Genomic DNA, 69,873 nt, shown 5'->3' with positions numbered 1-69,873 from the left:
ACACACGTATATTTGTACATGTTGACGCACATTCACTACAGAGAGAAAATATGACTACATTAACATATTTTGATTGATGGCTAAACATTACCCTTACAGTGCCTGAGGTTAAAATGCGGAATTAACATTAACATTAATCTAAAGCAGGAAGAAATTCTATTTTCATATCATTAATAAAAGATGACAACAATGCAAATACCATATGAGAATGATCTATGGCTTTACAAAGCATCATCACCTGATTCAGCAGATGTCCTTGGATTTGTGGAGCTTTACAGTAAATTTGAACTAACTGTTTGCCTATCTAACATATAAGTTTACTGTTTTGATTCACTCTAAAACCTCCCTTAACAACACCTGCTTATTGCAGTAGATTTTTGGGTTTTTTTTTTTTTTTTCTTCTTTAGTGAAAAAGCTCTTAAATATCAAAACAGCAGTCACAGCAGAAGGAAAGAGATCTTTTTATGTTTATAATGGAAACAAAACAACGAAAGCATTATTTAAACCATAATATTAAATTATAAGTTGCGATATTATTATTCACTATTAAGCATCATTATTTTTGATAACTCAAATGTTCATATTAAACCTGTGACTGGTTTTAGAGCTACAGTGTATTTAAATCAACAATATCACCAGACAAAAACATAAATATTGAACAGTACAGTCTATTTTATCCTTATTACCGTGCATATGTTAGTGAACCAGAATCATTCTAAACCAGCAGGCTTATATAATTTGCATAATAGCTATATACTGCCACACCCCCATTTCTCTATGTAGTGAAAAATGTTTTCTTCAAGCTGAAGTGGAGAAAGCGGTGATGTTCCCATAATAGAGAATCCTGCATTGGCTAAGACAAGAAAGCAGGAGAAGGTCTGACTGAAGAAACTGAAAGAGAGGGCACATTTTTCAAAAGTGTTTCCATAGTAGTGATGACTCTTCAAAATAAATAAATTAATAAAAATAAAATTTGAAAACAAAGCAAGGCTCAGGCTGAAATAATGAAGGTTCTGAATATTTTCCCCCCTAAGACATTCACTGTAAGTTTGGACATCAAAATTGAGATTAAAAAAACAAACAAACCACAAAATAACAAAAGACTATAAGAAAAAAGAAGAAAATAAGTAGAGGACAAGCAGCACCTTTATCTGTCAGCTCAAGATGAGAAATACTGCAATTAAAAAAAAAAATCATATTCTCCAGAATCTGTGTGCTAGTGCCAAGAAATTAGACTGTGATGACATCCAGAAATGTTTTTTTAATGAAAGATAAGATAGATGAGTAAGGAATGTTGGAATATTTTTAAATTAAAAGGTTAAATCCTGCACCTTTTAATTTAGTATTTTGTTTTCTTTACATGCAATTGGATTCTTTTGAACTGTAAATAATGACTGAAAAACTACTACTACTAAACGACTACTACTACTAAAATTTATTATTATTAATACTAATAACAATAAATATTAGTAGTGGTAGTCGTAGTAGCAGTTGCAGTGTTCAGTTTAAATGTGTTTACATTTTTTTGGTGGTTTACAACCACCCCTTCATCATTTGTTCATACGCACAAACTGAGGCACTTCTAAATTTGTTCTTAGATAACAAACAAATTTAGCTACAAAAATACTGATGAGCCACAGATTTGTGTGTGAAATATTCATACACAAGATTAACACACAGATTATGTGCACACGCTTTCTGTCTGTTTTCCTGTAGAAAATACTTTAGTGTTGTTTTGTAATATGAATACATAGTTGTTTCTATATCTTTAAAGATAAAGATACAGAAACAACGAAAACAGAACGACACAAAAATAATCAACACCTTGTTGGATTTAGAGTTGTATTAACACAGCTGAGCACCTAGGAAGAAAAAGAAAGAGCTGTGTGATCTCAACATACACACATACACACACCGCCACCACTGCTGCCTCTGTTTACACACCCCTAAGCAAACATCTGAAGAAACTATGAGCCTTAAAAAAAAATCAAATAAAACCCTTGTGTTGTGGTCAACATCTCACTCAACATCAAACCAACATCAATCCATGCCACACAGTTGACGTGACACACCATTAGCAAACGTGTGCGCACAAGGTGATTTTAGAAAAAGGCAACAGCTTTGGTTTTTATACATTAGATTTTGATTAAAAAAAACTGGTAGCAGCCAGTTTCTATTTCTTCTGTGTGTCTTCTTTCTTTTAAACATGGTAAGATTAAAATCCAGAAGTAATAAAGACAAACTGATCATAATGAGTTTCTCTATGCACTGCTGAAGAAGAAAAATAAAGAAGTAAATCATCAGCATGCATCTCATAGTATTTACCGACTGGCGTTTGACTTCCTACTGACCAAGACACTCTTTCCTCATGACCTGGCCTTTGACCTCTTCCCTCAGTATCACCTGCCATAAACGTCCAGCATTTGAACAAGGCATTCTTAGTCGTGTGAGGCAACAATCTGTATCAGGAGACACGGAGCGCTGGAGCCGACCCCCTCTCTGCTTTATGGCGTTCATTTAAGATGGCAGATTAATGGGTATGACTTTGTGTTTGTGTGTTTGAGTGTGATAATAGTGCCTTCGTGCATGTGTGTGTGTGTGTGTGTGAGAGCCGATTTAGGGCTGGTGGTAATGAGTGTGGTGGAATCCAGCTGGCTCCACATCTAGCTAACCATCAACTAATGAGTCTTTGAGGCAGACAGAAGGTCTGTAAATATGCTAGGTCTGAGAAATAAATATCACCACTGGAATAGTATATCGGGAAAAGCGAGTTTCTGTGGACAAATTTGTCTGTTTTTTTTTAAGATTAATCTCATCAATTGAAAGCAAATTCTGTTACTGAATGGCAGACTTTTTCCACTAAGATTTAAGGCAGCTTGAATCTTAACCAACATGCCCTTTAAACAAGGAGGAGGTGCCGCAAACATTCAAACTCAACACACTCCCTGATAGGAAGGAAGCTTAGTTGTAAATTTGTTACAAAACTCAACTGGGGAGAGGAAACCAGCTGGAGCTCAGAACAGGAAAGAGGAGGTCATGACTTTGGTGACAGTATGCACTGTGTATGTGAAAGTGAGAGACTAAATCACGCTGTCATCCTGTACGTAAGATGCCTCTATTCCTGAATATCAAAAATGGAAACAGCTAGTCTAGCTAGTATCCTTAATCAGTGTTACTATATTGTTCTTAATTCTGACTTTTTTCTCTTTTTCCTCACGCTTGAATTGAATTGAAACACAAACAAGCTGCACTGCATCGGTTAGTGTCCACAGTACCCAACACATGAATCACACAGACAAGTAGCAGAGGTACAGTAGCTTGAACAGGGATGTAGAGTACTCTTTCTCAAGAGTTGATATGCACTGATACTGAACATATGAAAAGATCCTGGTGTGCCAGCAGTGATTTCACCAGTATGTGGAGTTACATATTGGTACACAGGGATGTCCCTGGCACTTAATTTGCATTAAAATGAGAGAAATTTTTTGTGACTAGTTGATTAGTCTAAAAGACAGAAAATGTTTAAAACTGAACACACTAGGAGTGATACAAAACCAATCGAGTTAATCAAGTTCCTCGTCAATCAAATCATGTTGTGTCACTGAAATATGTGGCACTTTGTGCTGTGTAAAACATTGCAAACACACAACATCAGATTAGTTTGCAGACACTGGCTAACCTTACCAGTGCTAGCAGCAGCATCCTTGGTTCCCTGGTGCAGAACATGGTTACACATTGCTTTGGTTGCTTGGTGATATTCCTGCTCATTCTAACAATGCCAGCATTCATTCTTTACATCATGCATCAATGATGCCTAAAAATGAGGTCATTCAATTTACCTGAGTAAATTGAATGACCAGGTTTTTCCATAAGTGGATTTTTTTTCCTCTCTGATGGCACGGGCATATTCCAAGATGTCAATGCCAGGATTCATCAGGCTCAAACTGTGAAAGTGTGGTTCACGGAGCATGAGACATCATTTTCACACATGGATTAGCCACCATAGAGTCCAGACATTAGTCCAGACCTCAACCCCATTGAGAATCTTTGGCATTTGCTCCCGTCATCTCGTTGAAAAATTAATGCAGCTCTGGAGGGAAATATATGTTGTGACATTGCATAGGTTTATTGAAATGATGCCACAATGAACGCGACCTGTCATCAAAGCTGAAGGTAGTCAAGTCAAAAATTAAAGTGTTAAACTTAAAACATCAGATCTGAAAGGCATGAATGCCTATATGACCATATAGAAACACACATTTAAACGCCAATATCCAAATAGAGGAAAGAAAAAAGGCTTGGAAGCATTATTTTATTCCATGTGTGCCCTTTATTGACAGTAGAAAAGGATAGACTTCTGTTTTGCTGCTTACAGTACAATCAATGAAGGACTGCTGCTGCTTTTGTTGCTGTTGTGTTCTGACTGACACCGTTTTGTTCAGTGTGAGTCTGTGACATTCAAAATAGAGCAGCAGATTTTGAACTTGTGAGACTTCCAGCAATTATTTGGGATCACGGGGATTTAGACAGATATAATATTCACCGAATAAACAAAATCTGCAATAGCTTAGCATTAATGCTTAATGGAAATTAATAGCAGCTGTACTTATATTGGTATCACATGATACTTACATAGATTATTGAAAGGTATAAGAGCAGGCAGCAAAAAGAGCGAGAAAATATTATACTTTGCAGCATTATAACTTGCTGAATGAAAGCTCAGATTTGTTTTGTTAACCTTTGCCGGGTCGTCTTACCTTTAGGAGACACTGGATATGAATCAGGGTTTGGTTTACATTGAGGAGCAGATGGTATGCACAGAGTTTGGAAGAAGCCTTTAAACGTGTAACTCTAGACAGCAAAAATCACGTACACACATGGATAGTGTTTCAAAATACCTGCTAAACTTTGAAATTTCAGCACTCGTCCGTTTAAAATAGTCACGCATTATTGTCCAAGAACAGTGGATTTCACTTCAGCAGCACAACCCGATGCCTGCCAGGTGCTTTGGGTATGAAACATCTGACAGACTGTTCCAGATTAACAGCTGTGTGACGAAAACTGCGTATGCTCTCTGTACATAATATTATTATGTTGGGATGTTTACCTTAACAATGTACTGCTTTTGTAATTCTAAAAAAACCACTCACTTCTCAGACAAGCATGGTCCTCAGACTGGTTACTGTACAGCAAACTGTGTTTTTTCTGTCTTACGCAGCATTTCTGCAATAATTCCTTTTTTTAAAAATGCCTTCCTTCCCACAATGGATTTTCACTTGTTACTCAAAGGAAATGAGACCTTAAGCTTTGTGAATTCAGTGCTGTTATTTATCCAAATGATAGCTTTTAGATATCATTGCCTCTTTTGGGATTAGAGCAGTTAAAAGTTACAGTTTAAGATTTGGCCATTTCACATGACACTGCTGACAGCGCTCCTTGCTTTCCTTTTTTTTTTTCTGTCTCACAATCCACCCAACCCCCACTGACTTTTTTCCCTTTCTTGAAAATGTGTGTGTGTGTTCATAAAGTGTGTGTATTCTCCCTCCACAGCACAAAGCTGCGATTGGTTGGCAAGATTTGTTGGAGGGAAAAAATGGGTGAGTAGCAGGGAGAGCGAAGCAGCAAGATAGTGCTGACTCAGGCACTTGGCCCCATTGTTCTCCTCGTCTCGTAACCCTACACCTCCCTGCATCCAGCCAGACAGCTCATTGGCCAACCACAAGTGCTGGAGCCAAGGGGACTGCGGTGTTAAACAGTACCAAAAAAAAAAAATCTTATCTCTTCCTCCATTAGTCTCACAATGAGAGAATTCAGCAGCCAAAATCACAGTGGACACAGGGCCATTCAGGTTGCAATATCTCTGCTGCATCTCGCCGAGTTAGAGAGGTATTTTGGTGATAATCAGGGCATTTTAGGGAAGGGTTTCTACCTGTTTGTTGTGTGCTGCTTTGACAGAAAGTGAAGACTTTGTAACCAGGGCTTGAATAGGTTGGAAGTGCGAGTGTGTCGTTCTGGTTTGTTGTAAGAGCTCTGTGAGACCTTGACAATGACCTTTTTTTTTTGTTGTTGTGTGTGTGTGTGTGTGATTTAATGAGCGTTATGCAGATTGTGATTGAAAGATTGCATAACATTTTTAATATCTTACTACTCTTTTTTGCTATCTTACCAGTTGTAATCAAGTCTATCAAAAGAATATTTTTTTCACTTTTTCATTTTTCTTTTAAAAAAGAGAAAAAATAACAAGCACTTCAAACACTGGAAGGAAAATAAAACCCAGTATTGCAGAAGTGTTTTGCATTTGCTTCTTTCCTACCAAGTCAGTCATCTTTTTTTAATCACTTTTTTCTTTCTCTTTTGCAGAGCTTCTACACACAAGGTCAACTTGGTGCAGACCAAACTTCTGGGTCTCTTTAAGTGATTCCTTTATTTAGCCACAGAACAGTGGCAACATTTTAAACACTGTAAACACAACACACATTGTCGCAACTCCACAGGACATGTGATATGGGCAGAATGCTTGCCTTGGGGCTTACCGAGATTACTAGGTAACAAATCAGCATTCGACAGGGGAGGAAAGTGAGAGTTTGAGCAGTTTCAGTCACAGGATCCTCAGTTAACTAGGTCATTTCAGTCCTAAAGGTGATAAATAGGCTGTGCCAAGTTTAGGGGGCCAGAGGGGGCAGAGGGGCCAAGTTTAGTGAGCTGAAACCTACAAGGAAAAAGCAGAAAACTAGGTTATCACATGCTTGTTGATGTTGAACATCAGCACTGATGTGATTTCCACCCATTACAGTGAAAAAACAATCAGAATAGCAATACACAGAAAAGAATATATGGACATTGTTATATATGATATTATACGTGATGCTTATCTGTCTTTAAAGGTTTTAGTTCAGTGAAAATAGTTATGTTTTCTTCAGGCAAGGCATCTAAAGCATGAAGGTGTTGTTCCTCTTTCAACACTCTTCAGGAGGAAGTTGTATGCATAGTAACGGTTATATGTATGGCATGTATACTACAGTAAAAGTGTTGGTGTGTTAAACCTGACCAATAATTGTGCAGTCTGTTAAATACACAGAAACAAAGGGATTAAGAAAGTACAACATTTTGCTCTGAAAATAAGAGAAAAAAGTTACTAACCTTCAAAAAAGACTTTTTCTTATTTTATATTGTTTCATTTGAAGAGTAATTTCAGAAAATCACCACTGATTTCCATTCCCAAATAAAAAGAAAACTGCAGCATCACACAAAACAAATATGAAATGTCAGTTGTGCAAATCTGGCGCGAGGGACAAAAGTAACACAACTCTGCACAGAACAACATGAAATAAGGAAGATGAAGGAATTTGTGTCTTTGGACTAGAACAGAGACCTCCTTCTTAGAGAACAGTAAACCTCTTTTCGCTAACTCCTACTCTGTGATTTCAAGAGACAACGAAAATTTCAGCTTTGATATTACTTTTAATTAATGATTAAACTAATTAATTGCTATGATTTACATCCTCCAAATTTAATGACTGCTGTTTGTCTTAAGGCTCTAAATTGTTCCAGCAGTGCACCAGCAACATGAGACACCTACGATAAACCCTTTTATTTGTCAATACACTGGGAAAGTGCCAAATACACTTCAGCAGTGTTTTGGTTACTTTGTCTTGGTTACAATAAAAAAAAAAATCACAGAATTAAGGAATGGTTAAAAGATGAAATGTTATTTTTATTTGAATAATGAAAAGAAATCCCTCTTCTGCATGAGGACTTTGGATCATTATGTCACCTGATATCTTTCTTCAGTCCCTTCAAATTTACTAGAGCCACTGGTGTCTTTTCTTCTGCTGTTTTGCTGAAACAATTGGTGACGTCTTTCATTCCTACCAGTCACTGCTTAAAAACTGAAATGTATTTTAGGTTTATCATGGGTCCCTTACACCATCCGTGGGGTTTTTCATTTTGTCATTTTCAACGACATCCGAGAGATTCAGAAGAGCATCGTAAATGTGGCAGAGGGCAGCGTGAGAGTGGAAATATTTGAAGATGTAGAAATGTCCACCTTCAGCCACTTCTCAGTTGGGATGCATGTTCACATGATTATACCCAGTCTTGTCTGCGTTCTTCACGTTCTCAACAGTTTCCACGCTCTCATAGTTGAGGCATTGTTTCCCTATGATGCCAGACAATTAGCTGCTTTTCCCATGTGAGACAACTGATTCCCCTAAGCCTACGTTCATTAGATTCCACCCTGTTTGTATGAATATGGAGGAGGGCCGGCACTGGGGGCACAATGCCTTGCTCCTGTCCAGCGCTGCACATCAAGCACAGTCATGGATCGAAAATTCTGCCCACTGTCACTACGTGAGACAACAAGGCTCTTTCAGCTGGTGAGGCAGCCAGTACTTGGCTAGGCAGTGCAAGTTTGTGTATTTGTGTGTACAGAGCTGTAACGGGAAAATTATCCATCGCCAGAGTTGATGGGAAAGGAGAACCACACAAGAAGGATGAAATATCTAAAATGTCTGGGCTGAAAGTAGAAGTACATGCCGATATTGATAAATGATCAAATAATTAATTTGGTGGTGCCCTGCCAAAGGTTTAGAAGATAAATGTGGGATGTTATGAAATGATTATCTGGTGGTAAAAATTTAAACATAAATGTATCTGATGCCACTATTTTCAATAGGTTTTTGCTTATTGGAAAAGTTGTATGATTTACCTACCTTTGTCTCAAACAATTATTTAAGACTGTGTACTATGGTTAATCCAGTCATTTGTCTTCTCTACCCTCATTCTTAGCTTCCTCACCCCTCCTCTTCTTCCTCCCTTCTCCTGTTGGTTTGGGGTGTGCACTCAGACTGGCCCCCTTTTTCATCTCCGTGTTCCTTCAAAAGAGTCAAAGCAGGGCCTCTCTGAGGTATTAAATATCTTTATTAAACTGCCTCTTTAGCCCCCCCCCCCCCCAGTCCCCCTGCCTCCTCCCTTTCTCCTCTGTACACCCCAACTATCCCCACACACTTGGCCCCTATCGACTTCTCTTCAAAGGCTCCCGACATGCGGCTTCTGCCGGCTACCTGCTGCGTTGCAAGATTATGCACAATAGTCTCCGCTGGTCCCCGCTGCGTAAAACCAGGCGAGCTCCACCACACTCGGCTGGGCCACATCTGATGGGGGAGTTTGCCCAGACAGAGTCCGCAGGATCAGCAAGATGAGTGAAACAGAGGTGGGGGGGTGGGGGGTGGATAGTGAGGAGAAGGGGTAGATTTAGCAGGCCAGCTGTGTCATGGTTTAGTGACTGCTATCAAAAGCAGACTGCTCTGGTGTTACCAAGTTGTCCTCCACAGATGCACCGTTTCACTCTTGCACATAGCGTCACTGTGTCTTCACACTCTTCGGCAGATGGTTGGTACAAATTTGTACCCTTACAGGCCGGACAGCACTCTTCTGATAGCGACGGCAGTCAAGCTGTTTTCATAAGTGAAAATGCCGGGAGAATCAGGTCTGGACATTGTCCCAACTTTTCTTGTGTGCAGCAAACAGCAGGAGGTAATTTGCATCAGCCACGTTTGCACTGATGGTAATACTCGGTGTGGTTTTGGTAAGAAAACTGCCTGATGAATGCATGCACAAGGTGGACCACATGATAGTGTCTCCTTGTGAGATGGCAGGTTAAAGCCCATTTACTGTCTGTCTGAATGTAGTAGATGTGTGAAAACAGCTCAAGAAATATTCCTCACTTGCAAAATCTTCAAGCCATGATTTTACATATGCTGTCTAACATCCAGGTGGCATGACAGTAAATCAACTGGTTAGCTCCAATGAAATATTACAAATCTTAGTTGCAGTGGTATTGACTGTGGCTTTATTCATATAGCACCATTTAAAATGTTTACAAAAGTTACAAAATAAGAATAATCAAAACAATAAGTCAGATAGTGATGGTGAAGTCAGTATAAGAAGACTTGCACACAATAGCAATAAAAAAGAATCACAGAAAAAGATTCTGCGTAATTATATCAAAGATCAAAGTTCAAATTTGTTCAAGTTTTTTTCTCTTTTTTTGGTGAGTATTGAGGCGTATGCAGTACTCAGCTGATCCATTCTGAGTGAAAGAAGAGTCAAGTGATGCATCAGAGGCCACCTTTTACATGAGCATGCACAAAGCCTGGCTTAACAAAGAAAGTTAGCTACTGCCATGGAGATATCTGTTTTGTTAGGGGTTTTAGGTTTTGTTCAGCCAGGTAACGCAAAGGAAATATGTTGAACTTGCTCTGCAGTATACCCCTCAGGAGAATACAAGGGAGTAAAATGAATGATCAGACTAAGACAGGACAATGAGACACAATCAGGGGAACAAGCCACAGGTGAAAGTAACCAACAACAGGTGAAAACAATGAGATCACAGGAGGAACACAAAAGCAGCAAGTAAAAGCAAAGGAAACAAACCATAAAATGAAAACAGGAAGAAACCAAAAGATATTTGCTACTGAAACATGAAGGTGCTAGTACTTGGAACTTAATACGAAGGCATGGGGGGGGGAATAGGAACAGAAAGTAACAGAAAAAAAACAACAAAATCACAGGAACACGACAATGCATCCTTGAAGGCAAATGCACAATCACCTAAAGTCAAGCCTCAACTTTGGAAAAGCCAGAATCTGAACTGTTCTATGTAGCACTGGGAAAGACCTGCTTTAAAAATGATCAGTAAATAGCAGTTAAACCTTAAATATGTTTGCTAAGGTGGGACACACTGCAATAAGCATGTTGAGTGCATCACTTCAGCACCATCAGCATCATAACGTTACCAGTTAGAGACAATTTAAACTGCATATATATATATATATATATATATATATATATATATGTGCACCTATATATACTTATTTCTAAATCTATCTAGGTATAGAACTCTATGGAACTCCATAATGTGAATTTTTCTGTGTCTAATCATTGTAACATTTGCCAGTTTTTTTTTCCCTCCCTGTTGACCAGTTCTTCCAGTGTGAAGTGGCTGATGTAAAATTACACTTACAAAGTAGCTTCCCCCAACTCTGCCAGTTGCAGGGCACTCTTTGTCCACCACAATATGAGCCAGAGGAAACAAAGACGCCATTGCCAAACCTCAGGTTTTTGGAGCCGTCTGTCACTCAGACCCATTGTTGACATGTGCATGGCTCAGGGGACAATAGGACTTTGTGTGAAGAGAGAGGTGGGCCACACCCATCTCCTCCCATATCTCTTACCTCTCTATAGCTCTGTCATGTTCTTTAGATTTTTTTTTTTCCAATATGTTATTTTCTTCTTTTAAAAGATTGCTTTTATTTAGATTTTTTTTCTGACTCTCTGAATGTCTCTTTTCAGAATCATCACTGAGCAAGGTTAGATAAAACAAAGGTATAATACAAAAATATTTAAGTCAAGTACTGAAAGTTTACTGTTGTCATGGTATCATAAAATCTTAAAATAGATTAATAAAACAGGAAGATTATAACTTATTTTGGACTTTTTAAAAAAAAAACGTTAGCACTGTGAAGGTAACTTTCAGCTGGTCAGTGACATTTAATCTCACCAAGTTATATGTGGAGCGTAAAGTGTAGCACTGATTTACACTGGGATAATCAAATCTGAAGCAAAATTGTGTTTTGTTTTTAAACTCTGGTGAATGCACACAAAGATCTTTGTCTGTCTCTTGATTTGACTATGTGAATGTGACTGCTACATTCATTTGCATTTTTTCATTAGTCTTATTTTATGTATTTATTTGTCTATTTTTACTTCTTTGCCCGTCTTTGGCTCTTTAGTGATTACTGTCAAATGCACACAAACAGGAGGTGATATTTCTTTCAGCTGCTATTTGAAATGCACTTTTACCTGTTAATATAGAACACTCAAAAATGGATACACAAACCCAGATTTCCCTTGATTTCACCATTTGTGTTGATTTCATTGCAGTGCAAAGAAACGTGTATTTGTTGTTTAAAATTAGTTGAAAATTATTCATTCTGTGTTTCTGGCTTCAGCTTCTTTGTGTCTCTAGGATGCTGTAACTGTTCCAGTAGGTCAGTGCGAATAAAGCCGGGGCTTGTTTGAAGGCTGCTACACTGGCTGTGTAGGCAACACAGTCCTGCCCTTTGGCCCTGATGACATCATATGACTGGCTCTTGTGCGTCTTTCCTGAACCCAGGAGGTCAAGATTATTCAGTGGAGTTTTAAACAAGCAAAGAGTAAGTGTCGAGGAGCGAGAGGCTTTGACAATTATATGTTTGCTCTGAGAGGCGCCACTCTCTTGTGTGTATGTCAAAAGCACTGACTTTGTATGAGTCAGTGAGTGTCTCACTGACACAAGCATGCTACTAAAAGTATGGTGTTTGCATCTTTTTCATTTTTCAAAAACCTGCAAAAACAAAACCAAAGTCTTTTTTTTTGTGACAAAGAGGTCATTTACACAACATCACTGATAACCGTGCAGCTTCTTACAAGAATGTATGACTCAGTGGATGTGAAATTGCAAAATAAACTGACATGGTATTTCTTAACCATAAAATCATTTGATAAGCTTGTTTACACTATTAATGGCTGACTTTACTTCTTATCTTTTCTGCTCTCTTCCTCTTTTCTCCCTCCTTTCGATCATCTTTTTACCCTTTATTCTTTGTTTGTCCGTTTTTGCAGACACAGACTAACAAACTACAATGACAACATGTAATATGTAGAAATATGTAAAAAATATAAAATAAAATAAAACCTGATCTCCATTAAATTAGCAGCTTTCAAGCCTTAAAAGTGTGCTCGCCTGTTTAAGCTTTACATGGTTTTAATGTTGGTGAAGCAATCTGCTGCTGTTGTTGCTGAATATGAAACTATGCCTCCTCTTATCCTACCTCATATCTATAGTTCATGTGGTTATTTTCTCAGAAATGTCTTCACACCTGCCATTTATATTCAGCAACCAAGGAGGAAGAATCTTTGTATCATTGTATGTGTCAATGCAATGACTGATTATGCAATATGTCCCCGTCCTAGACCTAATGTTTCATTTAATGCCTTCAAAACAAATGAGATGTCTCTTCTGTCACTTTTGGAATGAAATTAAGGTAAAAGTTCTTTTTTCATGAAGCATTTGCACACACACATAGATACTTTCTGCAAGATCTTTTGCTGGCCAGAGGCACGCTCTCTGATATTTCTCCTGGCCTCTCGGGTCAACAGGAGCATGAGGTCAAAGGTCAGGACAGATAGAATGAAGCCCAAGAAGAGAAAAGAAGGTGGGAGGTTGCAGGAGGAGGAGTGTGATACACCGGTGGGGGGTGGAGGATGAACAAACAATGGGGGATATTTTGGCGGGAAAGCTGACACAGACCTGGAGAGTCACCTCTTTCAGACGGATGGTGAGTCATGGTCTGCTTCTGCCTCAGTCTCTTCCTGAATCACACTCACATGCTTAACTTGCATAAGCGGAATTAAGATGTGAAGGCATGCACTCACGTGAAAATAGACGCACACACACAGATGCACCCCCCCCCCAACCCCCACTCCAACACACATAAACGCACACCTTACAAACTCACACTGAACCACCAAACAATAGCTGCACCGCATTCTGAGATGATGTCATCTTTGTTTGTCTCAGCGTCATTGCTGCATGACTCATGAAGTTGAGTCATGAAGGCAAGGATCTCATTTTCAGTGTGATGTCACTTATCACAACCATTTCAATGAAATGGGACAGAGGACGAATGGAAATGAGGGGAAATATTATGTTTGGTGTGCGTGTGTGGGACCATAAATCTGTCTGAACCTAAATTATATTAAGGGTGAATATTGGTTTTGCAATAATGTTAATTTGTGGTTAGGTTAAAGTTAGTGTAAAGGTTGGAGTTGGGCAAGTAGCGCTTAGGGGTTTGTTGAGTCTCCATAAAATAATGTAAGTCATTTAATTACTTACACTTCTGCCCAGGTGTGTTTACGAGGACCAAAACACAACTTTTGTCCTCTGCCATTCACATATTTGCTACACATGCATATTACGTCAGTGCTTAAGTCTTTAATTACATGCACACCCAGCACTCACTGCGCTAACTTACAGAAAGCTGAAGTTTCTCACAAAAAGCACACAGAACTAATAACAACTTTCCCTCATTGGTCTTTAAAAGTGTGAAAATTCTTATAATCAAATGCATACTAGCTACATTGACAAATACATGTGCATTTAGAGTGTACACACTTCCTCAAAAGGAGCAGTGTATAAACACATCGCCATCACCTCCACTTCAGTGAAATGATTAGAGCCTGGGGCCAAATTAAACATCCCCTGGACTCCAGCCTGGGAAATGAACTCATAGTTAAACCCATGACATGGCCTAGTAGTCATGAAAGCCCTCATAGAGAGGGTCTTTCTACGAGAGGGGGCAAAAGCAGAGTGGCACCAGGCCCGTGTGGATGTGGTAGGAGGGTATGATGTCACCTGTGTCTGTGCAGGCCCTGCCAGGTAGTGCAGCAGCCATGGATTAGCCATTAGTGCAAGTCAATGCAGGCACACAAAAGCACATACAGAGGGGAGGCAGGAGACGTGGAAAGACAGGTTGCACATTTCACACTTGTGCATGGTTGTGAGCAATGTCTGTATTTAAGTATAAGGTGTTTTTTTTTTCATTCTTTATCAGCCTGATATAGAGCCAAAAGATCTGTGAATGTTTGCACAATCCTGTAGTGATTTCATAACAGGATCACCCCGATAACTTTTCTTTCTTGGCTTGGGGAATAGGGAATAGGGGAATAGGGCACCCTACCCTACTTGATCTCTTCAGGATAACCCACTGCTTCACCCAATCCTGATCAAAAAAAAAAAAAAAAAAAAAAAAAAATTGTTGGGATTAGATATCCTACTTGGCCTATAGCACTTCACAATTTCCCAGGAAGTGCTGGATGATAGGCGGGAAGGATGTCTGAGCTCCTTTAGTCTGCTATCATCTCAACCCAGATAAGGAAAATGGATGAGGTGTCATTGCTGCGGAGAGAACCACCCATCATGCTGACTCATTTCTTCAGCCCATACAGACTTCAGATAAATATTTATGATCAGTGAAAAACAATACATATATGGATAGTGGATATTTAAAATGTATTCACCCACAGCTGGTGAGCAACAAAAAAGTACAAATAGAATTAAATGTATTTTACAAAAGCAGACATCATTTAATGTAGCATGGCTATATGTAGTACATGTATGATTTCTGTAGTACATAAGGCCTAATTAAAGAGAATGACATTCTGAGTGGAATAGCCAGTTACTGCTGTAACAATGCAAAGACATCAGGTTTGCACTGTCCTTCAGATGCGGTGTGGTTTGTAAATCCAATAAATTATGATAATGAGAGACAGTGAGGCTGTCATCCATCCATCCATCCATCCATCCATCCATCCATCCATCCATCCAAGAGTGACAGCAACTTTGCTAAAAGGTTGTATCATCTCTTCAACTTTTCAACAAACTTTAACAAACTGCTTTGTGTTGTCAGGTTTGTGTTTATATGTAAACACTGAAAGAAAAGATTGTGTGTCTTCATTTGAACAGGGATTTGTGTTGGTGTGTGGAACTGTAGACTAAGGTTTGTACTGTTAACTGGTACTTATGAGACAATGTGTGAATGTGAAAGTAATGTAATGAGTAGTGTGAGGAATCACTTTCTCCTGCGAGTAGCATTCTGCATAATTTTTTTTTAAAAGTAACAAATCATTTGATATCACTTTTTTTTTTTTGAGTAACAACCTCCACACTGTGTGGGGTAATGTGTGTGACAACAAACAAACAAGCAAGCAAACAAACAAACAAAAACCCACTGCTCAGTTGCATGTCTGCGGACATCCCCAACAGAATGCTATTCCTCCTTTTTTCCAGCTGGTTTTTTTGGGGCTTTAAGATGAAATGTAACATCACCATCAATAGTTTTGTCAGAAAATCTTTCTTTCTATGTTCTGTTTGTGTTCACACATCTAAAACTCATCTGGGTCTACCAGCAGGTGTAATCTGTGACTTTCAGGTCAAAAAGGTGAGGTTGCATGAATGCCTGTGTGGGTTTTTTTTTTTTTTTTTTTGTGTGACTCACTTTTTAACTTGATCAAAATTTTTCTGCTAATGTGACATTTTTCCATTGCTTGTCCAAAGGTAAAATTGAGTCCAATCTTATCTTTATAGGCTATAATTATGGGCCTCGGGTCTTGTCACTCCCCGCCTGAACATGCCCCCTGGTTTTATGCATTCATCATTCTCTCAAGCAATGTCTGCCCTGGGGCCATTTTTACTCTCACCTTTGTTTTTGTTTAAAACTCGCTCATTCCTCTGTCACGTACACACACAGACCTGCACACAGGCACAGTGCACTAATGGGTTATGTGGGAGCATGCCACGAATGCAGCTGTGACAAAATATGAGGAAGCATTTGACCTTTACTGCATTGACGGGAAAGTGCACACATATAAGAAACTGCAGCCCCTTTGGGAATCTGCATCTGGTGGACACACGCAGGCACACACATAAAAATGTGCCATTAATTTTGGACATATCCATGGCAACACATGTTGGAGGCATTGGTCGATTGTTTGATTGTTTATTTTACTTTAGGAAGGGACAATAGGTGGAAGGGTAGAGGAATGAGCGGCCATTGCTGAACCAGCCTCAAGTTTGCCCAGCCTACCTGAAGTAAACTCCTCATGTCTATGTGTGTGTGTGTGTGTGTGTGTGTGTGTGTGTGTGTGTGTGTGTGTAAGAGAAAGGAAGGGAGAGATAAAGAGAAACAGAGAGAAAACCATTTAATATTTGGGGAATGCAACCTTGAAATGGATCTCTACTGCCCCCTTCTGGTATCTGAAATACTAAAGGTTGCCTGTTTCCCTAAAATAAGAATAAACTTTACATATGATGCAGCTTTTAACAACAAAAATTAATTTTATAAGAATGTAAATAATATTTACTGAGATAATTTAATTTGTTGATTCTGACTGCTGTATAGAGGGAAAGTGAGGTTCGAGGCGGTTGGCAGGCAGACTCTATTTAGTGGATCTTGTAGAATATGAGACATAGTGCTAGTGTCAGCGAGCAAAAGCTACCTGTGTTATTCCTCAACTTCCAAAGCATGATTCTGCAAACAAATGCCCTCAAACACACTTTTGTCTGTATTCTCAAGATTAAAACCAACTTTTTTCCTTCAAAAAGCATAAAAAGAAGAGTGTATGCACACACATACAAGCACACACTGAGCCTGGTCTCCTTGCTTACCTGTTAAGCAGCCAAACTCCTGTTTAAACTCTTAGGCCTATTATGGTAATAGTGCCGCTTGCTTCTCTCTGATAGTCCTTGGTGTGCTTATAATCCCACCTCACACCAACCTGAATCTGACCAACGCACACACAAATAAATGCTGCACACGTTCATACACACTTCAGGAAATGAAGCACATTACCTTCACATCAAGTATAAAAAGAGCTACCAAAACAACACGGTCACCACTTTACACAGAGTGGTCTTTCAGCGATACCTTCTACACTCCGTGTATGCGCCCACACACACACACACACACACACACACACACACACACACACACACACACACACACACACACACACACACACATACTGGTTTTGGTGTATTAGAAGGACAATTTTTTCAAACCAGTTTTTTGCAACACTAAACGGACACCCCTTTCCACTCATGCTAGAAAGATGTAGTAAATCTTAAAAAATTCTGTTTGAACTATACAACACAAATCTCACTTCAAAATTTAGATACACACATCAGAACTCAAAATATAAGAACCTGACACAATGCTGTATTAAGAGGACAAACAATAATGAGGTACTTAGCTCCGCCCATGACACAAACAGTAATTGCCAGGGCCAACTTTATTTGTCAGGACAATGGCCATACACATACACAAACATGTAATTTTCATGCATAAAAAGGCCAACATGGATAAATGAAAAATGACTAAACAGAAAGACATGGACTGCATTTTACAGCACCTTCACTAAGTAAGCGGCAGTAGCAGTAACTTTCACTAAGCAACAGAATCCTATTTGTGAACAGAAAGGAAAAATTATGAATGGCAAAATGAAATTATGCAAGTCTGTTAAATCATCAAACAGATTAAACAAAAATTGAGTGAACAAGATGAACTTACCCATCGTCTCACAGTAGAAATAAAACTGAAACGTACAGTAACCAATCCACACCAAACAATATATACTGTAAAATATCAGTATGTTTACATATTCTGTTCAACACCCAGTTTGCCAATATAACTGGAATACTGTCAGCCCTTCTCCTGCCTCCACAAGATGAAATATTTAAATTGTCCACCAGTGATATCATCAGGACACAGAGATTGCTTCTGGTCTTACCCTTAATATCCCATGTGTCCTGATGATATCACTAAAGGACAATTCATCACATTCCCATATTCTATCCAGGATTTTCTTTTCTTTTCATAGTTATGCCCCGATTCCTTACAAAATCTCTTATGTTTTGGATAGAGCGGGCAGCCAGAGCAGGATCTTCAGCCTTCTTGCATTGCTGGCATTCAATCATAGTGGCCAGTTTTCCTTTTTTGATGTGTTCGCCAAAATGTCTCATTTTTATTTTTTATTTTATTTATTTGGGACAATGCACATTAATAAAACAATCAATACTTAGTACAGATTGTAAATGAGCCAGATTATAGCATGTTTGCTAATTTGCATCTGTAGTCCCTAGGCAGAAGGACAAACAACAGAAAACGTCATGAATATACAATAGTAGTAAAAGACAACACATTGACAAACATTAAAACAATATGACTGCGACAACCTCCATGGGAGACCATGGATTCTTTTTTGCTCTTCTAGCACTTTCCAGAGATACTAGAAAAAAGACAAATAAATTATTAATGAAAACCAACTCCATTTTAAACAGTTTTTAAATAAGGAAATTTGTGTTTAGTATATTATTTGTTAAAACAATGGTTCTTGGCTATAAATTATGTACTGATGTAATGCCTATTTATTCCCCTTTTAAAATGTGAATTAATAAAGAACATACATTAGCGGGACAAGCTACAGAAATGAGCATGTGCGTTGCACAGATGAAAATAAATTTCTGCCAATGCTAAACAGCTTATTCTGCCATTGACACTTGCTTGGTAAGTGTGGTTGATTATATGATTGAATTCTGAAGAAAAGGCATTTTCGTAATTTCAAAATAGTATTTGTTTGACAAACAGGCCTCAGCAGCTTTCATAGAACCATCCAAAGCCAAAAGAGGCTTGCTGGTCCCTAGATCCCACTCAGCACCACATTTCTCTATAGGTGCTGTATCAGCAAAAGCCCAAAGTTGAGAACCCTGGTGTACTAAATCTAACTTAATAACCAAATTAGAAAATATATTCCCATTGCTTTGCTTATTACAGTTTTTTGGTGTTTTGCTGTTTTGAAAAAACATTACAGATTAAAATATGTATAAAGAAAGTACTATAAACATTAGTCCTATTACTGATCACTAAATTGCATCTATTTTCTAGCATCTGAATATTGACAGTTTGAAAATGTATCAATTTAATACAAGGTACAGTTTTATATGGTATGTGCATTTAGGCCAGATATATTAGCTAAAATATCAGCTCACAGTATCCTGCAGAAAGAGAATGGTCACCATATTGCCTTTGGGTGGTGTGGATAATTTCTTTTGACCATGCTTCAGTTGTGCTTTTGTGCTTAAGTAATTTGGTGTTTAGTGACTTGTGTATGTGTGGTAGCATTTACCAGAATGTTTATTTGTGTTCTTTTTTCTGCTGGGCTCTTTGTCCTTCTTTAGTTTTGTGTTGGGTTCTTTCTCCTTAGCATCTGTGTGTTTACTTTGTGCTGAAATGAAGAAAGAAAAGATTATAAAACAAAAAATAACAATGGTCTGGATGAGCATTTATTTGTTGTAGGTAGGTTTCTTAAATACTGTGAAGTCCAAGATTCTCCTTTATGGTGTTAAGCAACTAATGGATAAATAATGAATTTATTCTCTTAATGATGAAATCCAGATGTACGGTTTAGACTTGTAGTTCACAGCGACACATGGATGTGTGATATGCCCAGTGCTACTACAGCTTATAACAAAAGATATTGAGCTGACTTATGCACTAAAATAAGACTCAAGCAGTGACTGGAAAGTCAACCAGCTTTTGCAAAACAAGGATGCGATCACAGAGAGAGCTAAGCAAACCAGGCAACTAACAAGGAGACATTCCACCAAATACATACTTTAGTAGATCAGCCCCTTCTTTCAGGTCAGATGGTCACCACAGCAAGTCAACCTCTTCCACCTCCCCTTGTTCTCTACATTTTCTATCCTCACACCAACTATCTGTTAAGTTTCCTCATCCACATCCATCAATCTCTTTGGTCCCCCTCTCTGTCTCCTGCCTAGCAGCTCCATCTCTAACATTCTTTGATCAATATGTCCACTGTCCCTCCGCACATGCCCAAAACAATCTTAGTCTGGCCTCTCTAACTTTTTCTCCTAACTGTCCAACCTGCGTAGTCCCTCTGACATTTTCATTCCAAATCCTATCCATCCTCATTAGTCCCACAAAGAATCTTAACATCTAAGCCTCTGTCATATACAGCTCAGCCTTCTGCTCAGTGCCACTGTCTCTAAATCATACAATATAGCTGGACTCACTCTTCTCTTTTAAACCTTTCCTTTTACTATTGCTGCAACTCTTTGGTCACACACCACTCCTGAAAATTTTCTCCATTCATTCCATCCTGCCTGTACTCTCTTCCTCACCTCTTTTTCATGACTCTTCATTTCTCTGGATAGTTGATCTACTTAAATTCCTCCACTTTTGCAACCTCTGCTCCTTGTAACCGGACTGTTCTACCACCGTCCTCATTCACACTCGTATTCTGTCTCACAACTGACTTTCATTCCTCTTCTTTCCAGTGCAAGCTTTTATCTCTCGAAGTTCTCTTTTACCTGTTCCCTGCTCTCACTGCAAATCATGATACTGTATGCAAACATCATATTACATGGAGATTCCTGTCTGACCTCAACTGTTAGTCTGTCCATCAGCAGGACAAATAAGGGGCTGAGAGTTGATCCTTGATGCAGTCCCACCTTCAACTTGAAACTGTCAGATCTCAAAACTACATGCTTGTTGGGAGGTTGCATCGCTACTCCTTGTTAATGAGGGGATGCCTCACAGATAGAGCCTTCTGTCTGCTGTTGGGGCAGTTTTCTTCCTCGGTGGCCCCTCTGACCTGTGGGGTTCCCCCGGGGTCAGTTCTTGGTGCTCTACAGTTCTCCATTTACATGCTACCCTGGGGTCGACATTTAGGAAGTATAATATTCCTTTTCACTGCTTTGCTGACGATGTGCAGGTTTACATGCCATTAAAGGCACCTTCCAAGAAATCTATTTATGCTGTGTTTAATTGCATGAGGGATATTAAGACAAAGATGGACTTAAAGTTCTTAAGATTAAATTAAAACAAAACAGATTAACCTGTTTGGTCACCCTGACTTGGTCCAGGTTCTTACCATTTCTCTTGGCCTACTAGCACCTTATATACCATCACAGGTAAGGAATCTTGGTGTTATTGATGGGGTGTTCAAATTAGACAAGCAGATTAGCTCTGTGGTCAAGGCTAGCTTCTTTCAGCTTCGGCTTCTAGCCAGAGTCAAACCTTATCTTAGAAGGGGCAATTTAGAAAAAGTCATTCATGCCTTTATTACATTGTGCTTAGATTAATGTAACTCCCTGTACTTAAGCATTGGCCAGTCTGAACTCAACTGTCTGCAGTTGAAAGCTAAGAACATTATTTGCTTAAGTTGATTCATCATTGTGAATGGTATGATAGGAAGTGCTTTTATTTTTATATTAGGAAGTGCAAGCCTAGACGCTGTAGTTGCTGTTGTGCACACTGAAAAGCAGCAGCCATGCCTATATGTTAATTGTTGCACTGTAATGTATTCAATGAGTAAATTGTTAGATTGAAAAGACTGTCCTGGTCATCAGTTATAGCTACTACTTCTGTATTCTACATTCAGATCACTTGAAATTTAGCTTACATATCACCCATTTATTTGAACTGTTGCTGTGACAACAAAATTGAAATGAGTGAAGAAGGTCTGAATCCACTGTGCATTATTTCATAGCCTAAAAGCAATCAAAAATGGTGACATGTTAGTATACTGAGGATATGGGCTAACCTTGTGATAATGGTGATAATGGATAATGGAGGTTCCTCGACAGGTTGCCTAGCCATCAATGGTCCTGCAGAACCTGTAATAAAATATAATATATTTCATTGCATACATAGAAAGATGAGTAAAAGTATTACAGTGAAATTTTGGTTAACTTGCTATGTGGAAAGGTAATGTTTACTCTCATAATAATAATAATAATAATAATAATAATAATAATATCTTATGGTTATTTGCCTTTTCCCCTGAAATTTGAAGTCCTTGGGACTGAATTTCATTTGGCACATGAAGTCAAGTTTGGACAAAAGCACACTTTTACAGAATAAACCAGGAAATGTTCAAAAATCTAATTGACATACTACACCCTTTGCCATCTTTTTATGCGACTTCAGAGAGACCCATCTGTAGAACACAAACCAACTGTGGAAGTCTCTTTGCATGAGTGCTCAATTGCTATCTGGGACCTAAGTCATTCAGGCCCTTGCTGTTTTCTAGTATTTCAGATACAAATTAATGTCCCCTCAATATATGTCTGAAATACTAGAAAACAGCAAGAAATTTTAGTTATTGACTTGACAGTGAAATTAAAATTGGTTACGAATACAACATAGCATGTAGCTAAACTGTTAAAAGTCTAACCATCTGGTGACAATAAATACACGCTAGGTTCCTCAACAGATTCCTTATATATATATATATATATATATATATATATATATATATATATATATCACACAGTACTTACCGGTCTGTGGATGTGTGAGATTTGCTTCATCTACCTCACTCTCAGCATCGACCTCACTCTCAGCATCTGAATCGGTCAACTGTAGGTTGTCTAGTTAAAATAAATTATATTGCCTTAATGAACCATGAGGTTAAAGTGTTATAAGTTGCCTATGCACAATGTGTGTTCCATTTTGCTACCATATATTTGCTAGAAACATGTCTAATTTTTAATGTAAACAACTTTAAATGGCATTACCTTCGATTTCATTCTCGTCAAGTGTTTTGCCTTGAAGGCTTCTGAGAGATCCTTTCTCCATGGCAAGCAGCAGTTTGGATATCTTGGCCAGCTGGGTAGTAGCCTCAGGAAGTCTGTAATATTCACGATGAACGCGAATATCGTGGCCAAGGAAGTTAGCAACTTGGTCCAACTCGTGATTCTTGAGGTTCAAGATCTGAGACAAAGTTGCAACATGTTTGCGTAATTGCATTGACCTGAGGAGCTCAGGGTTTTCAGCCCCACATTCACTGGCATAAAACCTCAAACAGTCCTGTCCTCTGTAGGGAGTCAGACAATGAGGTCTGGCAAACAGGAACAGGTTTTCTGCCAGAACACCACAGTCTTTTCTTTTTTCTATTAGGCATGTTATGGCATTCACCATGTCTGGCGAGAGTAACACTGCAACCTTCCGGCCTCTTTTACCCCTTAATTCAACACGACTGAAGTGTTGACAAAGGCGAAGTTCAAATTCTGTCAGTCCAAATGCGACGTCCTTATGCAGGGGACTTGTGTCTCTTTCCAGAAAGCCATTCATTGTCATCTTTGAAATTTCTCCCCCTCTTCTTCTGTTAAAAAGTATTATATTTGCCATGGTGGCTTTACACAGTTCACTATATGATTTTGGTGAACTATTGTCTTCCAAGTCCTTCAATGCTTGTTCTGTAGTCTTCTCCAGATGTCTGTGAAGACGCTGAACATCTTCGGTGAAAGGAAGAGTGGAGGGCTTGTTAAACTGCTGCTCATTCAACGTAGTTAAAGCGGTGTGAGAGATGAGTTCAGACCACTTTGTAGCATAGAGAGTTTTGAAACTCTGGGTTGACTTTATCAGCGTACTGTCTTGTGCCATGAGTGCTCTGCAATGTAAAATATCACTGACTTTCTGTAGTGAGTGACCTAACTTTAGAGCAAGGCTTGGAGTACGGTAGCAGTGCTTTTCTTCATCATACCCGGATACTTTCTTGACCGCTTTGATAACCACATCAAAATTTTCAGGTCTCACAGCATCCTCAAGACTATGTATTGAGAATTCCTTGCGAAGCGTGAGCAGGAGTCTTCCAGATTCTCTGAGTCTCTGGCGAATGTAGTCATATTTGGTGGGATCCTGTCCATATTTGTTAAAGAATGATTGGGCCAGCTGAAGAATAGAGAAGTCACTTCGCACAGTAGAAGTTATTTCATCATCTTTCATAACAGCTAACACGCTCCAAACACCTGGTGATATCTGCTGACACAAAGCTGACTCATTCATAGAGGCCAAAGACAAAACTTTTTTTCTTCCAATCTCTGAAGTGGCTTCTACTGCTTTTGAAGAACATTTTCGAACATGTCGCCAAAGATCTCGTCGCAGATATAATGCCTGGCAGTACATGCAGTGAATGTAATCTTTTGCATTGTACTTTTTCTTTGATGTGCGTCTTAGTTTTAGTGATCCAACTCCACTCGCCAAGACCTCTGAGTTATGCTTGTGGTTTCCCTTGTTGCGAAGCTTTATAAGCATTTTCATACGTTGTTTGGACCTCTTGGGAAGACTTAAAACTTGAGCAACATCTGCATGTGTTTTCTCGTGAGTTTTTAAGTGACGTGTAAACTTTGTCTGTAGTTTCCCACAAATGTAGCAGTAAGTTTTATTTCTGAGCAAGGATGACGTGTTTGAGACTTTTTCAGCCATAGCATCAGCACCATCATCAACAAATATGTCTTCGGCATCAGCGTTTCCTATATTGCCAGTAACTCTTGATACTTCAAGCTGACTTGTGCTGATCATATCTTCAGTTGATGATTCTGCAGCTTCAGAAACGGGCTCTCTGTTTTCCTCTACAAAACTTTCTTGGTGGTGTCTTTTGTTTTTGGAAGAAGACTTGCTGGTGGAGACCTCACAATTCTGTACTTGTTTGTAACTGATTTTTAAAGGCTCTGATCTGTCATCGCACGAGCTGTTTGAATCATCTATGGAATCAGGAACATACTCCTCTTCTGATGATACCACCTCACTTGAACTTGGTTCTGTACAGACCTGATAATGATTAAAAACCATCGTATATACATATATTATATTTTGCATACTTGGAAAGCATTGCACCGAGAATAATTCTACTAAAAAGCTTACCACTTGCAGAAGTTCAGTGATGTCCACCTTGTGTTTAACATAACACTTTTTGTGCCAGGACTGGTTGCAAACTAGAAAGAGAAAATTAAGAATTAATAAAAGAAGGTAGCATGGAAAGTACTTAAAAAGTCAGTGCAGCAGCAAATGGCTCATTTTAAACATATAGCACAGCTACACATGGAACAGGTTTTTAAAAGTGTTCCTGTGGCATCACATTCAAAAGATACAGATGAAGCCCCCCTTCCATTTTCAAAAAATTACCTTTACATCTCACACCACTCCATTTCAGAGGTGCAAAAGGTCCTCCACATGAAACACATTTTTCTAAACTTGACATTTTGTCAGGGACAAGATCATGATCACAGTCCTGTTGACCAAAAAAAAGTGTAATCATAAGATAAGAATCTTAACGGACACTTGTGAAGTGTAGAATATCAAAACCAATGAATCGTTTGTACTCTGTTTCTATAAAAACATGAATTAAGGATGAAAGTGACATGATTTGTATGTGTTATCCCTGTTGTGAATGAAATTGTTTAGAAATTAGAAACTTCAAACCTTAAATCTACATTAATAACTTGTTGCCATGTAAAATTCAGAGGAAAAATTACACACCTGGAATAACAGAAAAAAGATCCCCTCTCAACCTAGCTTGTTCTTCAGCAGAACAAACCTAACTAATCAACTAAAATAGAACAAAAACATACATTCACTGTGGATTTACTCTACCAGTTAAAAGTTTGGAGCCAACTTCTCATTCTCATTAAAATGAGAAGGTGTGTCAAAACTTTTGACTGGTATTGTACATAAATATATTGTATAAAAGCATGCATGGAGCATGACCCTTAAGAATATGGTCATGCTCCATATTCTTGATGGTGAGCAGATATCTCACATGAAAAAAAACAAAAAAACAACCCCACCCCACCCCAAAAAATAATTTGAATATACATGCTTCAGAAGACTGAACTGGATTTATAATCTTCATAATGTATTAACTTGTGAAATTAAAGATTACAAAAACCAACTGAATCTATACACAACTGAATATAATTTATATGAGTGAAAATTTAAAAAAGTAAAAGTTAAGAAGTCGTTAGAGAGGAAAATTACCTCTGGTGAGTTGCCCGAAAATGATCTGCAGGCATCCACATCAGAAGCCTGACACAGCAACACTTTGGAGAGCTAAAATGAAGGGATGAACACTGAATGAGTCTAGGCTTCTAAATTAAAAAAAAAGAAATAATGTCCACCTAATGTATGAACCTATCAAGCTGAGTATTACACAGGACCTGTGTGTCTGCGCACTTCTAAATGTAACTTTCGTTCTTTTGTACTTGTATTTTCAAAAATCAGTCCTCCAAATTCCTGCATCTTACATTTTGAGGATTACATAGGACCTGTGTATCTGAATAGTACTGAATATCACTCTCATGAGTTTGTTTTATAAAGTAAATAACTCATTGAAGATGTAAATTACCTCTGGTGAGTTGTCTGGAAAAGATCTGCATGCGTCCACATCAGCAGCCTGACACGGCATCTCTTTGGAGACCTGAAATGTAAAGAACAATCACTGAATGTGAGTTTGTTCATAATGTTCAAAACCGAGTCCTCCTTATTCCTGCACCTGACATGTTGAGTATTACACAGGACCTGTGTATCTGCGTGCTTCTAAGTGTAACTTTCTTTTGTACTTTTATTTTCAAAACTCAGTCCTCCTTATTCCTGCACCTGACATGTTGAGTATTACACAGGACCTGTGTATCTGCGCGCTTCTAAATATAACCTTCATTCTTTTGTACTTGTATTTTCAAAAATCAGTCCTCCAAATTCCTGCATCTTACATGTTGAGCATTACATAGGACTCTGTATCTGAATAGTGCTAAATATCACTCTCATGAGTTTGTTTTATAAAGTAAATAGGTCATTGAAGATGAAAATTACCTCTGGTGAGTTGTCTGGAAAAGATCTGCATGCGTCCACATCAGCAGCCTGAAACGAAATCTCTTTGGAGACCTGAAATGTAAAGAACAATCACTGAATGTGAGTTTGTTCATAATGTTCAAAACCGAGTCCTCCTTATTCCTGCACCTGACATGTTGAGTATTACACAGGACCTGTGTATCTCCATGCTTCTAAGTGTAACTTTCATTCTTTTGTACTTGTATTTTCAAAACTCAGTCCTCCTTATTCCTGCACCTGACATGTTGAGTATTACACAGGACCTGTGTATCTGCGCGCTTCTAAATATAACCTTCATTCTTTTGTACTTGTATTTTCAAAAATCAGTCCTCCAAATTCCTGCATCTTACATGTTGAGCATTACATAGGACTCTGTATCTGAATAGTGCTGAATATCACTCTCATGAGTTTGTTTTATAAAGTAAATAGGTCATTGAAGATGAAAATTACCTCTGGTGAGTTGTCTGGAAAAGATCTGCATGCGTCCACATCAGCAGCCTGACACGGCATCTCTTTGGAGACCTGAAATGTAAAGAACAATCACTGAATGTGAGTTTGTTCATAATGTTCAAAACCGAGTCCTCCTTATTCCTGCACCTTACATGTTGAGTATTACACAGGACCTGTGTATCTCCGTGCTTCTAAGTGTAACTTTCATTCTTTTGTACTTGTATTTTCAAAACTCAGTCCTCCTTATTCCTGCACCTGACATGTTGAGTATTACACAGGACCTGTGTATCTGCGCGCTTCTAAATATAACCTTCATTCTTTTGTACTTGTATTTTCAAAAATCAGTCCTCCAAATTCCTGCATCTTACATGTTGAGCATTACATAGGACCTCTGTATCTGAATAGTGCTGAATATCACTCTCATGAGTTTGTTTTATAAAGTAAATAGGTCATTGAAGATGAAAATTACCTCTGGTGAGTTGTCTGGAAAAGATCTGCATGCGTCCACATCAGCAGCCTGAAACGAAATCTCTTTGGAGACCTGAAATGTAAAGAACAATCACTGAATGTGAGTTTGTTCATAATGTTCAAAACCGAGTCCTCCTTATTCCTGCACCTGACATGTTGAGTATTACACAGGACCTGTGTGTCCCTGTGCTTCTAAATGTAACTTTCATTCTTTTGTACTTGTATTTTCAAAACTCAGTCCTCCTTATTCCTGCACCTGACATGTTGAGTATTACACAGGACCTGTGTATCTGCGCGCTTCTAAATGTAACTTTCATTCTTTTGTACTTGTATTTTCAAAAATCAGTCCTCCAAATTCCTGCATCTTACATTTTGAGCATTACATAGGACCTGTGTATCTGTATAGTACTGAATATCACTCTCATGAGTTTGTTTTATAAAGTAAATAGGTCATTGAAGATGAAAATTACCTCTGGTGAGTTGTCTGGAAAAGATCTGCATGCGTCCACATCAGCAGCCTGAAACGAAATCTCTTTGGAGACCTGAAATGTAAAGAACAATCACTGAATGTGAGTTTGTTCATAATGTTCAAAACCGAGTCCTCCTTATTCCTGCACCTGACATGTTGAGTATTACACAGGACCTGTGTGTCCCTGTGCTTCTAAATGTAACTTTCATTCTTTTGTACTTGTATTTTCAAAACTCAGTCCTCCTTATTCCTGCACCTGACATGTTGAGTATTACACAGGACCTGTGTATCTGCGCGCTTCTAAATGTAACTTTCATTCTTTTGTACTTGTATTTTCAAAAATCAGTCCTCCAAATTCCTGCATCTTACATTTTGAGCATTACATAGGACCTGTGTATCTGTATAGTACTGAATATCACTCTCATGAGTTTGTTTTATAAAGTAAATAGGTCATTGAAGATGAAAATTACCTCTGGTGAGTTGTCTGGAAAAGATCTGCATGCGTCCACATCAGCAGCCTGAAACGAAATCTCTTTGGAGACCTGAAATGTAAAGAACAATCACTGAATGTGAGTTTGTTCATAATGTTCAAAACCGAGTCCTCCTTATTCCTGCACCTGACATGTTGAGTATTACACAGGACCTGTGTGTCCCTGTGCTTCTAAATGTAACTTTCATTCTTTTGTACTTGTATTTTCAAAACTCAGTCCTCCTTATTCCTGCACCTGACATGTTGAGTATTACACAGGACCTGTGTATCTGCGCGCTTCTAAATGTAACTTTCATTCTTTTGTACTTGTATTTTCAAAAATCAGTCCTCCAAATTCCTGCATCTTACATTTTGAGCATTACATAGGACCTGTGTATCTGTATAGTACTGAATATCACTCTCATGAGTTTGTTTTATAAAGTAAATAGGTCATTGAAGATGAAAATTACCTCTGGTGAGTTGTCTGGAAAAGATCTGCATGCGTCCACATCAGCAGCCTGAAACGAAATCTCTTTGGAGACCTGAAATGTAAAGAACAATCACTGAATGTGAGTTTGTTCATAATGTTCAAAACCGAGTCCTCCTTATTCCTGCACCTGACATGTTGAGTATTACACAGGACCTGTGTGTCCCTGTGCTTCTAAATGTAACTTTCATTCTTTTGTACTTGTATTTTCAAAACTCAGTCCTCCTTATTCCTGCAGCTGACATGTTGAGTATTACACAGGACCTGTGTATCTGCGCGCTTCTAAATGTAACTTTCATTCTTTTGTACTTGTATTTTCAAAAATCAGTCCTCCAAATTCCTGCATCTTACATTTTGAGCATTACATAGGACCTGTGTATCTGTATAGTACTGAATATCACTCTCATGAGTTTGTTTTATAAAGTAAATAGGTCATTGAAGATGAAAATTACCTCTGGTGAGTTGTCTGGAAAAGATCTGCATGCGTCCACATCAGCAGCCTGAAACGAAATCTCTTTGGAGACCTGAAATGTAAAGAACAATCACTGAATGTGAGTTTGTTCATAATGTTCAAAACCGAGTCCTCCTTATTCCTGCACCTGACATGTTGAGTATTACACAGGACCTGTGTGTCCCTGTGCTTCTAAATGTAACTTTCATTCTTTTGTACTTGTATTTTCAAAACTCAGTCCTCCTTATTCCTGCACCTGACATGTTGAGTATTACACAGGACCTGTGTATCTGCGCGCTTCTAAATGTAACTTTCATTCTTTTGTACTTGTATTTTCAAAAATCAGTCCTCCAAATTCCTGCATCTTACATTTTGAGCATTACATAGGACTTCAATATCTGTATAGTACTGAATATCACTCTCATGAGTTTGTTTTATAAAGTAAATAGGTCATTGAAGATGAAAATTACCTCTGGTGAGTTGTCTGGAAAAGATCTGCATGTGTCCACATCAGCAGCCTGAAACAAAATCTCTTTGGAGACCTGAAATATAAAGAACAATCACCGAACGTGAGTTTGTTCATAATGTTCAAAACCGAGTCCTCCTTATTCCTGCACCTGACATGTTGAGTATTACACAGGACCTGTGTGTCCCTGTGCTTCTAAATGTAACTTTCATTCTTTTGTACTTGTATTTTCAAAACTCAGTCCTCCTTATTCCTGCACCTGACATGTTGAGTATTACACAGGATCTATGTCTAGACACAGATACTATATCCCATCCTAGTTAATATATATATAAATATTAGGTCAGCATAATTTTTTTACATGTGACAGTCTATGACATTTTGAATAGTACCGAACAAGTTGGAATAGTGTAGTCTGATTAAGTCTTTCTGCAAGATCTGCTTTTTCAGGCTCTGTGCTCCTCACTTATGTTTTTGACTATATTGAAAGTGTGTGCTACAGCTTGATATATCCTTCAAAATTGTGTTCAAAGGTGGTAGAATGACTGGTGGTAGAGGTGGTAGAGTGACAGTATTGTTACACTTCTATATACCTTGCTTCTCCATGGCCAGTCAGAATCACCATAATTATAAGTGATTTCTTCCCCTGGACCAATATCTTTGAGCGCAAATAAACAGAGATGGGGTCTTCCAGCCACTCTTGTAACTTTCATTTTGCTGTTTGGGTTCACCTCCTCATCATTTACCAGTCTGCCTAATGATCCATCCTCTCTGGCAGCATCAACACTGAAATATCAAGTATGCAATAAGAATAATTACGTCATGTAAGAGAAAGGATTTTGCATATTCAGTGTTAGCATGTCTGAAGAATATTCTTCCACCATCTTAAAACCATCTGGCACTGTGTTTCATAACTGAAACTACTTTTACTGATGATAAGGCAGAAAATGTTTGCATCTCTGTGTTTAGATACAAATTTAGGGGGGGGGGGGCACCTTAAAACAATCACATACCATAACTGTTGTCCATTGAACTGGAAATCAAACATAAAAACCTTGAGTGCATCATGGTAAACTTTCAATCGGTTTTCTTGTTCCTTTCTGCTTATGACTTCCCCTCTATACTCAATAAGGAAATCTCCTTTTTGAAAGCACCGACAGCTGAACACACCCCGACCTGAAGATACACATAATAAACAAAGTAGAATAATACACTTTAAACAATGCAGAGCTGTCCAATAGTAGCAATTAAGACTAACTTTTGAGATTATTAACTTATTCAAAATCAGTTCATAAATAAAGTATCTCTCTAGGTGTATAGAATTATCTACCCAAGAAAAAAAAATTATCCAACATAATAGCTTCTATTTTGAACAGTTGTCTCCTTTGGAATAAGACAGATGTTCTGATCATGATAGTCATAGAACATGATCTATGCTCCTAAAGTGCAGTTTAAAAATTGTAAATTAAAAACAATCTTTGTTAACAAACCTTTGCACAATAAACTCAGAACTCACCTTTAAATGAATTAATATATTTTACATTAAATCCTTCCTTATCTTCACCTAAGGAGCAGTAATAACTGGCATCATGTTTGGGATTTCTTTTTGCTCTCTGTGGCCTTGTTGCTGCCATCTCCTGCAAAAATCACATGTTGATAACTTGAGCAACAACGTATTACTGTGTACAATATAATTTAATGGTATTGTATGTGAAAATGTCGTATGAATGAACAGTATCACATCTCCTACTTTCTATTGACAGGTTCTCAAAACTTTCAAATAGAAAAATTAATCTTAATCCTAAGAATTCCTATATAGTATAATTTGTGCCTGAGAAAGAATATCACACACTGATACACATCACAGACAATGACCAAATACAGACTTGACTTTTCCGGCAATTTCATGCCTCGGTTCTAATTCTGGAGTGAGCCACCATCCCTTTAAACTCTGGTACACTGACTAGCATGCTTGCTAATAACTAGCTAAACTGTTGCAAATCAGATGCTTTAAAGTATCCCAACATCAAGTAACCTACACATTCTGCATAATTGCATAAAAATATGTACCTAAATGTGTAAGGAGTTTTATATGGATCTTACCTCTTCCTCCAAAGAATCCCCTGCAAAGAATGACGCTTGTTCAATTAACACGTAAGGGCTTGCACCTGAACTGGACGGACTGTACCACATTGATAGAAGAGGAGGGGTATGACAAATAGAGAATTCTTTTTTTGTTTCTAAAGAGCACAAGGTTTGATTTATTCAGGAACAAGAAAACAAATTTGTTTAAATAATATTTTGTTACTTTGATTCAATATTTCAAAGTGTGTATTTTATCTTACATTTTGCTTTTATTAGGAGGCAGCAGTCACATGGTATCTCCCACCAGCAATGTTTAACCCTTTATCAGGCAAGTGACTTCTTTTGATCACTTCTGCTGACCTCCTAAATGATGTCACAGCAGCTATACTTTAAAACACATTTTTATTCAGAGACACTTTGGTATTTTTTGTATTCATTTTCACCCAAATAAGGTAGCTTAAACCTTTTATAAACTTTTCCTTTATCTGGAAACTGCTGTCTAATGGCAGACCCAGCAGAAAAACGTTTTCTGATGAACCTGCCTATAGACAATCTAGACTACCTAGACAATCCATGTGTATACAGAGTAGCATTATTACCTGGAGATAAGGACAAAATATCAATCTTTATAGTTTTATGCTAACAGTAACATAAGTAATCATGATATTTTTGCACGTTAAGTATTTTTTAAATTAATGCTTTTTATTTTTATATTTGTAATTCTGTATTACCCCATGGGTGGTTATCCATTCTTTCAAGCTTGGGTTCTCTACCACAGGCCTTGGAGCATGAGGGTTCTTGCACAATATCTTAGCAGTTCCCAGAGGTGTGCTCTTCTGTATCAAGAAGTCTGATGAATCTCCGGGTATCTGTTTGAGCCACTCTTCCAGTTTGGGGGTCATTGCCTCGAGTGCTCCAGTGACCACAGGCACTACTGTTGCCTTCACCTTCCAGGCTCTTTTTAATGCTTTTTTGAGTGCTTGGTATTTTTCTAGTTTTTTTTTGTGTTCCTTTATCCTAATGTTTCCATCATTTGGGATGGCTACATCACCACAAAAGCTTTCCTCTGCAGGTTAACCCCTTAACTGGCAAGGGCCCGGTGACGGGCCGTTTGTAGTCCCTTTTATATGGCAGGCTAGACCCTCCCATTTTTATTGACACGTCATTCGGCCAATCATGTAACTGGCTGCACCAAATCACCTGACAAAGCTACGTGACGCCCTCTGAGTATTATTGGCTCTGGGAAACCCATTTCTTAACATGATTGGCCGAATGAGGTGTCAGTCAAAATGGGCGGGTCTAGCCTGCCATATAAATGCACTTCATTCGGCCGGCGGACCAGACGCAGCCAGTTAATAGGCTATGAAATGGGTTGTTCAGAGCCAATAATAACCAGAGGGTGTTATGTAGTTTTTGTCAGGTGATTTTTTTGCTGCCAGTTAAGGGGTTAATGATCCCGATGTGCAGTTGGTTCGCCATTCCCATTTTGTTGTTCTGTAGCTGGAAGTCCCACAGGATCTTAGCTCATTTGTTTTCTACCACCTTGTGTGGCATCTCCCATTTTAACCTGGTTTTCTCCAGGTCATATTCTGCACAGATGTTTCTTTACACTATTCCGGCTACTTGGTTGTGGCGTTCCATGTATTCTTTTTCTGCTAGCATCTTACATCCTGGTGTTAGGTGCTGAATTGTCTCAGGGGACTCTTTGCACAGCCTACAACTGGGGTCTTGCCTGGTGTGATAGATCTGGGCTACTATTGCTATGGTGCTCAGGACCTGCTTCTGAGCCACCATGATTAGTGCTTCTGTGCTGTGTTTTGGTCGAGCCTTTCTGTTCATTGGTAGGATTTGTTCATATCAGCCACTTCAGCTATCTGTCCCTGGTACATGCCATGCAGTAATCTTTCTTCACATTCACTGAGCACTTCATCCTTTGGAGCTATCTTTCCAATGTATTCATATATTTTGTGTTTCATTTAAGACAGTGGCCCTGGCACTCACTATCCTCTGTCTATAGCTTCTGGATGCTGGATTTGGGATGGAGCCCTCCATGTATCGTCAGCAGCTTTTGCATTCTTAAATCAGTGGACTGAATTTCCTCCCTTTTCTATCTTATTATTCCAGCAGGGTATCTGATTACTGGTGTTGATTGGCTGGACCTTGTTACACCCATTGAGCTAACATTTCAGGCCTTACTATTTGCAGATATTTGGCTGTTGCTGCTTTCCCGATGTTGCCATTTGCTTGTGGTAAACCCAGGTACTTGTAGCTCTCCTTTATATCTGTTTTTCTGCCTTCTGACAGTGTCACACTCTGTGTGTATTACCTTCACTTCCTTTGTCAACATTGCGCCATATTTCTCCAGTCCAAATTACACTGATACATAGATATATACAAAGAGAATACAGCTTGATGTCATCCATGCAGAGGAGGTGGCTGATGGTGGCCCCATTTCTGAGTCGGTATACATAGCCAGTCTTGTTGATTATTTGGCTGAGAACATTCAGGCCCAAGCAGAACAGCAGTGGGAACAGAGCATCTCCGCATCTCCTTGGTAAATGCTATATTTGATGGAGACTTGTGCAATTGTGCAACTGGCTTGGAGTTGGCCTCAAAATTTGTTCTCCACAGCTTTGATGTAATGTCCTTAAAACAAGTCAAAATGAGGCTCAGTATTGTGTGTGGCCTCCACGTGCCTGTATGACCTCCCTACAATGCCTGGGCATGCTCCTGATATGGTGCCGGATGGTCTCCTGAGGGATCTCCTCCCAGACCTGGACTAAAGCATCCACCAACTCCTGGACAGTCTGTGGCGCAACGTGACGTTGGTAGATGGAGTGAGACATGATGTGCCAGATATGCTCAATCAGATTCAGGTCTGGGGAACGGGCGGGACAGTCCATAGCTTCAATGCCTTCATCTTGCAGGAACTGCTGACACACTCCAGCCACATAAGGTCTAGCATTGTCCTGCATTAGGAGAAACCCAGGGCCAACCGCACCAGCATATGGTCTCACAAGGGGTCTGAGGATCTCATCTTGGTACCTAATGGCAGTCATGCTGCCTCTGGCGAGCACATGGAGGGCTGTGCGGCCCTCCAAAGAAATGCCACCCCACATCTTTACTGACCCACTGCCAAACCGGTCATGCTGAAGGATATTGCAGGCAGCAGATCGCTCTCCACGGCGTCTCCAGACTCTGTCACGTCTGTCACATGTGCTCAGTGTGAACCTGCTTTCATCTGTGAAGAGCACAGGGCGCCAGTGGCGAATTTGCCAATCCTGGTGTTCTCTGGCAAATGCCAAGCGTCCTGCACGGTGTTGGGCTGTGAGCACGTGGACGTCGGGCCCTCATACCATCCTCTTGGAGTCGGTTTCTAACCATTTGTGCAGACACATGCACATTTGTGGCCTGCTGGAGGTAATTTTGCAGGGCTCTGGCAGTGCTCCTCCTGTTCCTCCTTGCACAAAGGCGGAGGTAGCAGTCCTGCTGCTGGGTTGTTTCCCTCCTGCGGCCTCCTCCACGTCTCCTGGTGTACTGGCCTGTCTCTTGGTAGCGCCTCCAGCCTCTGGACACTACGCTGACAGACACAGCAAACCTTCTTGCCACAGCTTGCATTGATGTGCCATCCTGGATGAGCTGCACTACCTGAGCCACTTGTGTGGGTTGTAGAGTCTGTCTCATGCTACCACGAGTGTGAAAGCACCACCAACATTCAAAAGTGACCAAAACATCAGCCAGAAAGCATAGGTACTGAGAAGTGGTCTGTGGTCCCCACATGCAGAACCACTCCTTTATTGAGTGTGTCTTGCTAATTGCCAATAATTTCCACCTGTTGTCTATTCCATTTGCACAACAGCATGTGAAACTGATTGTCAATCAGTGTTGCTTCCTAAGTGGACAGTTAGATTTCACAGAAGTTTAATTTACTTGGAGTTATATTGTGTTGTTTAAGTGTTCCCTTCATTTTTTTGAGCAGCGTATATACACACACACACAAAACTTAATGGAGAGGTGTACTGTACTGGCTGACTTACTGTGAAGTGGACTGGCTCCTTCACACTGCTGTTGACCTGCTGGATGAAACCCATTATTTGACCCCATTTGTCCACAAGCCCTGCACTCATGGTCAACATTGCAGATAAATATGTACTAATCTGCTCAAGTAGACCTCGACTGTTGTCTTTATGAGCATTTTTAATTTTTCAAGCTCCTCTATAACATTCAGATCATACAGTGGTGAAAACCCAAGAATCACGCTGAGGTTCAAATCCACAAAAGACATCCTCATCCAAGGAGTCAACAGAGTGAGCAAATAAAAACTCAGAGAAATTTGACAGCTATGCAAAAACATGCTTAGCTGGAAATAATGGAAGTGTTATGTTTTTTTACTTCATACTAAAATCCTGTTGGTTTTTAATCAGTCTTTCCATCATACTGTGATTGTCTCGATTGCCAAGAAGGTGATACATGTACAAATGATCTGCTCTATTGTGGCCATAAGAATGTAATTTATAATTTTTTTTTGTGACAGTTTATTAGTCCTTCATCAAAATATTCATCATGTACATGTAGAAATCCATGTTCAGCATTTATTACATTTTAATAAGATAGACTTGTCTTGCATACAGAACAAATAGATTAATGTATTAAGAATTTGAAAAAATCGTGACCTCTTCTATTCTATCTGGCCTTGAATACGCTTTTTTTCATTTTCTCAATGACATAATCAACAAAATGGCAGCAGTGGAGTGCAAAAATATTGTGGTGAAAAAAATGTCTCTTTTAAGTTTTAAATTTTTTGTCATCCATGCACTTATCACACACATTTATTATTCATAATGATTCAAAATTATAAGATTTGATCAAAAAGTATTTTCATTTGTGCATATTTTTAGGTGTCATAAACATTTCAAGGTTGGACAAAAGATTGGGTTTAGGCACCCAACTAAACTTTATAAAATCTTCAGTTTTATAGCATAGCGAGCAATCATATTGCCAACTCATCCCCAGTGTAACTAGCGAAACGTGAATTAGAAGGACAGTGTAATAATTAACAGGACCTTCCGGCAGACAACCAATCAGAATTAGACACTGTGTGAATATTCATGAGGTCCTGCTATTACACAACCTGCCATAGGGGGCACTGTGGCGATACACAGATTATACACAAAGTCAGGTTTATGTGTATTAAACGGACATCTTTTTTTTTTGCATTTTTCGGGTTAATGGACCAATAGAAACCATTCTACATTCTTAGAATTTCATCAAAATTAGCAGGACACGGCCCCTGTCCTGTTAATACAAAATGTCCTTCTAGTGTGGTGTGTATTCTGACGAATTGTCCTGCTAATACACATTTACCAACGCACACACACACACACACACACACACACACAAACAAAGAAGCAGCTCTCTCTAACCAGGGTGTGGCTGAGAGGAGACTGGTTGCCAGACAGAGGTAGCCTTGTGTATGCCCTGCACATACTCACTCAGGGTAGAGCAATATGACTGCACTTAAAAAAAATTATCACTAAAACAGGAACCTGCTTTAAATCCACCACAGAAGGTTTGTAAAACAGAAACAACAAAACTCATGCTCTGAGTGTGCCCACATTTTGGGGTTTAGTGTAGCCATTCGCTGCAGGTATGAACACTAAACTATCTGAGAATGTGTCTCTGCAGACAGATGGGTAAATGCTTATAAAATAACCTGCTAGAACGAGATGAAGGCAATAACTGTTAGTGTGGACAGACAACTGGGTTTGATTTCATCAGGGCCAACAGGAGACGGCACCGCCTCCTGCTGGTAAAAGTGATCAATGCATACCAAATTGCCATGGAAAAGTATGACAGCCACCTGGTTACCCAAAACAATGTTCAAGAAAATGTGCTGTTTCTTCATTACAGAGACTTAATTATAGAATTATCGGAGCTTTGTAGATGCAGGAGAGAGATGTGGTCGAAAACAGCAGCAAAGAATCAAAATTAAAACTGAATAAATTAAAATCAATATACAAACGTGCCTGCTTAGAGGAAAGCGTGTTCAGTTTTCTTACACCCTTAGATGCAAAAATTGATGTCACGTTGTTTTTGTTCCAATATAAAACAAAGAATAAACATTACCCTATTGATATGCCCCAATGAGGCATAACATTATGACCACTGACAGGTGAAGTGAAAACACTGATTATCTCTTCATCGTGGCACCTGTTGGTGGGTGGGATATATCAGTGGGGTGTTCCTGGTCTGCAGTGGTCAGAAAGGAACAGTGGTGAACCAGCGACAGGGTCATGAGCAGCCGAGGCTTGTTGATGCTTGTGGGGAGTGAAGGCTGGCCCGTGTGGTTCAGTCCATCAGACGAGCTACTGTAGCTCATATCGCCAAAAAGGTTAATGCTGGTTCTGATAGAAAGGTGTCAGAATACACAGTGTATGTGTATGGGGCTGCACAGCCACAAACTAGTCAGGGTCCCCATGCTGACCCCTGTTCACCGCTGAAAACGACAACAATGAGCGGATTGCGCTGGACCACAGAGCAATGGTCCCTGGAGGGTGGCCTGGTCTGATGAATCACATTTTCTTTTACATCACATCAACAATATTCCCTGATAGCTGTGGCCTCTGCAACAAAACAAAAATGGTTCAGCAATGGCTTGAGGAGCACAACGAGTCTGAGGTGTTGACTTGGTCTCCAGATTCCCCAGATCTCAATCCAATGGAGCATCTGTGAGATGTGGTCCGTGGAGGCCCCACCTCGCAACTTAGGGGTCTAGTGGAGTCCACGCCTCGATGGGTCAGGGCTGTTTTGGCAGCAAAAGGGGGACCAACACAATATTAGTCAGGTGGTCTTACTGTAGTGTTATGCTTGATCAGTGAATAAGTCAATGTATACATTAAATATAAATTAAAAAGTAATTCAGATAGAAACTAGATTACAAATTTAGATCATCAATTATGTTAATAATTGCAGTTAATCTGCACAAAATTGTGTTTAATCACAGCTTTTTTCTGAACAATTAAACCCTGCTACTGGGAAGATTTCATTCACTTACCAAACAAATCCAAGCACTGAAATTCAACTGCAAATATCCCCCCAAATCTATTATACGCTTTGCTGATTTCAGATATAAAACAGGACTGGCAGATACTTTTTAATCAAACACAGGAAGCACAGATAAGCTCGATCTCAAGATAGTGAGAGATTAAATACACCACTCACAACTCACTGATTTTATCTTGGCATAGCCAGAAGAAAAAACACACCCTCCTGCATCATATGCACACACACACACATCCACTTGCAGACTGCGGGACTTTCTCGCAGACCAGGAGGGCTGATAGATGAGGTCTGTATTTGATAGCAAACACAAAGTGACACTGAGATTAAGCAGCGGTCAGCGACTAAGAGTAGATGCCTGACATGCAGAAAGGTGAGGGATGCGGGAGACAAAGGTGGAAATTAAGATTTGCTTGTGTTTATTTTTGTATAAATTTTGTATAAATTTTTGTATAAAAGACAGCCATGCATAGATTGTATTATCATAAAATGTGGAAAAAAGAGGAATACCTTTAACGGGATTTTATGGAAAGACACTTAGAAGAAGAAGAAACAACAAAACCTCAGATCATCAGTCATTGGTGCAAATCTCCAGTTTAGCCAAACGTGGCAGGGAAAGTGAGGAAGAGGAAGTAAAACTGAAGGATGGATGGATAAAACTATCTAAAAAAAACAAAAAGCACCTGGGAACTGTGGTATTAGTGTACAGTGGGTGAGAAATGAGAGAAGGGAGATAAGGCCCCTAAAAGGAAGTGAACCACCTCTCTCTTTTATGCTGATTGTTTTGACTGCTGTTGTCCTGCAACCCTTGTTTGCAGATCTCAGTGTGCACTGTGAACCTTTATATAACAGAAAGCTTAATTAAAGTTTATTTTTCCCTCTATGAACTCACATTGTTAAGTTTGCTGATTTCCTAATTGGCATTAGGCTCACATATCTGTAATATGAATATTAAACCATACAGCCACTCAGCCATTGTTCTTTGGCGAGGCTGACCTCACAATAATAATAATAAATTGTACAATATGTTCCAGTGGCAGTGAGAAATAAATTGCAGCAATATGGTCAGTTCATCTTTGGAGTCCATTGACACAATACACTCATTAAAATCTACAATACAAACATCAGGACAGCTTTCCAAAGCCACTCAGTGCTCTGTCAGTCATCTGTCATCCATTGTTGTGCTCCTAATCCCACCATTGACAGTGCGGTTCATTTCCACCATTGGGGACCCAGAATTAATCAGTGGACTTAAATTAGCCCAGGGTAATTAAAACACCAAGCAAATGGTTAATTAATTGACCTTGGTTGTCATTAAACAATTCATGGAATCAATAAGGGATCAATTGTCACCAGCAATTTTTTATTTTTTTTTGCTCAGAGCAGATGGGCTGTGACCATTTAGATGAAACCGTAACTGGATGACAGCAGCGATGAAATGATCACGCTTTATTGCCCCGACAGATGGATATCTATAGCCTTCCCCACACCCACCCTGTCCATCCTCTGCATCCTCAATCCCCCCCCAGAGGAAAGGGTTTATTTTTTAACCCTGGGCACACAGTGAAGTTAAGCCCACTGCTTAATCTAAGATGGGTGTTAATGCATTGCAAGTGAAAATGTGTTGTCATGTCTTGGTTTTAGAAAAACAGCATATTGCTAGAGCCACGTTTCAGTTCAGATTGTCTTTTGAAACAGCAGTTTTGCCTAAGTTGAAATGTTTAAGAGTTGCTGTTTGTTTTTTGTTTTTCAGTTGTTTTTTTGTTTGTGTGTGTGTGTGTGTGTGTGTGTGTGTGTGTGTGTGTGTGTGTGTGTGTGTGTGTGTGTGTGTGTGTGTGTGTGTGTGTGCGTGTGCTCAGTATGACATCATTTTCTGTTTCTATCTTTACCCCCTCTTGAACTGAGGTTTGCTCCTGACCCCTGTATGGGCAGATTTTCTGAGGACAAAGGAACGTTCTAGTACATTCACCTCTCTCCTCCTCCTCCTTCTCCTCCCTACTCGACTTCTGTTCATTTAAACTCCCCAGGCTCCCCACCCCCAAGTCATAATCAACAACAAAACCTCCGCCATGGATTGAGATACACACCAGCCCAGTTATTTCTGTAAGCGAACAACCTGAGCCTGCACTTTTACGCTGTAGTATTACATTGTAGTCATTTTTGTGGTTCCTGGTTATAAAGTGCAAGTGCAATACTGGATGGGTTTCCAGTATTTTTGTGTTATTAAAACAAAACAAAACAAACCACACACATACACAAAATGCCAATCATTTATGATCACTACAATATTGTTTGAACCAAAATAGTCTATATGAAACGAAATTAGAGGCATTGACTACAGCATAGATAATGTACACAGACCACACCAGTTCACTTTACTTTTTTATCGCATGCAGTGTAAAGGACAGTGCACATGTTGAGCAGGTTTTCCTTAATTGTGTCATTTAAATGGTGAAGACCTCCTTGAAACAGCCTGTAAATCTGTTTTCAGTAGGATCAGTTCACTGATTTCCCCCCATGATCTTTCTGATAATAAAACAAGCAAACATGAGCAAAGCAGCTCATTTCTGAATGGATTTAAACGTATCACTTTGGTAGTGATGTCATCGCTGTTTGGACTACCCCCCCCCTGCTCCATGCAAATATACACACACTCACCCTCCTCTTTCTGGCAGCATCAGCCAGCTGTCTCTCCTGCTGCTTTCAGCTGATGAAGTATAGGGGAGCTGCGAGGATATGGAGAAGAGAGGGGAGGATGGGGGTGGGTGGCTGGGTAACAGCTGAGCAGATGAAGTAGCCCCTACTGGGGTTGCCGAGGAAGGGCTCTTTCCCAGCCACCCTGCAGCCGTGCAGCTGCCCAGGCACCAGCTGTCCTGATGATCGCACCAAACAGACCAGAGACTTCCTCACAGCCGAAGGAGTGGAAGTGTTGCAGTGTAGTCTCACTGTATGGACCAGCTGACACTGTCACCCCCCCCCACCCCCACCCCCACTAATGCAGACAAAACACACATGGAAATGCACAATATATCCCATTAGACTCACACAGCTATTCAGATAAAGATTAGAGTCATACAGAACTGTAAATCTGTACCTTTATGTTATGCTAATATGACAACATATATAATTATACTTAGATTAATTGCTAATTATTTCCACATGTAAAATAGAAGTCCTGCCCTCTTTTAAGGTAAAAAACAAAACATTTGTTTTCTCTGAACATGATAATATAATTTGATGTCCAATATAAACAAGTAGTGCTATTTGTTGTATTCACCTGTACAAATGTGTTTGTCTTGATGCTGATAGGTTGCAGGTTTTTCAAAAACACTTCATGTACCTTAAAAACTGCCCTAAACGAGCTCCCATTTCAGGCAGTTTATTTGGTCACAATATGCAAAAGAGAAGGCTGCCCTTCACAATACCTAATAGAATATGTTTGTTTTGTTTTTTTTATATTCAACTCAGTTTTTATTGCATGACCTCCATGAGGTTTAGAAGTGGATACTATGACAAGCCTCCTACATTTTGACCTACTTACCACAAAAATAAGCAAATCTGTTTCTTTGACACAAGCCACAATTGTACGTTCAGTGCAGAAAATAATTTTAGCCTTTAGATTTTAGCCCTGTGAGTTGTCATAAGGGGAAATTAAAGTGGTACGCAAACATTAACTGAGTATATGAATGTTTATATGTTGAAGGCCAGAAAGGCAGCTGTTACATGAGTGATGAACGATCCACAGTAAAAGAACATGTCTAAAACAACTGAGCCGTTAATAATTAGTAAACTATTCTTCCAGTACAGGCATTATGAACCTGACCCCCACTCGATCACTTTATTATGTTTCTGTACTTGGATCTCCTATTTTAGGTCATAATAAAACTGAACACTGGATAGAGTAAGTAGATTATGACTCTAAAAGGAGTTACAGTGTTCCTCAGCCTGGCCTCAACTATGGACATATCTACATGTGCTCCACATAATGAGTCCATTAGCACAGCTGGATAAACAGATCTAAAGGTTCAAGACTAATATATCAGTTTGTGGGCACGTAATACTTATCTCACTGACTGATTTAAGCCTTGCTTAATGTTTATAGCAATTTTTAGAACACGAACCCACTCATGTTACACGTTTATCTGGCAGCTGTTTGTTCAGGAAAGAAAATTCTTTGTATAACTGTTTTATTATTTTTATTATATTATTATATCTTAGTCACTGATAGCAGACTTCTTTAACTTGAAGAAACTCAGCTATTATTGATTGTATGTTTCACGGGGTTGGAAGGAGGCGTGCGCACGGTGGTGTGTGTGTGTGCGCGTGTGTGTGTGTGTGTGCGTGTGTGTGTGTGTGTGTGTGTGTGTGTGTGTGTGTGTGTGAAAAAGAGCGAAATGAAGGTCAGTGTGGGGGGCCCCAGATGGATGGTGGATGGGAAGAGTGTTTATGGGTAAGAGCACCACAACGTGCCACATGCAGGAGACTGTTGGATCAGTGACTTAAAGAAATTGAAAAATATGAAGTTGAAATCATTATATCAACTCATCATCACATGTAAAACACACACATCATTAGAACAGAACAATGAAATCATACACAATAAACAAACGCACTTATAACAGAATTTAACTAATCACATTTAAGGTGGTAGTTTGATGGGAATCTAAAACCTGAATTTTTGCTTATTTTCACAAACACTTTGGGATTCAGAAAAAAAAAAAAAAATCTTCCACTGAAAGAATTTAAAGTTTTCTGACTAAGTAGACACATAGACACACAAACTCATTCAGAGTTCAGAGGTAATAGCCATCTTGATTCCTAAAATGAATGGAAACAGGCTGAGGATGAACTAATTAATATATCACTGAAGGCTTACACTCACCAGACAGTTTATTAGGGACACCTGATAAATGGCTTCTTAACACATATATGTCTAATCAGCGTTGACATTATGGGGTTAAGAACCTGGCAGCAACTCAGTGTATTTAGGCATGTGGACGCGGTCAATAGGAACCTGCTGCAGTTCAAACCGAGCATCAGAATGAAGCAGAAAGGTGATGTAAGTGACTTTGACGTGACATGGCTGTTGGCGTCAGATGGGCTGGTCTGAGTATTTTAGAAACAGCAGATCTGCTGGGATTTTTCCGTACAGCCAAATCCAGGGTTTATACAGAATGATCCCAAAAAACAAAATATCCTGTGAGGAGCAGTTTTCTGCGTAAAAATGCCAGAGAATGACAAGACTGCTTTAAACTGATAGGATGGCAACATTAATGCAAATAACCACTTATTACAACCAAGGCATGGATCTCTGAACGTACAACACATCAAACCTTGAAGCAGTTGGGCCGCAGCAGCAGAAGACCACACCGGGTGCTGCACCTGTCGACTAAGAACAGGAAACCAAGGCTCCAGTTCACACAGGCACACACAATAGAAAATTGGAAAACTGCTACCTGGTCTGATGAGTCTTGATTTCTACTGTGACATTTGAATTGTAGGGACAGAATTTGGCATAAACAACATGAAAGCATGGATCCATCCTGCCTTGTATCAATGTTCAGGCTGCTGCTGTTGGTAGTGAAGTCGTGTGGGGAGTTTTTGCTTGGCGCACTTTAGATCAATTTGTACTGACTAAACATTGTTTAAATGGGACACATGGAGAATTGGAGGATTGTTGCTGACCATGTCCATCGCTGTATGACCTCAGTGTACCCATCTTCTGATGACTGCTTCCAGCACTAAAGCACTATTCCACAAATCTCAGATCATCTCAAATTTGTCTCTTGAACATGAGTTCATTGCACTCAAATGGCTTTCACAATTGCCAGCACTCAGTCCAACAGAGCACCTTTTGGATGTGGTGGAACAGAACATTCACATCATGGATGTAAAACTGACAAACCTGCAGCAACTGTCACAACTATCACATCAATATGGCCCAAAATCTCTGAGGAATGTTTCCAGCACCTTGTTGGAGCTAAGCCATGAAGAATTAAAGCGGTTCAGAAGGTAAAAAAGGGTTCCAACCCAGTACCTAATAAAGTGGCAGGTCGGTGTATGTCATTATAAATAACAAAAAAACAGAAAATGCTGGGTTAATGCTGAACGAGGAAGCCTCTTTTACTGCAGTGGTGGTAAACACACATGCTGAAATCATATCTCTAATAAAAAAACTACAAACTATCCGGCAAACTGATACATTCCTGCTTTTCGGTGAGTGAGTACAATAAAAGGAGAGCTCAGAAAAAGATGGGAGTCCTCAGGGTCAGGTCGACATTGGATCAGTTTCCTCCAACCAGCACCATCTCAGCTGCAGCCATCCATCACAGAAGGCCCAAGCACCGGACTGGGAGCCCCTAAACCAACAGTGACTGGCCACAGAGAAGGGTGAGCTGCTGTCCCAGCCCCTCAATCCCTCACCTGTCACCTGTTATTGTTGTCACAAATCAGCAGCCCTCTGACTCCTAGTAGAAAACAGGGCGGCAGCTGGCCTAATGAAGCAGACCGTGTGATGGGTCGCCTCTGGGAGTGTGTTAAAGGTTTGTTTCTAATTCCTCTTGCTGTAGCTCAAGGATTGTTCTCCTGAAGGAAACCCAAAGAAAACCTCCTTATCCAAGGAGGAATATCTAAGGTTTGCAAGCCAAAAAAAAAAAAAAAGCTGTCATTTAGTAGGAAGGGGAAGCCAACGATCAAAATCTTTTCATGCTTTGAAATGATCTTAGCTTGTGTAACAGTTTTAGAAAGAGTGAGTCATTTCTTCTTTGATTTCCTTTTATTGCTCTGAAATATTTCCAGCAGTGAGCTGACCTCTTCAGTTACTCACTGATCAAAACGCAAAACAGAGAGGAACTGAACCAGCAGAGGCAAATTTATACTTACATTATAGCTAAAGCACTGATCACACTCCAAATGCACATTTCCCCATGTGTGACTACATTATGTCTTTCCTGAGAGTCTCCCTGCTTACTTAATGTCCACTTGATTCAGCGCAAAAAACTATCATCTCAAAATGCCATACTATTTCTTTTGTTTTAGACACTGCCTTTCATTAGTTAGGCCTCAAAGTAAAATGAAGTCTGGATATCGCGCTTGTCAGTTGTAGTTCAGAGATTACTTGAGATTATGTGTGATTTTCATTGCAACAAAGTATTGATACAATGGGTTTTATGCAAGAGCTCAGAGCTAAAACAATCGGTCACCAGCTGGTTAGCAAATGAAGGACTGACCTCCCACTGGCAGCTCAGTCAAGGCTGCTGCTGATGGTGAGAACTGCAGGCAGAGAAATCAGACTGTGGCTATTTGTCGACTTGTGTCACACCTGCCACCTCAGGAGAGGACACGGCAGGATCCTGTTGAAGGTCTTCAAGGAGATCAGAGTATGCAGAGTGAAATCTGCCTCTGTTTAAGATGTCACTTCTCGTGACTGTGGTGTGGGGTTTCACACAAGTGACAAAATCTTCACTGTTCACAGGAGCTGACTGTCCGGCTGAGCCATCAACTCTTCCAGCATGTTGCAGCGCTTTGAGACAACAGGTGGGCTTGGCTCTAGATAAATTTGTCAGTCTAATACTGATGAAGATGCTCATGAATTAAATTAAATTCTGAGCATGTACAAAATGTATTTTCTTGAGTTGGTCCTAATTATACAGAAAGAGTGTACGTGAAAGGCATACACTCTCATTACAGAAGCCTAAGCTCAAAAACAAAAGACTGTTACATGTAACACAATAAAATTACAGATTTTACTATTTTATTCTATTTACTAACAATTTGCTTTTTGAAAAAAAAAAAAGATTTATGACAGAAATGTAAACAAATGTAAACAAATTTAAGCAAATTCCTTCTAAAAGCAGAATAATGAAGGTGATAACAGGAAATTAAGGGAAAGTGAGAGAGTCATTATTATCTTGAGTGGAAAACACACTGGGACAACTGTTAAAGTGCCATTAAGACCTCACACATAGACAAAGGCAGGCCATCGCCTCAGCTGTCTCTTCACATGTGGGTGTAAGAACCTGGCAAAGGTGCGCTAACCACAAAGTGACCACTCAAGATAAGAGAGAAGTCATGCCACACTCTCTTCACTCTTTCATACTCATACTTGTTATATTTTAGCTTGACCAAAAGAGAAACCTCCTCCACTGATCCACATCCCCAAACATCATCAGTAATAACGCGTTTGATTGTTGCACCCATTTTGCAACAATAAGTTGAGTAATTCAGCTGAATTTATTGATTTATTGTTTTGTCTTTTCTGTTTTCCTAGAGATAGTGACGACAGTTTTGCCCGATTATGGCCCAGGCACAGGAGCAGTAGTAGAGAGAGAAAGAGGAGGAAGGGTGTTTTTCTGATTTATTTTAATATGTGGCTGCACAATGTACAGTATATACTGTATGTGTGTATATATATTTGTGGTGTATTTCAGCACAAAGAAAGGTTAACTTCTACCTGCTGCACCTGAAGCAGCTGTGCGACACTACATTTAATCTCCTCATTTACATAGTCACTAGCAAAGCTCAAACTTTTGACTGGTACTGTGTATTACTTCTCATAAGTTTTAAGTGAGAATGTAGGGACTTGCTTTTGGTGTTTTTTGGTGTCCATTTTTTATATGTGTCATGACTTCAACTCTAGAAATAAAGTATTAAAAAATATATAGAAAAATATTTAAAAAATGGCCAAATATTCTAGATGGTGTGGTTAGTGTTAAGGAGATAGTGTAAGCAAAGGGAGGGAAGGTGTTTGACAGGCATTTATGCAAATGATCCCAATATTCCAGTCTTGGCTTTAGTATCCAGCATCTTCTTGGCACTTATGAAGTCTATGGCACCAATCAACACCAACTTCAAATCCTAGTAAGAGAGACAACAGATGGAGACATGTTTGCATTCCCGAGCAGTTGGACTGAACAATACAGCAGATGCTTAGCTTTTATTTTTCCGTGTTCGCTCAGTCATTTGGAGGTATGGTAGGCAGAGAGGGACAAAGGGCCAAGGCCAAATATCTTGGCTCTGCAGGGACAACAGCTGGGAGGAACAGACCAGGAAGTCGTTTCACTTCATTAAAGACTCAGCATGAGAGCAACAGAGCTTTCCTAGCTCTCCCCACTCTCATGATCACTCTGCTCCTCCCTCCTACCGGCCAATACACATTCACACATATGCCTTTCCCCACCTCTGATGGTTAGAAGCATAAACTGAAAATATGAGAAGTCCCCTTTAAGCATGTCATCTATTTTTAAATGTGTCCCATCAGCTCAATAAAATATTCCCTGGGTGTGTTGCTAATTCTAAAGTGGTTAGTGAGCTTCTAAGCTCCTCTGATCTGATCCTCCTACAGTGTGAAAGTGCTCTCTCTGCAGCAGCGGCCACAGTAATCTCCACCACGGTGGAGCTCTTCAGAGCTGCTGCTTCATGGGTATAACACCTGATCTGCTTCATCAGGGTGACAAAGTGTATGTGGGAGTGATCGCATAGTTCATTACCTCTTTATATTTTTCCATCTCTCCTCTTTTGACTACTTTCCTGTGTGTCAGCACCACCATATGCTCATCCCAGCAGCTGTAAGACTTTATAACCATCACTGCTCCCAACAAAAACCACAATAACCTACACAATGTAGGATAATATATAATATACTGTAAATAGTCCGGCCTGTTAAGGTTCAACACACAGGCACATCATGTACATTGTATATAGTGTTATTATTAGTAGTTTTAAGGTTAATCTTGTTTGTTGATTTTATATATATTCTTTCTTAATAGTGTAAATTATTATATCTTTATTTATATTTATAATAACTGCGGCTGCTGTTACACCCAAATTTCCCCTCTGTGGGACAATAAAGGCTGTTTCTTCTTCTTCTTCTTCACCAAGCATGACTTTAGCAGATACAAGTCCAAAAACAAACACCGAACAGCACACGCACACACACGGCATGCCCTTTTGGCATCAATGGCCTCCATCAGTAATAGCCAATCACTTCATGATTTGCTCGTTCAGTGAGTGATGAACAGATCCCCCCCTCAGCACTACAAAAGAACACACCTGTTAGAATCTGCTTAATCCTTGCCAGCGGCCCTGCTCTCTGTGCTTTTGGGGCCTGGTCTAATCCACGCAAGGGCTCCGGGCCAAGGCCAGGGCAGATTAGACCCCCACCATTTATTTATCCATCCATGAACACACACCTCTGAGTCTGGCCCCTATAGCAAGTGTTTGAATTGGCCTCTTAATCCCTGGACTCAGAGGAGCCTTCCACCCGAGCACACAGCCACCTTCCCCCTCAGCCCAAACCTAATATTTATGCATCCCCTTCATACCGACTTGCAGATCTGGCCCAGCCCAGCACTCACTACCCTACCCTACCCTACCCCACCCACCCCCCCCCCCCCCCCCCCCCCCGCCCCCACCTCCTTTCCCTCCCCTGGTGGGACTGAAAGCCCATTGATTTGTTGATTTCTCTTCTTTTGTCTGTAGTCGGCCGAGTGTTAACGGGACATCCAGGGTCCAGAGCACAGTGACAGGACTTTTGGCATGGAAGATTAAGGTCCTAATCTGGGCATCTGTCAATGTCCAGTCCTTCTTTTCCTTTGCGGTTTGGAGAGAGGCCTTTTCTTGAGTTATTTTCAGTGTTAATTAGCTGTTCAACCTGTAAATGGATCTTAACCCACAGAGAAAAGAAAACTCCCCAATTCAAAAAGAGCATCGAGGCTATTTACAAAAAAAACCACATGTCTGAAAACAGTTTTAGCTATAAATAAAGTTGATTGGTTTTGATAATGATGATTTATTGCATTAATAGACACATACCTATAATCCTGTGTGCACGGTTCATTGTACTTATACCACAATTGCCTACAAACACAATCACAAAGACTGGCATTAGGATCAAGTCCTTCATAATACTGTAAGACTAAACTGTGGCAGTGTAATGTGCCAAAGGAGAAGACTACATGAATCAGTCCTTGGACTATTTCCTTTACACAGTACTAGTCAAAAAGTTTGGACACACAGCAGTTTATGTGGATTTTTGACCAAGAGACACAGAAATGAAATCATATTATAGGAAGACTTAAAGTAATAGTAATGGTAAATTCATATGTGATTTTGAACAATATTTGAGAGGTCAAATAGCAAACATGTTATAAACATGTTGTTTTAGTTATATTCTGTTTGCACATCAGCTTTACATCCAGTACATTACCACTGACCAAAACTAGTACTACATTAATATAAACCAATAAAAAAGTGCACTGTGTAAAGGACCACACAAACAAACAAACACAATTATATCATAGAACAGATCAAAGACTTGAATGAGCAAACAATGAGCCACTAATTTAATTATACTACGTCTCCATCTAGTGGTGAAAAATCCTGCATGCAAGGAGTGATCTCAGATTTTCAAGTCCGCAAGGTTGAAAGTGACTCGAAAGTTAAGAGATTATTTTAGCCAACTCAGACTTTGTATTAATATTTATGGTTTTTGTATGAGAAAAAATTAGTGGAGAACTTGAACACAAACAAGGTATTTAACAGTCCTTCAAAACTTCATGTGAAAGCAAGAAGGACAAGGCTGAATTTGACAGGTCTCAAAGATATGATACAGCTTGACTGCAACATAAATCATCAAATAAAAAAAAAAAAACTTCAAGATCAGATAAAATGTTGCACGCATATATCTGTGCTACTTCCAGTGCCTTTATTGCATTTATAAACTAAAGCAATGGAGTACTGTTTAGAGTATCTACCATCGCAGATGGAATTGAGTAAGAGAAGCTTACATCGCTGACTCGTGGTAGATCGAGAGGTAGCAAACAGATATGTTTTAAAAACAGCAACACATCAATGCATAGAAAAAACACATTTTGGTTATATGGTTTTTATTGATTGGGCACAAAAGAATTTTTTAAAGATGAACTATTTAATTAATAGTGTTAGAAAATATGTTTGTGTGTAATAAGTTTGTATTGTAGGTGTCTATAATACTGTGTTTCATCAGCATTAGGGAATTATATGTTTAATTAATGACAATAAAGCACCAAAACTTTATTTCATCTTTAGGCTGTACCACTAAAGCTTTCTACACTCACTCACATTCAAGTATCTGCTACACACAACAAGATTTTTCTTAAAATATTGCTTTAAAATATTTTTTATTAAGTCTTTCTTTTATTGAAGTTAAAAAAACAATACTTGTTACTTAGGATACAACATGAATAAAACATTACTTTTAAAATATATAAGGCACATGAACTCAATTGAACTCAGTTAGTAGCAGATTTCCACAGCTGAGAATCCTGACTGGATGAACTAATTGGAGACAATCTTGTCACACGGCAGCAGTGGGTTCACACCAATGTTCTTAGCACATTCATTCTGTGGGAAAAATGCAAATTGTTAATGAGGTTAGCTTCAAGTTGGAATGCTTTTTCAGTGACCTCCAGTGTGGTTAGAAATGTTCTCACTTTGGACAGAGAAGGCAGATGGTCTGAGAGGAGCAAAGGAGGCCATCTATGTCCACCTGCAATGACCATCATTGAATGCAGGTGTTGGCCTATGACAACGGCTACCAGTCACTTACAATATGGTCTTAAGATCCTTTCTCAGGCAGTTCATCCCTCACTCACACCTTGGCCCACATCGATGACTCAGGGTGGGGCAATATCTCACAAAGAATTCACGCCTTGGCTTGTGTAACATGAGAGGTTAAATACCTGGGACTCTATCAGCTTTTCTGTAGCCTTTTTTGTAACCTGCCACATTGTGCTACTGCTGCCACAGCTGGGATATATATACGAGTGTGTGATCATTTTAAAGATATATCAACTCAGAGATTCACAGATCATAAAGAGGGAAACATTGCAACAGTTTGAAAAGATGAGACTTTGTGGAAAACACTTTGGGAAAAAAAACCCAGCAACTTTTGACTTCTTGTCCTCCTAACAACAATGTTCTATGCAGAAAAGTTTGATTTTTCTTCTCAACACTGGATTTCACACTAACAGGTTTGTGAATTTCTTATGCACATAGAATATGGGTTACAGTCATTGCAGATGTAGGATATACATTTGCAAGCCGAACACTGCTGAATATGCAGGCCTATCTTAAAGGCATAGGCATCAGCTTTGGTCATTAATTAAAATAAATTTGAATTAAGTGTTCCTTTTGAAAATTATGTATAAGGATATAGATCAGAGTTTGTCCAAATGTTCGTGTAGTAGGACTGCCTATCTGCTGCTGCATGGTAAATGTTCCTCATCAATCATGTATACATGACATACAGCAGCTGCAGCAACAGCTAATTGGTTTACATATTATACATGTACATAGGGATATAGAATAGAATGCCTTTATTGTCATTATATAGAATGTACAATGAGAATGTCCAATAAAGGCATTCTATTCTATTCTATTCTTTTCTATTCTATTCTATTCTATTCTATTCTATTCTATTCTATTCTATATTAATCATTGATTGGATATGGTTGTTAGATGGCATGTAGTACTACACAGCACCATCACTTCTGCACACCACTCAAATGGCTCTACTTACCGCAGGGGGTGGTGGGCAAGTTGTGCCATTTTGTCAAAAAATCTTTGCTGGCCCACCACTCTATTTATATGCACCCCACAAAGTTAATATCTGCATCTTATGTGAACAACATCCCAAACTTTGCTTCTTATACCAGCCATTGCTTCCCTCCAAAAAGCCTGAGAGCCAGATAGTCTGTGACCCATCTCACCCCGGTTTCCCCTAAGGTCTGTTTGTTCCCATGTTGGACTTTGTTTTTGGACTCTGGATCCAGTCTCATAAAGGCTTACCTTTTATTTACTGACACCTGGATTTTGGTTCATTAATCTACAAGTCATAATAATCATATATGTTCCCTTATTTTATTATTTTCAACTGCTATGAGTCAGGACACATAAAGAAAACTAGACTTGATAAAAGTCCTACAGTGTAGACTAGAGTCAGAGCATTAACACTTATTAGCTCTTACCATGTATTTGACAACACTGATGTGGTAAGGGATCCCACCCATATCCTCACACTTCTTCATGTTCATCCTCTCTGGATCTCCAGCAGCTATAACAGGAGTGTCTGGGTCAGCCTGAAGCAGAACAGAAATGGCAAAATAAGAAAGTACAGAGCAATATATTTGCTACAGTTTTTGGTCTTATTTTATTTAATAAAACAAAGAAGTTGTAATCACAGGGTATCATCTACATTTGTTGAGTTATCTGCATATTAATATTCCATCAGTGGGATCTACTCACAGGATCCAGGTTTCTATGGATGGACAGCAGATCTGACATCCTGTCACTGAACCCGGGAGCAAAGTTCTCTGGATTGATTGCCACAAAACACTGACCCTGAAAACACCAAGTAGGCGACACTGTGAGCTCATCAAACACAAACATCAAACAGAGCCTTGATTTGACCTCAGATGACCTACATCAGAGTCACTAACCGGGCCTCTCTTTTAGATAACACCAGTCAAACACTTAAAACTCATGTCATGCTGATTTCTTTTCTGTTGATACATAACAGCTGATCATTTCATGAACTTTGCCCCAGATCTTAATAAAAAGTGATAAAACTGTTTCGGCTTGTTTCGCAGTTTGTTTCACTTCACAGAGAACGTAACAAGAGGACTTTTAGCATGTTGTGTCACCAGCTTTGTCACAAGTTACATTATGAACAGAAATGTTAAAATGTGCCAGTGTGGCCTCTGTATTTTGCAACTCAACAAAACAAAATGTACCAGGTTTGCAACACGGTCTGTTACTTTCCAAGTGCGGATGTATTTGCTGTACTGAGCGCCAGCCAAGATACCACAGAACACCTCCACCATCATTCCCAGACCATAGCCTTTGTACCCTCCTGAAGGTAAGAACACAAGGAGACATAGGAATGGAATAAATGTACTGTACTGATGTTATCCATCAATGGCACATCATTGCAGCAGGATAAGTATTGCTGTCAAATTAATCTCTTATTTTCACCTTTCCTGGAACCTCTCTTAGTAGCTTTATAACTAGCTTCATAAGCTTTATAAACAAATTAAATTTTATGGTAATATATTAATATTACAACTCTATATCACATAGAGTTGTAAGGTAAACATTGTATTTACTGGCTTCTGACCTGTGGCTTCACTGCCACCAATAGGCACCAACCCTCCTCCAGTCAGGACTCTCTTGGGGTCTGTTGTGAGCTTTCCCTGAGGGTCACAGCCCCAGCCCTCAGGAATGGGGTCTCCACGCCGCTCATGAAGCTCCACCTATGCACATTTCATAAAGTACACGAGAAGAAGGTTTCACATACAGTACATTTGCATGTGGTTACAAATGCTGCTGTTTCTGAGAAGCTTAGATATGCAGTAAACAAATATGCAGCAATAAAGATGCTAATCTTACCTTTCCAAGTGCTACTGCTGAAGTGGCCATGTCTAAAACGAAGCTATCTCCATCTTTAGCAGGAGCTGCCACACTCATGGGGTTGGTGCCCAAAGTGCACTACAAACATGCTCGCAGTGTTAGGACCGGGGAGATTTTAGTATGCAAGATTCTCACTCACATATTTCATAAATATAATAGATCAATACACAGACACTCACAGAGTGTCACATGCTACATTAACCATAGCTTGTATTCTAATACAAAATTAATACATGTACCTCCTTAGCACGTGTAGGAACAACCAGTGGTGATGTGTTGGTAAACGACATGCCCTGTGCAGATCAGATTTTTTATTAGAATGCAAATTAGAAAATTACAATCAAAATCCAGAACATTTGCCCCGTCCTGATTTCTAATATTTTTGCATTTTTGTTGCACTTACATGTTTCATATCATCACCTACATTTTAATATTAGACAAAGATAACCTGAGTGAAGAGTAGAAGACACACAGCAAAGGGCTGCAGCTCAGAATGCTGCATTTCAGCTAGAATGCATATGGGTGTCTGCTCAACCGGTGAGCTAAACTGGTGCTCCAAAATGTCATTGATATCTGTCAGTCTGGGAAGAGTTAAAAAGCCATTTATCAGGCTTTGGGACTCCAACAAATCACAGTGAGAGCCGTTATCCACAAATGCAAAAAACTTGGAACTTGGTGAACCTTCCCAGGAGTAGCAAAATTACCAAAATTACTCCAAGAGCTCATCAACGACTCATCCAGGAGGTCACAATAAAACCCAGAACAACATCCAAAGAACTGCAGACCTCACTTGCCTCAGTTAAGGTCAGAGTTCATGATTCAACAATAAGAAAGCGACTGGGCAAAAATGGCATCCATGGGAGTGTTCAAAGGAGAAAACCACTGCTGACCAAAAAGAACACAAAGGCTCGTCTCACATTTGTCATAAAAACATCTTGATGATCCCCGAGACTTTTGGGAAAATATTCTGTGGAATGATGAGACAAAAGTCGAACTTTTTGTAAGGTTTGAATCCCGTTACATCTGGCATTAAACTAACACAGCATTTCATAAAAAGAACATCATACCAACAGTCAAACATGGTGGTTTTGTGATCTGGATGATTTGCCATAACTGATGGAACCATAAATTCTGCTCTCCGAAGGAGAATTTTGGGCCATCAGTTCATGCCCTAAAACTTAAGTGCACTCAGGTTATGCAGCAGGACAATGATCTGAACGACACCAGCTAGTCCACGTCTGAATGGCTCAAAAAAAAAAAGAGAGAAGGTTTTGGAGTGGCCTTGTCAAAGTGCACACTTATATCCGATTGAGATGCTTTTGCGTGATCGTAAACAGGTCGTTCATGCTTGTAAACCCTTCAAGGTTTAGAGGGCAATTACTTTTTCACTTAGGGCCAGGTAGGTTTAACTTTTTTCATAATTTCAAAACTGCATTTTGTATTTACTTGATCTGAAACATGTAAGTATGAGGCATATGTTAAAAAAAAAGAACTCAAGAAAATACTTTTTCAGAGCACTGTACCTGAATTTGTAAAAGCAAAAAGCAGAAAAACAAACAAACAAAAAAAAACCTAAATACATCTGAGTATTAAATTAAAGCTTTCTTCTTTCTGAGGGAAAAATAAAATGTGTAAACAGACAAATGTTTCACTCACAATCATGTTTTCCTTCAGTGCTTGCATCGCATAATATCCAGCAATACCATAATGGTTGGAGCCTGAAATGAAACTGCTATATAAATGTAATGGTTTAATATCAATGGTAATGTATTATCATTGTTTTATTCATCAAAATTAAAGACTATTTCTCTGCTATAGTGGAGTGACAAAATATATTAATTGCATTAAAAAATGAGTTATTGATGAAACCTCAGCCTTAAAAGAAAGTTTCTTAGCCCACTCAGGACTAAATCATCATAAGTGGCAATACCAAGCCTAATCCTAACTGTGTCTAAGCTGTGTCTGTGATACTGCACTAAACATTTGGTTTTGACTGGCAGAAAAAGGCATACAGTCCAGCGGTTAATACTCTGAAAACCTATTTAACTGTGTCACAGCGATACGTTTTCCTTTAGGGCTCAAATGGGACTCACTGTGTGCCACCACCCAGCCAATGCCAACTGCTTTGGCCTTTTTTATGGCCAGATTCATACAGAAGTTTCCCACCACTGGGCCCAAGAGGTTCTGCCCATCCACCAGCGCTGTGGCTGCACTCTCCTTCTCCACCACTGGCTCACCGTCCTTGGCACAGATGCCAGTCTGAACATCCTTTACATACATGTCTGTTAAAAATATAGTGAGTGCACACAAACAACACACACCTATTTAAAAGCCACAGACACAAGTTAGTACACATATCCTCAGCATCTCTGAGAGTTTTTGTGCAAATATGTGCAACAGTCATACATCAATATGCGCAGTGAGAGTAAACAATAAAAATTCAACAATAATAAAAACACTGACCCATCCTGTTGAGTCCGTGGCTATAGTGGCCCCTGTGGTCTCCTTCCACCAATACCTCAGCTAGACTGCGTGCATGATGCTGCTTGGTACCAACTGCTGTCATGCACCTCTCAATGAAGCTTTGCACCTCCACGTGGCTAATCAGACATCTGCATGGGGAACACAATAAGGAACATTTAGAAAAGTGGAGGAAAGAACATTTGATTCACAAGGAGCATTAGTGAGCATTACTATTTACAAATTTATACTAGCATCCATCCATCCATCCATTCGCTTCCGCACATCCTGTTAAGGGTCGCGGGGGGGCTGGAGCCTATCCCAGCTGTCATAGGGCGAGAGGCAGGGTACACCCTGAACAGGTCGCCAGCCTGTTGCAGGGCCAACCCAGAGGGACAGACGACCTTTCACACTCACATTCATGCTCTCATTCACACCTATGGGCAATTTAGATTAGCCAATTAACCTAACCCCAGTAAGTGCATGTCTTTGGAATGTGGGAGGAAACCGGAGTACCCGGAGGAAACCCACGCAAGCACGGGGAGAACATGCAAACTCCACACAGAGAGAGGGAGAGGCCAAGGTGGAATCGAACCCAGGCCTTCCAGATGGTATTCTAACTGTGAGGCAGCAGTGCTAACCAATACGCCACCGTGCTGATTTTAATTATCATGCTAGTATAAATATTTACAAATTTATACTAGCATGATAATTAAAATTATCCATCCATTCGTTTTCTTCTGCTTAGCCTTTTCAGGATTTTAGCATTTAGTTGCTCATGCAACTAAATGCTAAATAAATCACACATACACTTGTCATGGCAGACTGGCCAGCAATGATATATAACTTTTTTGCTTTATTAGTACCAGAGATTGTTTCTTGTGGCATACCTTATTTGTTCTCTCACTTTTGAAACATGGAGATGAATGTGCAACACATGATGAGGTTGTAGAGATGGGAACCATCAGACACCCCACAATATGATTTTATCACAATACTTCACTCACAATGTGATAGTATTGTGATTTTTAACATTTTGCGATATGCTGAGTATTGCAATAACATATATTGTAATTTATCATCATTTTCAACTGCAAATTATTTCCTCAGAGTTAAACTTTGTTAATATCTTTTTTGTCCAATAAGGTAAAGTCATCTCACTTCAGCTATTTTTTTCAAGCATACCAACGCTGTCACTGAAACCTGCCATAAATGTTGCCATGATGGAGTCAGTCTGCTATCAGTCTGCAACTGAATGGGGTCAAGTTGCGTATAATACAGTGGCTGATAATACAGCAATTAACTGTTTTTGGCAAACCTTCAACAATTTCTTTGACTAATTGCACCTGGTCCAAGTCAGAGAGATTACAACTGTTTGCAGAAAGGTTGCCTCCTATCAGGCAACCTGTGCAGCAACCATTTCGTCAGCACAAGATGCATTGAGGTGCATTGAGAGAAAAAGACAAACATTTTTTTCCCAAGGAAGTCGCTGCCTTATTTTTACTGGTGTGACTGAGCCATTAGCTTGCTCTGAAGTGTGTCCAGTTTGGGATAGTTTTTCAGTTGAGTCAGTTTGCTCAGCTACCGTTATCTCAGGATGCTGGTGCATGGGATGAACCCTCTTGTTCACAGTATTCTCAGAGTATTTAATTTATGTAATTAAAAATTGAAATTTAGTGTCCCTGAATCAATACAATATTGCCACACAAAATATCACCATACTATGCTTCCCCCCAACCCCTACTAATTAATTTTTAACCCCATTAGGACTGAATGGACTGCCCTGTGCTAATTCAAATGTCAAAGTCCATCTTTGCAGTGATTGCAAAACCTGTAACTACACTGATGATGTGCTTATGGTAGAGGGTTCCCTTCAAGATTTCCTGGCAGAGAACACCTGAGGAGTATAATATGAAAGACGTTCAACCCAACCAGCCCTGACACAACAAGGCATGGACTCCACCAGTCCCCTGAAGGTGTTCTGTAGTTTCTGGCACCAAGATGTTAGCAACAGATCCTTTAAGCCCTGTAATTTTGCAGGGAAGGGCCCCCGTGGATCAGAATTGTTTGTCCACTTTTACATCATTGTGTATTATTTTATTATTATTACTTAAATATAAAGAGCAATTTATCATTTTACTTTGTCAAAAGGTCAAATTGTTTCTTTTGTTTTTGGCAATGTTTTTAGCCATTATGTGAGAGCAGCTGTGTAGTCGAATATGATTAAAGAAGCAGAAAATTGAAATGCTAAAACACAATGCAAGTAAGCTACTTAATAAAAATGATACTGAGGCAGCATAACAAATGCACTTTCCTCTATAAGTCTGGGGGTCTTGTCAATCATTATGAAGAGACAACTTGACTTGATAACCCCTCGTGGGCACAGTTTATTCATATGTAATTGACTCCACTGGTCTCCTTTAACCACACTGGTGTTGTGCCAAAAAGTGATTTTCAGTATTTGCCAAAAAATGATTGACTGTATTTAAATGGTTGTAAATGACTTTTTGGCCTATAATCTGCTAAAACATAAATCAAACATGTCTCTCATGAACGATATGAAGTCATTTTGAGCCAGAAAAAAGACTTTTGTCACAAGGTAGAAGCTGCAATTACTTTTTAGCAAAGTTACTTTTAAATATTCTTTTATCAGGGTAAAATCATTGCAATTAAAAATGTCTTAAGTGGCCTAAAAATACTGGATTGATTACAATAACGCAGAGTCATGAAGATAGTTCCAGGTCATTTCTTCATTTTTTATATAAGTCCTTCATAAATCCTGTTGACTACAGTCTATTTGCCAATATAAGCAAAGACATTACACATAAAAACACATGGAAGGAAATCACTTTCTGGCAGACGATTGTTTTTTGGCACAACACCTACCTGCTCATGCTGAGATTGCTGTCCTTTCAGGATGATGGTCTGTCGCTCCTGGATCAGATGTGGAGGGGGTAATCCGGTGATGTCTATGACCTATCAACTTGCTCTTCAAGTCTAACAATGTTAGGAAACGCCCCGTTAGTTGTCAGGTATTCTCTCTGTCCTTTTGGGCGTGATGTGGGAGAAGCTTTCCATTTTACTGTTGTTTGAATCACACTCTCCTTTCTGACATCTGTCTCAGTGAGCTCCCCGCAAAGGTCGCACCTGCACCTTTGCATCCCTGAAAAAGGCTTATACAGACACCTAGGCCTACATGTCATTTTCAAGTGACCTGCTTGAAGTCACATTAAGAGGCATATATAAAATAAGACTGCACTTCTGACATCTTTTGACTTATTTGTGTAACTAAGAAAAGCCCTAAGAGCTATATCATTATATCAACAAGTGGAGGATTCAGATATTTGTCTGTCATGCATTTTTCATTTTTAATCCAAAGGAGAAATCTCTCTGTTGGAATCTGTGTGTGAGGGGCGGATCACAACTTTCTCTAAACTGCAACAACGCGCAGCTCACATGGACACTGACCGCTGGTCTGCAGCTGGCCAATCAGGCTGGTTTCTCCCGAGGGGGCCTTAAAGAAGCAGGAGCTAAAACATAGTGAAGTGAACCAGGGGCTAAAGCAATTCACTGCATGCTTTGAGAAAATTCTGAGCTTTTGTTATTTTTTGCTTTTTTAATATTGAAAACATGCAAGCCCTTTCCAGTAGACCTCCAGAGTAAAATTCTGACCCTTTAAGTGAGCATAATAAGAAGTCGAATCCTTCAGTCAAAAGTCAAAAGTGTCCAAACGTTTGACTGATACTGTATTAATTAAAAAAAAAAAAATACAAACTTTTTGTAGATTATATAACTTTTATACAACTTATTCAATAATAATACTCATGCATAAGGATTTAACAAGAAGTTTTCCACATCAGTTGATTATTTTTCACAAAACTTTCATACACATGCAAAAGAAACACATTAAAAATATTGATGATGGATGCAAAAAATTCATGTGTGTCTGTGAATGAAGCTGTACTTTGTTGTCATGGCTCCTTGTTATTCAGTTTAAAAAAATCAGTCACTAATGCATGTGGTCAGTGGAAACACACAACTTCAGCCCAAGGTTCTTGAACCACTTCTATTAATTAATTGTTGTATGTCTTTACTTTGCAATATAAAGCACCTTGAGGTGACTGTTTGTTGTGATTTGATGCCATACAAATTAAATAGAATTGAACTGAATTCTTCTTTTGTCTTCAACTTTAGTTTTCTTATTTTTTTGAAGACCCACTGCACACCATGCAGAGATATGTCAAGTTTTCTGGAGTTGTCGTGTTGGTGCAGAAATACTATTTTATGCCTGTCAAACTGTGTCATCTTTGACATTTTTCATAGATTCACAAGGAATTGAAACAAATTTTGTGTTTTTGTGACAGGCTTCTAGTAACTAAGTGCCAGGTACAAAGTCTAGAATGCAAATGAGTGAAAAAGCAGCTGATGTCCAAAGAAAAACCTTGGAAAACCTTCACAAATCCTGGAGAACTATTGATTCCAAACTTCATTTAAAAAAAAAAATGATAAGATAGGTCAGTAGAAGCAGAGCAGTAATGTGGGGTTGCTCAACCTTTGCACAGCAGTGTACGTAAAAATGACAAAAGTACATGAGCGTGTTGTTCTCTAGTACTATCTGTACTAGTACAAATATGGGTGTTGCCTGTTTATTCACTTCTTAGACGCAAATACTTTTGATCTTGCAAAAAATGGCAACGCAAAGATAAAAGAGCCTAAAGCAGAGGCTCAAATCAAGCTTCAAACTGAACTACAAAACAGAAGTTTACTTAAATTATTACTCGAGCTGATGAGACTTTTTTAGTAGATGAAAGCTGTTTGGATACATTTCATACAGAGGCCATGGAAAATAGCTCATATCTCCTCAAAGTTAATGAATGACCTTGAATCTGTTTCCTGTCACAGTCCTGTAGTGTATACGGTTTAGGCCCACGGTATAACCATATCTAAAAGCTTAACAGAGATGCAAATTTGGGACTTTATTTAGATGTGGCTAATATGCATAAATAATAAACCAAGAGTAGCTATTTAAAAATTTTAATTGTTTAGAGCACCTATTTAAAAAGGCAAAAAAATCATCGCCTTGGGTTCCCTGGAGCCCTCGCTCCTCGACTGGGGGGGCTCCGTCTGAGACCACCCTCTCCCGTCTGCTGGGGTAGGTGTGCGGTTGTCTTTGGACTGAGTGGCCAGGGGTCTTCCTGGCTCTTGGTGGGCTGCTGGTGGCCTGGGGTTCCGGGGGCTTTCCGTACCTGCCTCTGGCTTCTGATGGGTGGAGCTGCAGCGTTTTGCCCTCATTAGTAAGTACGTTCCATGACACAGACACAAACATGACACAGACACAAACGCCCACTCAATCACAACTCAACAAAATTGTTGGTGTGCGTAACATGCTTTGTTAGTTTTGTTTTTCACACACAAATTTATTTTTGCAAGTATTGATAGTATTTTTTTATATGTTAAAGTGATGAAGTATCTGATTAATAGACTTGTGCTCTTTCCCCTTTTTTTTTGCTCCCTTTCTCTCTCCCTTTTTCTTCTCTTTATTTTCCTCTTCTTCAGCCTGTCAGCTCTGGCTGTTACATAGTATGTGGAAAAATAACTCAGATAAATAAAATAAAGGGTTAAAACATCAACAAGAAGAGCCTATTGAGAACCTATAGAGCTCATCTTGAAATAGCAAATATGTTTGGCACAACAACGCATTCAGATCACAGTTCTGCTTGCAAGATCTACCAGACATGACAGGCTAAAAAAAAAAAAAATGAAAAGGCAAAAAAATCCTCTGCAGCCATGGATTAGGCTCTGGTGTTTTTCTTTAAAGGCTTGCTGTCCACAAGGGGTCAGGCACTCACTGAATAAAGGGCAAGTGGTAGGGATAACACAGCATATATGACGTAGTATTATATAAGTTACGTTAAACAAACTTATTTTCACTAGCAGGAACAGAAAACACAATGCAGCTCAGACTTAGTGATCCTGTACAAGATTCTTACCCAAACTTGTGTAACCTGGGTTAGCCTAATGTGAATCTGAGTATTTGAGCCACCCACAGGTGAAATGAGCTTTCTTGGACACTTTCAGCTCCTGCTGGATCAACTTCACATTCCAGAGATGTTGATTCACACTGAACTGTGGTTGGAATAAACCAAAATCTCTGTTACTGCGACACGCAGAGGGCCGAATCCAGGGACTGATTACAAACCAAAGTGTGAATTTGAATGATGAACTGTAAATCAGTCATTTTGTGTTTTCAGCATTGAAATTCAATCCACTTTGTTGGTGGTGTGTTGGTAATTCATTAAGGTGTTACTGAATATCCCGAATCCAGGCCCTCTACAGGTTTAGTGAGTGAATTTGAGACACTCAAACTGAATAATAACATGTTAGAGTTTGTACAAGAATCCAGGTTAACCTGAAAAAAGAACCAGTGCACTTATAGATGACACAAATAATGGTTTTCTTTTTTATTACTATTTGCAGACCAAACGGATCTGCTCTGAAATTTTGTATTTGCATTTTGATGGCTTCTATTTCCTGTAAACACGCAACAGGCAGTTTAAAACTCATCTTACTCAGTGGCCTGTTTGGAGCTCTTGGTCATAAACTGCTCTTGAGAACTGAGACCCAGTTCTTTGCTATTTGTAAGGAGACAGTGAGATACTTAACCTTCAGTTTTCTCGGCAGTTTGATGTCGGACATTATCTTGCTTCAACACAAGTGCCCAAACTCCAACTGTGCTTCACTATCCATAAAGGAAAAATGTATCTCTAGTGTAGCAAGAACGCTTATTGAGTGTGAACATGCAAAATGTTGTCTTTGCTTGCCCTTAAAACCTGGTCAGTGTTACAAAAACAGAGGATGTGGGAACTAGTTTAACTTTAATTTATTGTGTAGAAAAAAATGAGGAAAAAAAATCTGAACCAACAGTAGCAGCAACAAATCCCAGAAATCAGAATTATCTCAGAAACCTATAGAGCCTGACCGATGCTGGATTTCTGGGGCTACCAACCTTTAGTGATACATGAAGTTTAATAGTTATATTACAAGGACAATAACAGAGTCATGTTCAATAACTTTCCAGCGATGGATTCCACAAACCACTCTTGATTGCTGTGATGTTGTTAATGTGCTGCAGACAATGCTGAGATTACTCTAAATCATGGAGTTCAAGGTGATCTGCTGCTCAAACTGTCAGTTACTTCAAGCTCATTTCTCTCCATGGTGTCTTGTGTAAAAAATATGTAGATCTGGAGCATATTGTACAACACTTGTATACATCAGCACTGATCTTTCATAGACCATTTTGGTCAGCCTCAAATAAGCGATAACCCACCGTGAGACTAAGTTAGACTCAAAAATGGTGCCCATGGAACTGGGATGCTGAACCAGAAGATATTTGCTTTTGGGTGGCAGTGAATGTCTCCAAGGAAGTGTTACTGAAGGCTGTGTTTATCATAAACACCAGAAATAAAAGTTATAAACAGTAACTCTTTTTAGTGACCAACCAACTTTTTCTGAAGCACTGCAATTAGGTCAACATTTATTTTATACGCAGGATTAAAAGATAGCACTGAAGTGAACCAGTTTCCAGCTGGCTCGGCCATTACCTTTCTTTCTGCCACTTTTGAGAACAAAGAGGCTTTTTTTAGATACCCCACAGCTGAGCTACATATGACCCTTTTTGTGGCCTTAGGTGGGTAACAGATAGAATATAAGAATAAGAACACATTAAATGTGCTTTTTCATTCTGTTGTTGATTGTAGTTTTTTTTTGGAATGGTTCAAAAATTGTGAAAGCAAATTTTATAAACATTTGATCTACTTGTAATTTTACTAAAAGCTAAGAAGTGTTTCCTTCTTCTGTTCCAACAGCACAAGTGCATGTGGTCCTCCTGCATGCCTCCGTGTTACTCCCACAGACCTCAGCTACGTGAAAGAGCAGCAACGCTGCACCCCCTCCCTCTGCTGTGCCGCCTCCTATCCTGTAATTCTCCGTGGGTCAGACATCTGTAAGCATTTCTCTCAGACCACGAGAGGAAAATAGAAAGTTGGAAGCTACAGGCTGTGATTTGGGTGTGTATAAATAAAGTTGCGAGCAAAGGAAAAGATGCTAATATGATGGGAGTCCAGAAGGTGGGAGGTTGGCAGGAGCGGGACACCCAAGTCTTCAAAGACGGGAAATGAGCTGCAGGAGGACAAACGGAGCCTCTCGAGGATTTCATGAAAGGCATGAAAGGTATCAGTGGGTGTATAATTTACACATGCAAGTACAAGTTTGATTCACTGGATGTGCGGCAAAAAGCAAATATACATTGAGCTTAATATTTACAAATTCTTCTTCTTTGTGGATTTCACATGGTAACCGGGACATAGCTGAATATGAAAACCCTTTTGGCAGGGTAAAGGGTTTTGGGAGTCATATGTCATCAAATGTTATATCTGCAGCTGCATCCTTAAAACACAAGCAACACTGCAACAAATGAAAGACTGTTGTCAGATAGATTACTAATTATTATAGTAAATAACTATTTGTTTAAAACTGGTGTGTTAAGGGTTTTCTAATGAAGCCATCTGTGGTAGATAAGTAAGAAAAAAAAATCCACATTTTGATTCTGAAGTGTGTCTTGGGGGCACGAAACAGGGAGCAAAGAATCATTGAGTCTGTAATAATCCCTCAGCAAAGAGCAGACTGAGTGGAAATGAGCCGTGTTGTTTCACTGCAGGCCTCCTCATTGCTGCTGACTCCTCTGTAGTGGTTTGCCTGGGCAGCCCTGCCTCACAACTGGAGGGCACGTTCATGCAGTTTCCAAAAATAGAATGCACTGTATATAATTGACAAAACAGCAGGCTCGCAGCTGGTACGAAAGCAACACTGCCTTGCCCGTTGCCTTAGAACCACCCTAGAACCACCCCAAAATGATATCTTTAAAGTTGGGTGTAGGTGCAGCAGCAGCAGAACCACAAAAGCAGTTTTAAGGAGCGTCTCCTCATCTTTGTATTCAACACACCTTAATTGTGATCTGAAATTTGTTAGCTGACGTTTGATTTGATGAGTTCAGCGAAAGCATTTTCAAATTAAAAGAACATTTTGTGCTAACAGTGTTAAAAGTAACTGATTTATTTATATGTGTTTGACAGTAAGATGAATTCAAAATACATAACAAAAAGCTAATAAAAACACACAAATAGTGATAAAAAATAAATGCGTATTGTGAATAATAACAATTAAAAACTGCGGAAAGATGAAAACATGGCTGTCAATGCAGGATGAATGTTGACTGTCCTTTTGTAAAGTGGCTTCTCATCATTGTGACATTCAGAGATTAGCCCCCTCTTCGCTCTGCTGTTTCTCTCTCTAGCCTAACAAAAGATCATTCAAATTCACTCAGCATAAATACAATAAATAAGAAAAATGATGCAGAGTAGCTGCTTGCTCAGTCACTCAACCTGATTCAGCTCCCAGTCTTTATAATCTACAGATAACCCACATTTGGTCAGCTTCACACCTCTGACCATACCCCAGGAAGGCTGATGTTAAAATTAGGGAAGTACTAACATACATACATATATATATACATATATATATATATATATATATATATATATATATATATATATATATATATATATATATATATATATATATATATATATATATATATATATATATATATATATATATATATATATATATATATATATATGTCACATTTTCATATGTTGGTGTGTGCTTAGTTAAGATGACATTCTTGTAATGCACAAACATGCCATATTTTCCCTTGACTAATTGAGCTGAGCAGGGATTTAGAAAGCCCAGAACATGTCTAGTCTCCCATTTAGAAATGGAGCGTAAAATTCTTACATCAGCCTTCCTTGTCTGAATAAAATCAAATGCCTGCTTCTGGCAGTTATTGTGAATAAGTCGAATTTGAGATCGTTTTTCATATATCGCTCTTATCTCTTGCCTTCATCTACCAGCTGAACAGTTTTATAAAGTTTTGGAATCCGTCTTCTCCAAGGAAGTCGAAAGAGCCCTGAGACGAGCCCAGGTGGACGAGCAGGAGGACGAGCAGGACGACGGCCAGGAGTGGAATGAGTAGATTCCAGCCGGCTGCCAGGATGTTGTACCACTTGGCCTTGTCCGAACACTCCTGAGCCAGCTGCAGGTTGCCCTGAGTCTTCTGGTCCCTGGCCTGCAAAGATGCATGTGCACAAATTCACATTAAAACATCCAGAGAAGTCAGTTTTAACCAATAATGGAGATATGAAGAATCTCTTCAGTGTCGTAATTCTTGTTGGAGACCTGACGACTTTAAAGCTTTGCCTGTACCACATATAGGGAAAAAAAATCTGAGTTCACTGTAAATAAAGGAGAAGGCAAAAAACCCAAAACTAAATCATGTTCTTATTTACAGACAGCTTGTCACACAGCTCCAGCTCAGTGCTGACCCAGGGCAGAGTGAGATGAATCCCTGAATTGCTTCTAAGTGTATCTATTTATTGTGGAAAGGACTGGGCCAAGGCCTTCCATACAACTCTCTAATTTCCCATGAGTACTTGCCTATTAGAAAGATACCAATTACGCCATTTTTAACTCCCCAGACAAGCAGCCACTCACTGTCTTTAATCTGAGTGTTGCGCCAACAGTAGCCCTGTGATTCAAAGCTGCACCCTGTGCATGCAGGGGGGAAAAAAGGCTGAAATAAAGAGCACACACACCCTTTTGTGGTGAGTTTTTCAGGAACCTTTATTGTCAGGTAGTCGTACATTTTTTTTTTTCTAAACCTGCTTTGCAAATGTCATTTTCAGGGACCTCTTCACTTTTTTTTACTGTGTTCAGTTTTTGTTTTGTTTTATGTTTCCCTGCAGCCCCATTCCTGTGGTAACGGGCACACCAACTGTGATCCATTCGACCAGAGACAATAATAGGTCTTTACAATGTTCAAAATGTGTTGCTTTGTTCCATTTGCCATACAAATTCAAAGAATTTCCCAGCAGAGCATTTATGTGGTCAAAAAAGTAGAAATTGTTCTGTTTTACAGGATCACTCACACAAGTCTGCTATGAAAAAGATCCTTTTTTTTTCCTTTTTTTTTTTTAGTTTGGCCAAAAAAAAAAAAAAAACGTAATTGCTGGATCCTGCTTCTTCTTTTAGAAATCATATTGTAGGTGCTGCCATTCATTTGTGCCTGATTTCCCAATCTAGGTTTTAGCCATTGTTTTATCGGTATCTTTGCCAACTTGGCACAACTTTTGCCTATTGCTGCCAACTTGCATTGAAAAAGGCTGAGGTAATTATAACAATATGTTATTGTTGAGCAGTAAGTTGCTCAAGACTGACACTAAAATCTACAATAATGTCACACTGCATAGAAATTGTTTGAGTATACCCAAGTGTTACTGCCTTTGGTGTATTCAAAATGGTTTAATTAACAGTTTAATTAATGGTTGTATTAACACATCTTAGTAACACTGCTTTATTAATATGTTTTATATAAAAAAAACATGCTTTATATAAAAAAAAAAACATTTTTGGGGTCTGGATTCTTTAAATTAAAAGCATCAGCAGTGTAGACCCGTCCTTTTGAGACCTCAGTAAATTTTCTGAATGTTGCACGCACCATAAAAACACACAAAATATTTAAAAAGAAAAGAAAGAAGACGAGCATAGGCTCTCACCTTGATGGAGTAGATGAGCGCCATGAAACCCAGGCAGCAGAAGTTAACATACAAGGTGTTGCACAGCGACCAGATTAGATAGTCCCGCGGAGGATTCTTGCCAATGTTCCCCATGTTCACTACGGTGGATCCAGCAGGCTTACGGGCAGATTTGCAGTTGGTGAGAGGCGTGCAGTCGGATGGGAAGTTGTATGAATGGTTGTCCATTGTTAGCGTTCAGAGAGGAGATTCCTGGTTGTAAATGGATCAACAACTTTGTGAACTAGTTAGCCTTCCAGATGCTTGGTCCCTGGCTTGAGAGTAATGCCCCCCCCAATGTGAGAGGCTTAAAAAGGTCCAAGAAGAGGGAGGTGGCAGGGAGAGGATGCATGGGCAGGGTCCTTTAATACACAGCAGGTCTGTCATTATGCGGTCAAGCCTGTGAGACTGAAATAGAGACAGAGAGAAGAAGAAGACAGGCAAAGAGCTGTGTGAGAGAAGGACCAAATAAACTGCAGCTAAGAAAAGCATCTATCCAAACTATGCTTAATCTCAGTTTTCCTAGAGATTTATAGGTGGTGCAGGTTGATTTGGGAGAATGTGAAGGCCATTTGAATG

The 69,873-nt window shown here is 39.3% G+C and overlaps 3 protein-coding genes and 1 long non-coding RNA gene across 4 annotated transcripts; 1 reads left to right on the top strand and 3 right to left on the bottom strand.

Annotated features, from left to right (window-relative positions):
* Nucleotides 1-18,701: 18,701 nt before the first annotated feature.
* Nucleotides 18,702-26,463, bottom strand: LOC115781402 (uncharacterized). Its single transcript, XM_030731043.1, has 8 exons — nucleotides 26,442-26,463; nucleotides 25,590-25,695; nucleotides 25,329-25,399; nucleotides 23,201-25,235; nucleotides 22,964-23,053; nucleotides 22,225-22,297; nucleotides 19,783-19,881; nucleotides 18,702-18,885 (listed from the first exon to the last, which is right to left on the bottom strand). Exons 2-7 carry the CDS (start codon nucleotides 25,663-25,665, stop codon nucleotides 19,872-19,874), a joined length of 2,355 nt encoding a protein of 784 aa, XP_030586903.1. The 5' UTR covers nucleotides 25,666-25,695; nucleotides 26,442-26,463; the 3' UTR covers nucleotides 18,702-18,885; nucleotides 19,783-19,871.
* A 25,372-nt stretch (nucleotides 26,464-51,835) lies between these two features.
* On the bottom strand, nucleotides 51,836-60,671 carry LOC115781878 (uncharacterized oxidoreductase YjmC-like). The gene is made up of 11 exons (XM_030731790.1): nucleotides 60,488-60,671; nucleotides 57,605-57,753; nucleotides 57,235-57,423; nucleotides 56,798-56,859; nucleotides 55,381-55,434; nucleotides 55,121-55,219; nucleotides 54,849-54,984; nucleotides 54,466-54,584; nucleotides 53,978-54,073; nucleotides 53,701-53,811; nucleotides 51,836-52,075 (listed from the first exon to the last, which is right to left on the bottom strand). The coding sequence occupies exons 1-11, from the start codon at nucleotides 60,493-60,495 to the stop codon at nucleotides 52,010-52,012; spliced, it is 1,089 nt and encodes a 362-aa protein (XP_030587650.1). The 5' UTR covers nucleotides 60,496-60,671; the 3' UTR covers nucleotides 51,836-52,009.
* Nucleotides 60,672-62,842: 2,171 nt separating this feature from the next.
* Nucleotides 62,843-67,971, top strand: LOC115782153 (uncharacterized). Its single transcript, XR_004020118.1, has 3 exons — nucleotides 62,843-62,895; nucleotides 65,470-65,833; nucleotides 67,617-67,971. It is a non-coding gene; the product is annotated as an uncharacterized LOC115782153 (long non-coding RNA).
* On the bottom strand, nucleotides 67,282-69,604 carry LOC115782152 (interferon-induced transmembrane protein 5). The gene is made up of 2 exons (XM_030732195.1): nucleotides 69,277-69,604; nucleotides 67,282-67,790 (listed from the first exon to the last, which is right to left on the bottom strand). The coding sequence occupies exons 1-2, from the start codon at nucleotides 69,481-69,483 to the stop codon at nucleotides 67,569-67,571; spliced, it is 429 nt and encodes a 142-aa protein (XP_030588055.1). The 5' UTR covers nucleotides 69,484-69,604; the 3' UTR covers nucleotides 67,282-67,568.
* Nucleotides 69,605-69,873: the final 269 nt, after the last annotated feature.

Source organism: Archocentrus centrarchus, chromosome 6, assembly GCF_007364275.1.
Source record: "Archocentrus centrarchus isolate MPI-CPG fArcCen1 chromosome 6, fArcCen1, whole genome shotgun sequence".
In the NCBI taxonomy this organism is placed as follows: Eukaryota; Metazoa; Chordata; class Actinopteri; order Cichliformes; family Cichlidae; genus Archocentrus; species Archocentrus centrarchus.
The sequence above is the reverse complement of the archived record's forward strand: the minus strand, read 5'-3'. Positions and strand labels throughout refer to the sequence as shown.

Bases quoted from the DNA above. Each gene is read 5' to 3' on its own strand.
- LOC115781878 (XM_030731790.1), bottom strand. The intron at 55,220-55,380 runs GTACATGTATTA...GCATGTTTGTAG, and splicing joins TTCCTACACGTGCTAAGGAG to TGCACTTTGGGCACCAACCC. The intron at 52,076-53,700 runs GTAAGAGCTAAT...TTTTTCCCACAG, and splicing joins TCAGTGTTGTCAAATACATG to AATGAATGTGCTAAGAACAT.
- LOC115782152 (XM_030732195.1), bottom strand. From the start codon at position 69,483: ATGGACAACCATTCATACAACTTCCCATCCGACTGCACGCCTCTCACC. The intron at 67,791-69,276 runs GTGAGAGCCTAT...GCATCTTTGCAG, and splicing joins CGCTCATCTACTCCATCAAG to GCCAGGGACCAGAAGACTCA.
- LOC115781402 (XM_030731043.1), bottom strand. From the start codon at position 25,665: ATGTCAAGTTTAGAAAAATGTGTTTCATGTGGAGGACCTTTTGCACCT. The intron at 25,400-25,589 runs GTAATTTTTTGA...TTCTCTTTCTAG, and splicing joins GAGTGGTGTGAGATGTAAAG to TTTGCAACCAGTCCTGGCAC. The intron at 25,236-25,328 runs GTAAGCTTTTTA...AATCATTATCAG, and splicing joins TCACTGAACTTCTGCAAGTG to GTCTGTACAGAACCAAGTTC.